Raw genomic sequence first — 72089 nt, 5'->3', positions numbered from 1 at the left:
ATATAGCAGTCTAGCTATTAATTATAATATTTTTACGAGTTAATTAATTATATTTAATTATTCTTCTACTTTAATTAATTACCATATTTGAATTGAAGTATAGATTTCAATATTCTTCTAAATTTGATACGGTTTATGAAGTAAAAGTTGAACTTTATACAAAGAATGTGGCCAAAACCATACATAAGGATTACAATTGATAGATAGCTAGAGCAATTTTGAAATGCAGAAAATATATTTGGTATGGATATGGCTATTCAAATGAGAAATAAAAAGCAACCCGGCAAAATATTAAATTTAGTTATATTTAGATTATATAAATTAAATTATATATTAAATTTATTTGTTTTTAATTTTATAACTTTATGGTGGGAGCCATTTGGTGGATATTGTAAAGAACTTCAAAATCTTGCTATTAGAATTCTTAGTTTAACTTGTAATGCCATTAGATATTAATGAAATTAGAGTACATTTGATTAGGTATAGTATTTTATTTTTTGAAATATTAAAAAATATTATATATGATGTAATTTAAATATTAGTATTGTTTTTTAAATAGGTGCACTCAAGGAGAAGAAATCATTTAGAATAACAAAAACTAATGTGCACTTGTTTTTGTAAAATATAATCTTCAATTAGAGGCAAAACATAAAAAAAAAGTGTATTAGATGGCTAGTCCTATAATCTTATTTGCCTATCAAATTTAGAATCTAATGATGAGTAGATTACTAAAAAAGAAGATCCAGTCTTGCCTAATGATACAAGTTGGATGGATGTCAATGAATGTTTTTAACTTGAAAAAGAAGGAAATAGGAAAAAAAAAAAAAAAAGGTAATTGTATTATATAAACAATTTAAGTATACTCTTTTTTGTAAAATATTCACTAACATATTAACATATATATTTACTTATTTTTATGTCCAAGAGATTTTATAAGTAAAGATAAGAGAAAACAAATAGTTGATATTGAAGAAAATAATAGCCATGATGAGGAAGCACAAAAGCATCATATGGAAAGTGGAGATGACTTAAGGGATGATGATAACATCGATCCTTTTGAATTTGAAGATTAACATTATTTATAATTTACTACTTATAATTAATTAGACTTTTGTATTTTTTTTATTTTCAAAAAATAGTATTCATTAAAATTTTATTTTATGGATGTAATTACCATATGTTGAATTTAGAATTAATAATCATATTCGGATTGATGAATGATAGATTGATATTACTATAATTTATTATTGTTATTATTATTATTATTTTTATGGGTAGATTAAACTCAATATTATACATATTAGTATTATAAATGATACAAATTATTAAATACTATTTACGATTTGATTTGATACATTTCATTTTATGATACATTATTTCGATTCAAAATTCTTGAGTGTATCTTGCAATTTACATTTCATTTCGATACCATTTCACAATTTTAATAAAATGATTCACATTTCAATTTCCGGATGGGACTAAAGCTCTTTTATAAAATTGCTTTGTAAAAAGGCATGCTTAGCTGTATCTATTTGTGCCTTGTAAAAAGCATATTCCCTTTGTTTTATTAAGTTGTAATCATGTACTTTATTATGTCGTGTCTTGTAAAAGTAGCTTTGTGAAAAGTAGACTCCATCTGCTTTAAAGGTTTATCATGTAGCTTGGGGCTCTCTTCTATATAAAGAGAGCTTCCCTTTAGATGTAATCAGACTTTGCTTGCATATCAAAAATATTATAAGTGTGTTCTCTACCTATGGAATTCTAAATTTTCTCTCCTCTTCCCAAAATTACTCCTGATGCTCTAACCAAGTATTCTTTAAGAATGAGTATGCTCTGTTCTCATTGCAAAGTCTGTGGATCTTAAACATTAGAAAGTTTAATATGCTCATGTTAATCCGTCTGTATTATGTTGTAGTTTATATAGATTTGAGGCCCGAGGTTTATCGTATGTTGAGATTGAAAGGGAATTTTTGTTTGTAAGGCTTATTCTCTTTATTGACTACTTCATAGGCCTTTATGGTATTAGAGTCATGTTCTCTGTAGTTCTAAGCTTGTAAGAATACTTACAATACCAGTAGTTCTGGATACTTTGGTAAAGGTATAAGGATTCATGAGTAGGAAAGAAATTGAAAATAATGGATTCCTCAGATACTCCTACATTGTCAATTTCTTTAAATAGTCCTCTTACAATATCCTCCTCTATATTTTCAAATCTAACTCTACAATGATTAATTAACTGGTGGAATACATTTATATCCTTTCAGAAGCTTAAATCAATGTTACTAAATTCTCTCGTAAACCCATACAAACTTTTTCAAAAGAACGATTATCTTCAAAGAAGCCTTCAATAAAAGAATACATCCAATCATCCCCTATGAATGGTTGTCTCATTCCAGCCTCAGAATTTGAACAGTTCATAGATCTTGAAATCTCTCAAGATCTCATTAGCACATGGAAAAGAGAAAGGTATACACATTTCCACTTTGGAGTCATGAGACTTGTTCTCTCTTTCCATGGGAGACGAGGCATCCATGTAGCTGCAAGACTAGTACTACTCAAGAGCATCTTCCTCAGATATGAGCATGCTGTAACTGGCATGATACTATCAACTCTTGATGTTGGCAGTATTTTTTTGTCCTTTTATCCTACTTTTATGTTCCATTACAAGATTCGAATCTTTCCAAACTCTTAAAGGTCCAAATCCAAATCATAGGAGCAAAACAAGTAGAAACAACTTATGCTACAACTCTCTATCATCAAATTGTTTTCAAACAACAAAATCATGCTGCAGATCTTAACAAGCCAAGCGTTACAAATGATACCATCTATATCGAGGCATAAAGAACTAATCTCCCAACTATCGTGTAGATTCCAAGCCAGATTGTTGAAGATGAACTCTAAAGGACAATCCTTCTTAGTTAGACCATTAACTATGGAAAGATTTTGCATAACAATAAGTCTTTTCATACCATGGATCCCACTTTCAGAACCATATCAGATGGCACAGTGGTGACAAAATGTAAAGGCTTCGATGAAGAAACCAGTTCTACTAGCCACATAGGCTCTGTCTTTCTTATGAGTTGATAATTCTAGTCCAAAAACCTATAAACAAGTTGATATTCCCATCTCCAATTTCTAGCTTGATGGAAAACACTCTTATATGAACAAAGTTAATGGCCATTTCATTTGGGACATAATACCTAAAATGTGCGATCCAGACTGTGATTGCAAGATGCATGATGAAGACTCAGATTTTGACGAATCGGAGAAAAAAGAAAAAATTATCCAGAGTGACCTATAAACCTCAAAGAAGGCAATACCATCCTGATGATCCAAATTCTCCATGGATCAGAATCCATAAGAATAGGAAACCCTTACACATGTATGAGAAGGGATTGAAGGTTATCTATAAAGAAATATGCAAGAACAGAGAATCTTATCATGCCTTGAGAAAAGAAGAAACAATAACATTTGAAGGACCAATCAAAAAATAGAAACATGAAGTTTTTCCAACTCCATGCATGATGTTCAGTCCAGTAGATCCCTCTTATTATGAAAAATTTTCAACACCGAAAAGGAAAACATATTCAGTCACAAAGTCAACTCCCAGCATTTCATACAATCTAAAGAACTCACTCCAAATGGATCATTTAAACCCCTCTCCTAAGGAGAAAAAGTTCTAAACTGGCAAACCTTGAATGCTCAAGCCCAAAAGAAGGCCTTCAAAAGGATAGATATGAAGCTGGATAAAATAGCTGCTCAGATAGCCATAACAGACACCAGATTAGAATTTCTTTCATCAGAAGTCATAAGACTTCACAACAATCTCACTACAAAGATCTCCCAATTAGATAGAGATCTTAAAGACCTTATTGACAAACAGGAGATTGGAAGAGAGTTCTTTGAAAAAGAACAAGAAATCAGAGAAAAGAAAGCTATGTTGAAGTATATCGATGATGATCTAAGGAATCCCAAGTTTGCGCCATTAATGAACTTCTTGTATTCACCACATTAGCTTATAATCCAACTACAGACTTCTCAACGGCGTTCTAGATGACCCATGAACTCTTCAAGAAACTAGAATCAAAGATAAGAAAACAAAAAGAACATGAATGAGTTGAATCAGCATTAGCCTTTTATCAAACCACCCAATTATCAGCTTTTATAGAAATATCCACAAAGCCATCACATTCTATGGTTATCATCCCTCAGCCTAAGACCTCTGAAGAAGAACCTAAGGAATCAGATTTACATGCCCTCGAAGAATATTAAATTAACATATGAAATGAACCTGTTAAAGGATCAAAAGAAAGCTATGATCATGTTACGATGACTAGACCACATGCTTCAACTTCACATGCACCACCTCCAACTGTAGCCACAAATGAACCTGAGCCTGTGGTGTAACACCCCGTCCCAAATCGCAACGGAATCCGTGCACGTTGACCGAGGTTGACTGTTGACCGTTGACCAAAGGGGTCAAAAGTTGACTTTTTGACTCGGTGGGAATTTCGAGTTGACCAGGATACCGTGGCGAAGTGCACGATGCCACGAGTTCGTAGACTGGTAGCACGTCGAAAACGGAGCTACGGTTTGAAAGTTATGGACGAAACAAGTTGCGGTCCAAACTGTCCAAGGGGTGCCGGAGTTGACTTTTTGTTTATGGGGAATTGAGCTTTGACTCATGCATGGTTGTGAAGTGCTCGTCGATACGAGTTCATAGACTAGCGGCACACTCAAAACGGACATCCGGTTAAAAAGTTATGGACGTTTGAAGTTTACCAGATACCGTATTATTTTAATATTTTTTGGGTCGGTAAACAGTGAAATGCCACGTGTCAACTTCTGATTGGTCCACGTGGCATGAACAGTGTCACACAAGGGTTTTTATTTGTTAAAATTCTCGGGGAAGAGAGAGAAGAGAGAGAAAGAGAGAGAGAGAGAGCCACCGCCGGCCACCGGAGTTTTCCACTGTTCCGGCCGAGTTACTGTACACGTGCCGGACAGAAAGCTTGCCCACCTCATTTCCGGCAAAACCTCCAAGTTTCACGGTGAACGGCCGCCGGACGCGCCCGGATCGGACGTCCGAAGTTTGGCGGCAATTTTTCCCCTCCACCGCCGGCCACCGCGAATCGGCACTGTTCCGGCCACTTTCCGGCCACACGCGCCTGACAGCCTTGATCCTCTCCTCAAGTCCGGCCTACCCACCAAAAATCACGGCCATCGGACCACCGACGCGCCGGGATCGGAGCGTTTTCCGACGAGGGGTCGAAAATCTTCAAACGGTGATTTCTCCGCCGTCCGACCTCCGTTTTGCTCACCGTCGGTCCCGTTGGATTGGTCTCCTCACGATCTACAAATCTGCAAAATTTCACAGCAAACGGCCACCGTCGGAAAATACTGTTTCGGTGACGGTTGCCGGTGACGTGGCGGCCCGCCGGAAAATACTGTTCCGGCGAGTACCCGAAAATTTCGGCCAGCTCCAGTCCGCAATGTTCGACCTCCTGAACCCAAATCCGACTTCCGTTTCCGCCAATTCGCGACGGTTTGGGAGAATTACGGAGCCGAAACTCGAAAAGCTTTCCGGCGAGATTCCGACCCCGTCGGGTTCGATCACCGGAAAGTAAGACCGAATCCGTGATCCTCATCACGCGAGCTTCGATTCGGTATATAACTCGTAACCCTTAGATGTCGCTTGGTGTTCGCTCCCCGGGTATCCATTTGGGAATTACCCGAATAAAATATTAATATTTTTGGTTTGTGCACTGTGGTTGTTTAGGTGCACGCGCGAGTAGTGGAGTGGATCCCGAGGAGGATCTTAGTTGATTTGCGCTCTCCAGGTGAGTGACCCACCTTCAAAAATTATTTTGGGCAATTAATTAAATTAATTGGTATTTAATTTAGTATTTAATTATGCTCATGTGGTGTGGTTTAATTATGATTTTAATGCGGTTTAATTTAATTTATTTGTTATGCATGAGCAAGGTATGTTTCGGTATTAATTTTACGTGGTTTCAAATGTGATTTCTCGGGCATAATTGGGTTAAATATTTTGTGAAAATATTTGGTTAAATTTTATAAATTATGCCCGCGGTATTTTTATGGTTGCATTTTGTATTTCGAGAAAATTGTGGTTTGTTGTTATCGCTGTTTCGTACCGGGTGATTGGATAAAATATGTGGGATGGTGTTTTGTGAAATTTTGGTATACTTCCCACGGTGGTTTTTGGAAAAACGGTACGGTTGGTTGTTTATGTTTATTTTTAGACGCACTCATACAGTATTGGTGTTCTGGTGTATGGTGTATGGACACGTGGTTTAGCACGCGGTTATTATATGGTTTAGCGTGCGGTTATTACTTCACCCGTGAGTTGCCATTGGACCGTGGGCAGGCAAGGTTATTGTTGCGCACAGCCGCCCCCCTCCTTGGCCGGGTGATGGTTTTTAGCAGTCGGTACTGTCGGGACGCCGAAGTGACCACTGCAGGTTTCTCTCTTTAACCTCCCGCCAGTCGGTGCTCGGGACGCTGGGTATCGGAGGGCATCACCGGTATATGGTGTGGTGCGTCAGGTGTAATTGTCGGTGTAATTGCAAATAATGGTTTAAACCCCAAAGGTGTTCAAAATTTATTTATTATAATTTATTATATTTTTATTATATATTTGGGGTATGTATTTATTTAATTGTTGTTGTTAAATTATTTAATCCCTTGGTTTTTGGGAGGTATGCACATTGGGTTTTGCGAAAAGGTTTTAAAAAGGGAACATTTCAAACGGAGCGATTGGTGAGAGTTTTGAGGGAAATCATTATTTTCCAAAGGTTATTATTATTTATTATTAATTGTTGGTATTTGTTCCACTCCTTAATTATTATTATTTTATTATTATTATTAAAAGGTGTTCAGTAGTTCGGGTTACTCACGGAGATGATTAGCATCTCACACTCTTAAATTCCGTTCCCTTAGGTGCAAGTGGTGGTAGACGTTCTTCCGGAGCGAACCAAGTCTTCCGCTGCTGTTGTGTTTCGAGAAGTTTCTTTGTACTCTTTCATTTCAGTGTATTATTTCTTTTCAGCCTTGTTGTATTTCTGTTGTTTAGCACTTCTTAAAGCTCTGTATACTATTGGAATACTTCTGTTTTATTTATGCACTGGACTGTTGTTGCTTTGAGAAGTGCTGGAATTTGTGGAATCAGTTTGTAGTTTGTGGGAGGAATAAGGGGATGTTTTTAGAAGTGTGTTTTCAGTGCAGGTAATTTGTGGTAAGTAAATCCCTTAGGGGAGGCTCTGTCGGATTTTCCTTTGGAGGGTCCGGTAGGGTTTCCCTGGGATCAGGGCTGTCTAGGGTTCCGGGGAAGGAATTCTGGACGGGTCCTGACATGTGGTCATTGAACTAGAAGAAAATGAAGGAGCAAACAGGCCCAATACTAATAGCATGAGGCCTGAAGTAAAGAAAGCTATGCTGAAGCAGATCAATGATGATCTAAGGACTCCTAAGTTTGTGCCATTCAGTGGACTTCCTATATTCACCACATCAGCTTATACTCCAACTACAGACTTCTCAATGATGTTCCAAATGACCCATGAACTCTTTAAAAAACTAGAATCAAAGATCAGCAAACAAAATGAACATAAATGAGTCGTATCAGCATTAACCTTTTATCAAACCACCCAATCATTAGCTTTTACAGAAACATCCACAAATCCATCACATTCTCTGGCTGTCATCCCTCAGCCTGAGACCTCTGAAGAAGAACCTAAGGAATCATATTCACATGCCTTTGAAGAATATTAAAGTAACATATCAAATGAATCTGTTAAGGATTAGAAATAAACTATGATCATGTTACGATGACTAGACCACAAGCTTCAACTTCACATGCACCACCTCCAACTGTAGCCACAAATGAACCTGAGCCTGTGGTCATTGAACCAGAAGAAAGTGAATGAGAAAACAAGCCCAATACTAATAGCATGAGGCCTGAAGTAAAAAAAGCTATGCTGAAGCAGATCGATGATGATTTAAGGACTCCCAAATTTGCGTCATTCAGTGGACTTCCTGTATTCGTACATCAGCTTATACTCCAACTACAGACTCTCAACAATGTTCCAAATGACCCCTGAACTATTCAAGAAACTAGAATTAAAGATAAGAAAATAAAAGGAACATGACTAAGTCACATCAGCATTAACCTTTTATCAAACCACCAAATCATCAACTTTTACAGAACCATCCACAAAGTCATCACATTCTATGGCTATCATCCCTCCGCTTGAAACCTCTAAAGAAGAACTTAAGGAATCAGATTCATATGCCTTCGAAGTATATGAAAGTAACATATCAAATGAACTTGTTGAAGGATCAGAATAAAGCTATGATCCTTTTATGATGGCTAGACCACAAGCTTCAACTTCTCATGCATCACCTCCAACTGCAGCTATAAATGAACTTGAGCCTGTGGTCATTGAACAAGAAGAAAGTGAAGGAGAAAACTGGCCTAATACTAATAGCATGAGGCCTAAAGTAAAGCTTGTCCAAAGCCCATAGTTCACTTCTGATAACATCAAACCTACCCATAGAAAATATAGGGTTTGTGAATTTGAAGCATGGATCGATACCCAAATGACTATACTTAGAGCCAATCTAGAGGCAACCCTAAAGGATTTCACATCTAGATTTGTGGGTACTCTCATAAATTGGTTCCAAAATCTAAGCCTGTATAGACAACTCCAACTCCTCAGAGTACAATCAGCCAGCGAGATATTAGGAGCCATATTTACTAATTTTATTTAGCCAAATTGAAAATTAAATTACTTTTCAACAAAATGAAAAATTAAAAAGCTAAATCATCACTTATAAAAATTGAAAATCTAAGATGTAAAATTCTAAAACTAGCAGATACCAAAATACAATTAATTTATATATATATATATATTGCTAGACTGAATAAAGTTCATAATATAAGGACTGATATGATATGATATATATATATATATATATATATATATATATATATATATATATATATATATATGTTTTAACATTTGGATAACATCAAAAATTAAAATTTAATATTACATTTATTAATCATTGATTCCGATAGGATTTCACTTTTCTTGAATGAGATTTTAATATGTTATCAAATTCATATTTAATCATTTTTCAAATTTTAAATTCAAAATTTTTATCATAATCTAATAATAATCAAAAAATTAATTTAATAGAATAAAATAATAAGATACCCTCTATATATATTATATCTATATATATATATATATATATTATATACATTATCTATATAATATTTATATACATATTATACATATGTTGATGCAAGGTTTAAAATATCTGATATTTTCTCAAAATTTTCATTTTTTAAAGGGATCGAAATAAAATTTAAGTTCAAAATGGAAATGGATAAAACTTCCATAATATCCATTGAAATTTCTGAAATGTCGCCAAAATTTACATGAAAATTTTCGTAAAACATCCACATCAAATCCTTAACGATTTGGTTAAAAAATCTATAATTTCCATAGAAATTTTTGAAATTTCGAAAATATCCATCAAAATATCATGGGTATAGAGACACAGGTCAATGATTCGGTGTTGTTAGAAAAGACTATATATGTAAAGAGAAATCTATAATAGAGATCTTACAACAAGTAAAAGACTCAATTTCTATGAATTTTGGATCTATGAGGATTGAAAGTCATTTTCATAATCCTTATTCAATGGATATTTATGGAATGTCATCAAGTAACAACTCATGGATATTATCTCAAACCCAACCATCAGAGAGTAATGATTATGCACATAGTCAACCAATAATGCAAGATCCATATGATTAGTATATTAATAATTATATGCAAAATTATCAAGAAGATACATCTTTTCATAACTACTTCTCACATTTCACATCTTAAAATCAAAATAAAAAAGAAAACGATAATTTTCAACCACCCAGAAATTCTATGTGGTATTGAAATGAAATTTATAAACTACAATGTAATTGTAATAATTGTTTTATATATTTTAGTTAATAAATAATTTTATCATATATGTATGTTTTTGATATATTTTTATTAATAATAATTTATCTATGGTCATTAATGTTTATTATAAATCAATTCAATCAGAAGAATATAACATCCATTTAATATTTTAACAAATTTTATAATCAATAGATTAAATAAGCTAATTCTAAAATTTTAATAAAAAATTTATTTTTTAAAATAAATTTTTATCATTTTTAAAATTTTTTTATCAATATTCGATATTTTTCGATATTTAAATAAAAATTTTTATATTTTAAAAATTTAATATTTCTATAAATATCAATTTTTTAAACTGTCCTTGTATATTTTTAATCGATTAATATTTGGGTGATGGACAAAATTTGAAAGGTTGGCGTCAAGAGTGAATACTGGCGTTTGAATTGAATTTGCTAGTTGATGGCCTGATGAGCTTTGTATTTGTGTGGCCCTTGGTCTAATAGTCAATAATGGAGAGGGACCCATCCATTACTTCATTGCTATTTTTTGATAACCTCAGTTTCTCTCTCTCTCTTTAAATTATTATTTCCCCATTTCGAGGTTCCGCCCCCCGCTACCTACCATTATTTTCTTCTGCTTTTTTATTTTTATTTCTGACTTCCATACACACCGCTATTCTCATTCTCGTTTTCATTTTTTATTTTTTTTTTGGTGAAATGGATTGCATCACGCACAACAGAATATATACCCCTGTTCTTCCGTGTTAAGATTCAGCTACTTATACATAATTACTATCCATTTTTAATATTGGATTTCTCTCTATTGCATGAGCCATGGACATTCAACAACTATTTCGTACATCTATATCTTATTTTGACATTGCATAAATTCACAAAAATTAATAAATTATTTAATTTAAATATGTATGTGATTAATAATGTTATTAGATAGTACTATGTAACCATTATATGTAAATTTTTTCTCATAATTTCCACACAAAAATTGTTATTATTTCAGGTTATATCTCATATGTCGTTGGCTTTACTTTTGCTTTGAATTTGGTACTTTTTCCAATTGTTTTATTTTCTATTGTCACAAGGAATTAACTCCACAAAACTTGAGGATGAATAATTGTTCCACCCCCATTGTTTTATTAATTCTTATAATATTTTGATTAATTTATAAATAAAAATAATGTTATATATTAATTCTACAGCTGATTTGAAATATAATTATTAATTATGGATAGAAAACAGTGCATCAAATCAAAGTCGATAGTATTCTCTGATGATGAAATGCCATTTAGATGGAACCAAAAGCCTAAATAGTTGGCAGACGAAAAAGAAAGAGCAATAGCCAAAACTCTTGACTGATCCTGAAATAGTTGGCAGAAGAAAAAGCAAGAGTAATAGCCAAAACGCTTGACTGATCCTGACCATTGAATCTGGTCAGCATTTTTTTCCATTACATAAAGAGACAGTAAAGTATAATACATTACGAGGAAGTATGCATGCTTGTGATTATCAAACGTGTCCATAAATATTCCCTTTTTTTCTCCTAGAAAAGAAAATGAAATCTTGAAAAATTGGTGACCAGGTTCAATGAATCTGGAGAATACCATCCTTTTTCAGCCTCACTATTTTTTAAACCGTGTTTAATGGTCGGAAAAGACATCACTCACACTTGCACACACCCAAAGAAAGAAAATGAGGAGGGTTTTTTGACCATTTTTTCATGGCCTTATTGCTTGCTCTTTCTTCTTCTTCTTCATCTATTTATACTCGTTCTTTATCTTCTATTTCCTCTCTTTCTGCAGCTTTCAATTGAATTTAATGGATCTACAATGCCTCCGTCGTCGATCTGATTTCTTAGGTACATATTTTCCCTTTCTAATTTACATATATATACTTCCTGGACAATATGCATGCTTGTTTTTTACAATTTTTCTGTTTTATTATTATTATTTACAGTTCTTGAAGTAATTTCATTCTTGGGTTTTGTTTGATGTATATTACGATTATCCCGAAGGAATATTATTAATATTTTTTTTAATATATTATTTCCAAAAATGTCAATCCCTTCTAAAATAACCATCAAGGGTTTTGGTTAAGAAAATTAAAAAAGGCTGGCTTTTTTTTTTTTTTTTTTTTGGTTCCATTCCTAGAGTTGTTGAAGAAAATGAAACATAAACAAGAAGATCCCTTTTCAAAAATATAAACCCATAACAAATCTATCTTTCTTTCTTCTTTCTTTATTTGATTAATTTTGCTTTTATTTTATGTCCTATATTTTTTTAGAAAATTTGATTTTGCTCGATACATGCAAAGTTAAAAACCCATATTTATGCATCTGGGTTTGTTTTGGAGTGGGGATGATGATCAGGATGTAAACTATAATATTGATTTTCTATACAACAAAGATGGCTGCTCAAAACCCTTTTCTTTAAGCCATGGAGCTTATTCATGGCTATATTCGCATGGAGTACGAGAATGCGGCTTTTTTTCAAGGAATGAATGGTGGAATTTGCATCCTGACAAAGTGGAATAATGAAACAGAAAATGTCGGCGATAGAGACTTGTCCTGGCAACAAGAAAGAGAAGGAAAATGGTGGTGGGAGGTTGATAAGGCTATGAACAAGACTGCGCTGGATCAGAATCTAGTCTTGTTAGAGAAATGGACTTTACTCTTTCTCTCTACTTTTCCATTCCACTTTTCTCAGGTAAATTAATTTAAGATGTTTCCAATTTATTTTTGCTTACATAAGATAATCAATTTTCCAAAAACAGCATCTTCTAGTTGCATATATTATATTGATGTTTTTTTTTTTTTTTTTTTTTTTGTGTGTGTTTGTTCAATTTCCAATATTTAATATTTAATGTTGTATCTAATTTAAAATTAAAATAATCAGGCAAGGAAACGGGCGCATGTACAAATATGTCACAAAAGGGACTTATCTGGCATTGAAGTCACGCTTGAAAGTTGCAAACAGGTGGTGAGCTTTCAAATCACATGCAAAGCACGAGTTTAAGCAACATTCCGCATCCTCCCCACCATACTTCTTATTCTTCCTCAGATGCTAATCTTTCATAGATCTTTTTGATGCTCTACGATCACGATGATGTTGGTCGAGATATTTCATACAGAACTAGGTTTGCCAATTAAGCACCGGCGTTTGAAACAGCAAAACATGCTGGTTTTAAGGGTGGTAGTGTGTGCTTGATTGGAGATTTCTGTGTTCTGTACTTTCACTCTGAAGAGAGTTCCCCTTTCAAACTTCAAAGAAAACCTCTGTGATCATGTATGTGTTGGAGATCCATTTTCTACACCATGATCATAAAAAATCTGCTGCCAGGCCTTTTGATTCCTGTATTTTAACAGAGAATGAAAGCTAGCAGTCTTGTGTTTTAAACACTTAAAAATATATAGATATATATATAGATAGAGCTGTATGAGAATCTGTAAGTTAAGTATTTTTGCATATTCTTATTTTTATTAAATTCCCTTTTCCTTCAATGTAAGAGAGTCTTGTTGGTTTACCTTTCAAATTAGTTTCTATATTTTCCGATATATACTGTAATTGTAATTCGTAATGTGTGTTTCTTCATAAATTTGAAGAAAGGTTTTTACCCCTAATTAATTCTATGTCATTTCGATTGACTACTGAGTTTGGAGGATTGCTTTTATTTAAGTTTTATAAGGTTAACAATTATATTTGTTATCATAGTTAACAATTATAGTAAATTTTAATTAATATATTTAATTTATTATTTTTTAATTTAAATTTTAAAAATGAATCTTTTAATAATAATCATGTAAATTGTATCAAATTTCATTGATGATCATTCAACAATAATGACAGTTTTTTTTTTTTTTTTGTTTATATCTATGTACATATTATTATAAATTAGAAATGTGAAGCACGTAAGCTCTAAAAGAAAGGTGATCGATTATTAGTAGATTTCAGTTTATAGGACCACAAACTGGCTACGCAAATATGCAGCCTATCTAGCTCGATATATATTGAAATTTCCTGGAAATTCCCAATTTACACTGAAATATATATATATATATATATAATAATCGGCAACGGACTGATGATCCCAATTATGAAAAACCATAGTCTTATGATCTTTTTGCTTTGCTCGAACTATAATATATTCATATAGTGGACCTATTACGATCATCAATGAGATCGACCCTAGTAATATTATGCTAAAGAATATATACATCTTCTGAACAGCCTTATATATAAATATTCACATGCCCTCTACTATTTAATCTTTTTAGAATATAATGTCCAAATTAACATGGCATTAAACCAGCAAGCAAAATAAAGAGGACGAATTGAGTTTGGTAAATGAAACAACTCTGGGTTCCGGGAATAAGCATGTGCCTAACACAGAATCATAGTGTATTTTTGCAGGTTAAGCAATTTAGCTATACATTTTAGTTTGTGGTTTTCTTGAGGGAGAAAAAAAAAAAATTGGATAATCTCTTTTTTGGAAACCCAAATCCATAGATATCAGGTTAAAATCTTGTTGGCCATTAATTCTACAGCAATGGCAATTAAAATATTGTAACAAAGAAAGCATACATATCTAATCAGATTATAGCATTAATTTATAATTCTAGTTGGAAACTACCTAATGGAAGTAAGAAAACAAATTTTTGTGAACACTGTCACAGAAATGTATAGTTAATGGTTGTATATGACAATGGATGAAAAAAAAAAATGAAAAAAAGGTAATTTAAAGAGTTTTTCTGTTTTTGTTCATGTCCAACTAGTATAGAATATTATTTATTTTATTTCACTTAGTTTTGGGCTTTTATTTTTTATTTCACTTCGTTTTTGTTTTTTATTTCTTGATTAGTATTTTCACGGGAAATATTTAATTTATACCTTTGAAGTTTGGGATAAATACAAAAATATCCTTTAAGCTTTTAGTAAATCATCCACACCCTTTAGTGGCAAAATAAATTACCTTTATTAGTGTTGAAAAATTAAATCAACATTAAATGTCTTTTTTTTTTTTTTTTTTGGGGCATAAATCAATTGGAAGAATTGAAAGTTTTGTTAATCTGTATTTTTAATTAATTTTATTTAAACTCTATAATAAATTTTCAGTTATAAAAGTATGTGGTGATTTAAATCAAATAATTTTTTTTATCTAAATGATAATTTATCAAGTGTATTTAACTAAATGTATTATAATTATAAAATATATCTAATTGAATATATTATAATTTGTCACATATGTTTAACTAAAGGTTCTGTCCAATATGTAACTTATTTAGAAAAACTTACATAATTAAAATTATCATACATTTTTTTAAAATGGAAAAAATAGACACATATTTTAAATAAAATTTAATTAAAAATAAGATAAAAATTTAAAGCCTTCAAATTAATTATTAAAAAAAAAAAGAAACAAAAGAAATTTAAAAGGGTAAATTTAAACTATTCTAACGGGTGTAAATGATTTTTTTCAAAATCTAAAAGATATTTTTGTATTTAATCTAATTTTTAAAAGGTGTAAACAAAATACTTTTTGATTTTTAAATAAAGAAAAAGAAATGATCTTTGGAAGAGCACAAGGAAAATCTCAGTTGTCGGTTTTTGCTTGGTCACGCCGAAGAGAGAAAGTTCTCACTATCCTGGAATAGTTGCTTTCAAAGATTGGCATGGTATGTGGAGCTGGCCAAGAGCATTACTAGTTTGTGGTGATTTGCTAATTGCTATGGTGTTTTAAAAAACTAACAAAAGCAGGTTATATATAATAATAGTACCAGTGATCCAAGCAGCTACCTAATTTGTTTGATGTGCTTTTACATAAACAGACAAGGACTTGTTTAAAAAGATTCGTTGGCTTTGTAATAGGGAAGTGAAAAAGAACTGCAGACAAGGACTGGTCACATGCAATGTTGCCCAATAATTCACCCAAAAACAAACAAAAAAAAAATAAATCATTCATGCCAAATAAGCCTATGTTATTACTTCATATATTAAAATTGAGAGGTTGATATCATTGATTTTAATTTGGTTACCCAGGTTTAGTTCAAATTCAATGATGCCCCTATATTTTCAAAGATTTGTCATATATATATATATATGTCTGATAGTTTTTAAAAAAAATTTCATCTGCCTTCTCTGTTGTCACATATTTACACCTGTTGAATTTAACATTAATCTCTCTATATCTGAAAAACCAATGGTGAGTTTGGTTGAAATAAAGGCAAGCTACACAGGATTGGGAGAGAAATTAGCAATTGAATTAATGGGTGTGCCTTCTTATTTAAACCGTGGACTTATATTAAAAAAATGATATTGAAATTTTTCCCAAAAAGCTAGGAGAGGGAGGGGAAAAGAAAATTGACCCGCCAAAGGAGAAGCTTAGTGCACTTGGTGTACACGGCTAGTGCACCTGGTGTACACGTCTCTCTCTCTCTCTTCTCTCTCTCTCTCACTAGAATGTGGGATTCACATATTGGATCCACAAATCCATATGAGAAAAATGGTGTACACAGCCTATGTGCCGAATATTTTTTTTTTTCGCCCAATAAATCCTAAATCTTTTTGGATGCCAAATATTTGATAGGATAGTTCATATACCCTTTTTTTTATTTTCTTTTTTTGTTTTTTTTGGTTAACAGGACAGTTCATATGCTCAATTAACAATCTTGGAATCAATCCAAAAGAGAAAAAGAAAAGAAAAACTATAGAGAAAAAGGAAAACTCACAAGCTGGAATCAATTCTAAAATCACCAGTAGCAAGGCATCTTTTTAGCTATGGAGAAAATGACTAAAATACATAAGCATACACTGTCATAAAGCTCCTTCTACTGTTCAGGCTTTTTGGTGAACTACCACTATTCATGTTCAGGCCTTTTTCTGCTTCATTACAGGTGGGGTAAACGAAATTCTGAAAACCCCAGCAGCAATAATTGCTCCAATGAAAGGGCAAATCCAATAAACATAGAATTGCTCCCAAGTATTGTGCCAATTATTTACATATGCCCAACCATAAGCATTAGCAGGGTTCATGGAAGGCCCTGTATACCCAGAACCAGCAATAGCCAAACCCACTGTAGCCACTGCAAGCATGTAAACCTGCAAAATCATATTTCTAGGACCTTTGAAAACAATAACAAGCAGAGCAAAACTAAACAAAAATGTCAAAATTCCTTCTGCGACCCCCCCAGTGTGCAAATCCACTTTCAAAGAAGGACCTTTAAGCAATTCCCTGTACTTTTGGGGCATCACTTGGAGAATTGCTTTGGCACCACCAATTCCACCAACGGCTTGAGCTGGGAACCGTACGGCCATGGAGATGAGAGAGTAATCGGGTTTGAGACCCGCAGCATAGAAACAGGCAGTGGTAGAAGGATTGAAATTTGCTCCACCCAAAGCTTTCCCAATAAAGCTGAAGATTACAACCAAACTTGTGGCTAATACTGTGCTGATGAATAGACCCAGAAAGGATCTAGCTTGAACACCAAGATATGCTGCTATTATGATTGTTAAAACCTTGGCTGCAGGTTTGCTGAAGACCCACATGGAGGTCAAGATTGCGTCTCCAATTGCGGCTTGGATGATACCCATATCTTGTTTAACTCTGTCTCTTTCCATTAGAGCTTTTTTTTCCTCCTTTATATGCAGGGAATAATATTATTGGAGATTAGCCTCAGATTTTCTCCATTGATCTTTCAGACTGTTTGATTATTCTTTTAGTATTGTGCCATTATATTAGTCGCACAGATATAAGAGAATCACAAAAAGGTTAATAGAATCTTATTAGCCTACCAACGAATAAAAAAACACGCAAATGACACTTTATGTCACTGTTGATGAAGCCGCGCCAGTGAATTTATATGTCGAATTAGAACTTTTTTTTGTGTAAATATGTCGAATTAGAACTTAAAGGTTTATTAAAAGTTCACTTTTTATTATATAATAAAAAAATAAAATTACATATCACAATTAAAATTTATTAGATAAACTGTTCGTCATCACCTATTAAGGAAAATAACAAAATTATTATTTTGTGGGGTTAAATTCAAAGGTAAATAATAATAATAATAATAATAATATTCTTTCTTTCACCTACTTCTCCACTACATGACCTCTACCTGCTATTTTACAATGCACGAGCAAAATGCCTATCTTTTTCTTCTTCTTTTTTAAATAATAACTAGGTAGGGTATATGGCAATTAATATAATCATCCATGTGCAACTTCATAATTTTTTTGGGCGTATTTGTAGATAATTAAATACCCATATATCAAAGGCGTATCGATGATCGGATCTACAGGTAATAAAGAATCATGCAAGTGGATTCATCTTAATTGAGGCCGTTGTGGACATAAGCTGATTAGAAGCGCAATACTAGATTCTTAAATTTTTTTTTTTTTTTTAACATACTAGATTCTTTAATTTGCATGTTATTTAGTTTCTAAGATATTGTCTATTATACAAAAACCTGGGCCAATTGATAACGTTCATTTGTTTATTAATTTATTTCTTTACTTGGTCAAATAAAGGGTTTCTTCTTGCTAGCTAAGGCAAAAAGCGTGCATCATTAATCTTATTGAATCAAATTTTTATGTTATAGTAGAATGGTTTGAAGAGACCGTAGTAAGAATATTTTTCATTCTAAATCTGCTTTCATGAATAAATTGACTTTCTTTTGTCAAAATAAATAAATATTCTTCACTGAACGTGGAAGTGGAGTTTAAATCATTCAATATATCACTTAATATGTTAGGTTCTTAACTATTAATAGCGATTTAAATATGTTAAATTGATTATTTAGAGAATTTTAAATAGAAATGTAAATTGTCAAAAATTAATTGCCCATTAGAAGTATAGATAGACATTTAAAAAGTTTTTTTTTTTTTTTTTCAATGCAACTATCTAAAAGAGTTTGTCAAGTTTATATGGTAAATTAAAAATAGACTAATTAGAATGAATGTTTACTTTAAAGAGGACCATAATACAATGTCATTTAACAAAAGTTTAAAAGGACTAAAGGTGCTCACGGATTACGCATGTTGGGTTGAAGGAAAATTCAATCATTGAAACGACAAACTCAAGTTGATATTAGTTACAATCAAACTTTGATTAGTTGGTATCGAATGGGTAGATTGGGTTAAGGAAGAGAGGAAGAAGAAGATAAAGCTTTGATTTTGCTAAAAAATAAAAAATGTCTTCTGGTAATATCAGAGGCATCAGGCCGTTGTCTTGTGCCATGCGGCATTATGACATGGGATCATTCGAGGCAATAACAGGGTTTGTCAAGACTCGAACCTCAACTTCCGAACCCATAGATATAAAGGCTGAGTAGCTTTCTTCCACTAAACTACCACTTTTGGTTGAAAGAAGATAAAGCTTTGAGGAAAGTTTTGACATCGGAAAAGAGAAAAGACTGGGATGTGAAATCATCAATTAAGAGAGACAATTGTTTGAATTAATGGATGGGACGGGAGAGCTTCAATTGAGAGAGATGGGTTTTGATATAGAAGAAAGCACGAATTGAAGGAATTTTGATAGAAGGAAAGAAGGTTAGGTTTTCACTTAGATTGGAAAGGTGGGTGGCTACAGAAGGGATGAGGACCTAGTGTTTCATTTGGAGATAAATAGTTAGAGTTTTAAGTAAATGAAATTATATATCTATGCATATATGTACACATAAAAATACATGGGCAGGTCAATCAAGCTTAGGGTAAAACATTCATCAACCCGCATCTAACTAGCTAAGTTGATTAGCCATCCAAAATTAATTAGATTGGGCTGGTTTTTGCACACCCCTAAAAAGTATCATTATTTAAGAAAAAAATTCTTTTATAATAACAAAAAATAAATAATCACGTAATTAATTAATTAATTGCAGTCAATTGCATTTTAGACTGAACCTTTTTTTTTTATCTTTTGGATAAATATTACAATATATTGTAAACTAAATGCAAGGGGATTTCGTTTACATTTGGTCCAATTGAAGTGTAATCTATTTAATTTCATCACTAAACTAAATTTACAAATAAATTTTAAATAGAACTTCCGATGATCAATTTTTGGTCTAACTGTAAATTAAAAAAAAAAATATGCCACATAAATTGCAAGTTTTTAGAACTTCTATATCATATATAGATACTAATCCACATCTTGGTTGGAGATTTTATTAAAACATGCTATGTTATGCATGCTAGTATATACAAAATAACTTATCATTGAATATATAATTTACAAAGAAACAAATTTAGAATAGTATAAAGTCTTTAAAAATAAAAAAGAGTCCTTGTTCATGTTTTTTTAGACTAAGAATATGCTCCAACTTTTTAATTAAATATTTACGGCTTGCAATGAAATTTATCTGTTTTTGACGCTTTTTGGGTAAAAGTCTGCTTTTGACCCTCGGACGTGCGGACTACATGTTTTTCATTTGTTTGAATTAAGAGCTTACTTTGGGCTTTAGATTGGCCCCGGATAATTTGTTCAATCATGGGCTTTCATTTCCTTGCCACAGTAAGAACTTGGGCATGAAGGCCTCAAAGCCCCAAAACAAGTACTGCGGAGTGCAGATAATCACCCCTCATCCTCCTACATTCACAAATAAATTTTGGCCAATGCCACCAAATTTGAAGGAGAAATTGTTTTTGCATTTCGGTTTAAATTATATACAGTCATACACACACCACCAAAAAATATTCTTTTTTCATTGTAAAAGACATATAATATAATTGGTATATTACACTGTATACTTTTGAGATTTTTCTTAATTACAACCAAATATATTCATGAAGTTATAAAAATATAAGCACGAGAATATCCAATTGTAATAAATAAAAAAAATCTCAAAAATATACTGTATAATATATCCTAATACAATGGTGCATACTTAGTCATATCAGCTGTTGTATTGACATCGATTCATATATGACAGGCATTTTCTGTCGTATCTGATGATTATATACAATGAATTTAAAATGAGATCCATCGTATCTAAAGCATGATGAGATGGGTTGTCCACATGGTCCCATGATACTTGGTGTGTTAGATATGACATTACACTATCGTATTCGATGTTCAACATGGCATCCACGTGGAAAACTTGATGACATGTCACCATATAATCAAATATGATAGACTTAATTTGACCCGTTGTATTTGATTAAATACAGTGGACATGTCCATATATAAGATAAATGGATATGAGAAGCTGATTTGTGATGAACTGTCATATAGGTCAAAAACAACGGTCCACGTGGCCAGTCGTAAATGTTCAAACACAATAGTCTTAAATCATCATGGTATGTTCTTTTTTATTTTTTATTTTTTATATTTTACATTAATGGAAATGATTTTAATTAATAATTAATAAATTTATAATTAAAATTAATAATAATTAATACAATTATAAGTAAAATCATAAAACAAGTAATTCTATTAAATTAATAGCATTCTAGCTAATTATAACATGCACTTAATTAAAAAAGTGTAAGTGTATATTTAACATCTAGAACTAGGAACTAACATGTGTGTATATAACTATATGAAAAGAAAACTATAAATATGTTAAATAATATATAATTATCAGCGATAAAAATATCGATGTCGATGGAAATATCAAAGGTATGAATTTATGAAAATGTCAATGGAAATGTCGATATTGATGGAAATATCGATAAGGTTACAAAAACTGTAAATTTTTAATTTAGAATACAAATTTTCACATATAAGATAATTAATATAGTAAAATAATATAAAAATATAATAATAAAAAAATAGTCAATAAATATTACAAATTATCATTAGTAAATAAACTATAATATTACTTAGCATCAAAATATAGAATAATTTAACAAATAATAGTAAAATACAGAAAATTTTTAAATATAAATCGTAATATTTCTTTATGAATTCAATAAAATCAATTATTATTATTTTTTTCTTTTTCAATATCCTACTCAATGTAAATCTTTATTGCAATATTATTGAAAAGTATAATAAACAATCTAGTTACTAAATAAAACAAATTAATCTATTTTTAAAAAAATTAAAAAATCCAATGTTGGTCGTCAGGCCTTTGAATCTAGTGTGGGTCGAGGTGGTATTCACGGTGATAGCAGTTGAAATCCAATGTGGGTCGCAATGGTAAGGATTCGAATTCGGAGTGGGTCGTGGTTTGGTTTCAACTTCGACTTGTAGGTGGTAGTTTGATTCAAAATTTGGATGGTGGATGTTGGCTTTTGCTCGATTTTTGGAAAATTTGAGTTTAATTATTTGTAAGTATTAAATACTTTTAGTTTACTAATTTTTGGTTTCTTAATTTTTTTGTTTTGTGAAATTTGTTTCTTAATTTGAATATGGATATGTAATGCACGGGTAACATATAGTAGATGTATATGATATAGTTTTTTATTTTTATACATACACACACACACACACATATATATATATATATATATATATATATATATATATATATATATATATGATAATAATTACGTTAATATATTTTATTTTTTCTGCTGAAATTTTGAATATATATATATATATATATACGGATTCATATGAGGGGAATACTCGGTTTTTTGACTCTACTAGCTACGGTGTTTGTGGAGATCTTAGGAATGTTATAATTAGATATGTTATTTTAATTAAAGTTTAGTAGTTATATATAATAAACATTTGTAAAGATTTTGATTTTTTGTGGTAAAAAGCTTCTGTGATGTGGAATGCACCAAATAAGGACAGATCTCAAAGACAAAAATTACATTAGAATCAAACAAAGATAAATTAATTATGTAACAAAAATTGCATTTCATTACTGCTGTAAGGTTATTTGTATATTAATAATTTGTTAAATATGTAATTGTAATCTCCGTTTCAATTGGGAACAAGTTAATGTGGACATTACATATGCATGGTGATGAGGAAGATACTCAAAATTGAAGATATATCGAGGCCATAACAATACATAACAAATATTGGAATTTTTTTTTTCAATAATTTTATTGTTTTATTAATAAGTACCAATAATTAAATTCTTCATTTCAAATGTTTTTCAAATAACATTGCTTTTTACATAGTTTGATTGAACTGAACGAGTGCAAGATTAAGAGGACAAGTTGATTGAAATATGATAAGTCTATTCACACTGTAAAACTTATTAGAAAAACTACAATTTTAATAATTTTTTAAAATTTTAAAAATGGCCATTGATAAAAAAAAAATGTCATAGATAACTTTAAATCCGTTTAAAAAAAAAAAAACCCAAATATTACAAAGTACTAACCCTTTTCTTTTTTTATTTCACTTTGCATATTATCAATAAAAAAAAAATTCACATTGATATTAATTGTTTCATCCAGTTAATAGTCTTTTTTTAAAATCATTAACCAAATTTGAAATTCCCAAAATTTGAAATTGGGTATTCAAATTTCAACCAAAGCTTAAGCTGGTTTGTTTGCCATGGTTATATCTATTGTTCTGCATTTAAGCTTAAGGAATGGATATTCAAGTACCAAGTTTCAGATTTAGAAAAAACTAATCAAAGGAATGGATATTTGAATACCTTTTGGATGATCAGTGAATGGAGATGATGATCGGCAAATTGCAAGGAAGAGGGATAATTCTACAGAGCAGCCCACATTTTAGTTCCAAATACATAAAGAGATAAGAGAGAGATGGGGAAATAAAGAATAAGAGAGTTTTTTTTAAGAACAAATATTAGAACAATGATATTTATAAAACTTTTATTATTGATCTTCTAGCAAAATAGGGAAAAACTAAACTCACCAAGAAATGAAGGAATGGGTGTTTGATGAAGTGGAAGACCTGAAGCTTTTTTATTCGATTTGGTTTTTTCAAACCTTAAACCCAAAGGAAAGAACACTTGAATGATTCAATAATTTTTTTATTTTTTTGGGGAAAAAATCAGGCTTGCTCTAGAGTTTTTGAGATCTATAGTTTTTAGTGTATTTAGGTTTCTTTTAAATCATTAAGAGTATAAGAGATATTTATTAGTATAGATAGAAAAAGTAAATTTTAATATGAGGGTATTTACAATATAGTGTGTTTGGTAACTTTTATAGTATAAATAGAAATCTTTCTTAAAAAAAAAAAAAAAAAAAAAAAAAAAAAAAAAAAAAAAAAAAAAAAAAAAAAAAGAAGAAGAAGATCAAAACAGTGAGTATTTATTAGTATAGATAGAAAAAGTAAATTTTAATATGAGGGTATATACAATATAGTGTGTTTGGTAACTTTTATAGTATAAATAGAAATTTTTCTTAAAAAAAACAAAAAAAACAAAAAAAGGATCAAAAGTGAAAAACCAAAAACAATAAACAAAAACCTGCCCAAATAAATTTTTTTTAAAACTTTGTTGGTCAAAAATCAAGATGAACCAAAACTAGTCAACAAATTTTCGGCCAGTTTTCAAAACCCTAGAAATGCTTTTCAGCGGTATAATCAATCCATCGACTATTTTTTTTTTTTTTTTTCTCCCGATCGGAACTAAACAATGAACACTCCTAACTTTTGCCCCTTCTCCAAATAGTTTTTTTCTTTTTTTCTTTATTTTTTTTTAGCCCATACCTATTCACTGGCATACTGAACATGTATATAAACAAAACAAATATTGCATAGAATTAACTAGTTTTATGTTTAGTTTATTTTCAAATTTAAGAATATTTATACCATCGAAATTCCTATTCTCAATTTCAATGATTACATTAATGCTATAAGTATCAAAATATATATTAAATGATACATATTAATATATTATTAATGGTCTTTTTATATAACAGAAATATGGATAAATGAATAAAAAAATATATTAATTAACTATTATCACATAATTTGATAAGTATATTTGATGAATATTTTAGCATTTGTAGTATTATTGTTAAAATTTCTATTCTTTTAAAAATGTCAAAATTTATATTCCTTCCTTCTTATGTGGATAAACTTTTACTTAAAAAAGGATTTAAATTTATATAAATTATCCTATAATAAAATTCATAAATAACTAAATTTTTTTACATTTATTTAATTTTAGCAAATTTGGCATTTTTCGAAAGGAAAAAAAAAATCTTGCTAAGTATTGAATCTTATTTAATATAGTAACTACATATATATATATATATATATAAAAGAATAACTATTCAGTTTCTTTCTTTTTTTTTATTCTCATTAAATAAGTATTTCTATTGAGTCTTTTTCTTTTTTCTTTGTTTTTTTTTTTTTATTGCCAAAAAGTATTTCTATTAAGTCATGCATAGATATTTTGTATGTCAAACATTCTATAGTATATGAAGTGCTCATGTTGCTCTTATTTTGAACGGTAAACTACATAATTGATCCTTAAATTATACCGCCATTTGCAAGTAAATTTTTAAACAATTTTTTTAACATTTTAATCCCTTAATTGGTTAAAATGTTGCATCTTAGTCCCTGGATATTATTCCATCCAAAATTCAGCATTAAATGCATGGCCAAATCTTAAATTTGGAATTAATTTGTGAAATAGAACATAATTCAGGAATTGATATATAATATTTAACATAATTTGAGGATTAAATGTGTAGTTAACTATTATAACATTTAATTAGGTGTTATAAATTAATTCTCAAACTATATATTGTGTAAAAATTTAGTCTCTAAAAGGATATGTTTTTTGATAAAATAATGTCTAAGGACTAATGGTACAATATTTTGACAAGTTTCAGGAGCTAAAATGCTAAAAAAATAAATAAATTTAAATATTAATTTGTAAATAACGGTATAATTTATAGATCAATTATGTAATTTACTTTTTTAAATTGCCCACTTCCTTTTATTAGATTTTTTTTTCTTTTTTTTTAAATATCAGATCTCTTGATTTTTCACGGTAGTTTTCGCCATAATTTTCAACTCAACCCTGTGCTTCTCTATGGAGTGCAACAATGACGAAATGGTGAGATTATATTTGCTAAGCCATTCGCTATTCGAATACAATTTTTTTTTTTTTTTTTTTGGTTGTTGAAACTTCAAATCTTTTTTTTTTTTGGTTGAAAATCAAATTAATATTGTTAGGACCATCATTCTTTTTTTTATCAAATGATATAATAGAAAATTATTAGTGAATAAAACTAAATTCTAAATTTATAAAAAAAATGAATCCAATAACAACCTATCGTATTATTTAATAAATATATATATTTTTGTTCGAATTTGGTACACAAAATTTGGTAAAAGATATGGTCCTCATGGCAATTAGAATGGAAGTCTAAACTAAATAGAAGATTATTCACCAACAAAAAAACTAAATATATGATTATATTTGCTAAACCATTCATTATTCAAAACGTTGCGAAAATAGTTTATATTTCCATAAGTCCAAACTCCCAACAGGAATATTTAAATAGACTCTACATATGAATCCCACATGAATTCGTGTCTTGGGAGTTTGTAGCACTTTCAACGTACTAAAAATTTGCTTCAAAACATTATTTGATGTCATGAGAAATAGAATATTTTCAATTCATATTATTGAAACTACGTTTGGGTAAGCTGAAAATTATGTCACTCACGGCATCTATCAAATGGACCACCAAAATTGAATCCAGTTCAACAAAATGCTGAGTCACTTCGTCGTGCATTAATGTTAATGCCAAGAAAAAGGGGCTACTTGCCCTTCGATACCTTCCCTGACATGGGGTGGGTGATTGTGTTAATTGCACGACCTTCATTTATTTCAAAAATCAAAATATAAAGAACAAATCCTGACTTTATTTTCATACAAAATGGAAATAAATTAAAAAAGAAAAAAAAGAACAAGAAATTTTAGCATTCATCAGAGGACCCAAAAAAAAAAAAAAAAAAATGAAGAAGAAGAAGAATAAATTTTTAAAAAATGCCAAGATCCTTTTTAACATAAAAATAACTGACAGATAAAAAGGTTATGTACCATGGGGAGAAATGTTTTTCATTCTAATACTTTTATTTTTTTTATTTTGGTAAATTCTCATTGTCATACCTAACCTATATTATAAATTGTTAAATCACACTGCATTAGAAGAATCTAGCAGCATAGCCACTTGTTTTTTTAGCAAGGGTTTATAGTTTGGATAAGTAATACTAAAGGTATCATAGAGTCCATATATATATATATATATATATATTTTTTTTTTTGGGTAATGTATCATAGAGTCTATATGTTCACTAAAATAATATAGTAAAGTAATACATTATTATTTTATTGGTTGAAAAATTAATATAATCTATAAATGAATAAATGAATCAAAAAATAAATAAATCTTTAAAAATATGTAAGTGTAACTAAATTTAAATTAAAAACATCTCCTATGACTCTTTTTTTTTTTTTTTTACCACATTAGAAAATAGATAATCAGTAAAAAAAAAGAAAAAAAAAGAGCTCTTGAGTTTGTTAATCCCCTATTAAAATGATATGACAGGATAAAAAATAAACTTTGTCAAGATAACTTTTTATTTTAAAGGTATAAAATTTCTTAGAAAATAAATTTTTTATTAAAAAAATGATTCTTTTTAAAAAATAAAATTTTTAATTAATTAAAGATCATAAATAATTTTTTTGCACATTACAATTGAAAAACAATTTTACAATTGATTTTGCATTTAACCACATAGATCTAAACGATGTTAATTTCTATACCATATATACCAATCCATATTCACCTTTTGGCTTTGTTTGGGAAATATTAAAATTTGGAAGGAAATTGATTTTTGAAATTTAGTTTTCGAATTTTCTGAGAATCAATTTTCCTTCTTGTTCACAACATATGTTTTTAGTGTTCTTTGGTTTATTGTGTTTAGTTGTTTGACTGGTTTGTCTATGTGTGCGTAAGCTTCCTATTGGATGTACTCCCATGTATAAATGTAGTGCTGGAATGAAGAAGAATAAAAATCTGCTCTGTTCTAGTTCCCTGTGCAGAAAAATGGAAGATTTTTATTATTTGTGAAATCTGGTTTTTTTCTAAAAAAATTAGGACTTACAAATAATTAAATTTAATTTTATATGATAAATTAATAAAAAATTTGTATTTTCAAAAAAATCTTAAAACTACTTTCCAAGGAGATTTTTAAAATGATTCACTTATAGGTGATTACAATTTTCCTATATAATTTTCCACATAGGTGGAAACCAAATTCCATGGTACCACACTTTTTCATGTCAAAATAAATATTTAGACACAGAAAAATTATTATTTTTCCAAAAAAAATTAGATTTTTATTATTTACCAAAGAAAGTTTTAAATCATCTTTAATGGAGATATAAATTGTAAAAATAAACACATTAAATAAGCAATATGGACACAGTGGTAAAAAAATTGCTCTCCAATGACCATGTGTAATGTTGTTGAGACATTGTCAATGTTAATTTTGACTTTTGGAGGTTTTATCACATATTATGTAATTTTCATAAAAGTAATATTTTCTTTAAAATGTTAATTGTTTTAAAAAATTGATAAAATATTTATAATTAATTAATAATCTTAAATAATCTTTTGTACATTTTTATTAAAATATAATTTTAAAATTAATTATATATTTATGCTACTTAAATCTAACATAAACAAAAGATATTTTAATAAAAGAATAATATTTTAAAATTTAATCAACATTTGGATAACTTTCTTCCCACATCTACTATTATCATTCCATTTGGATCTCCAATTCTAAAATCAAATAAATATTAAATAAAAAAGTAAAGTATTTCTATTAGTTGAGTAGTTGACCCTACCAAGCAACGGAGACGAGTCCTCATAACAGTATCCCAAAGAAATGCCAAAACAAAAAGCAGAAAACGCGTTAATTAACTACTTTGATTGCTTCGGAAATTAAAATAAATAAACAAAACCTCCATTATTTTGCTCGGATCTGCAAGGTTAATTTGTAGTTTGAATTTGAACCTTAAAAAATTATATAAAAGCAGTGTAGCTTGACGGTAAATTTTTCATTGATGCTTATTGTAAATTTTTTCTGCATAGACATTGTTCGTTGAGCTTTTTATTCTAATATATATGATAGTATTAACGATAATTTTTTCAAAATCGTCATCAATGTAGCAGATATGCGAACTGTCTGTCTGTATATATAAATTTGTTTTGAAGAAAATAAATTATTATCTTTTTAGACAACGATAAAATGTTCAATTCTTTTATGAACTCCATCATTTGTCAGGTTTATAAAAATTCAAAGCATGATCTTGGAATTGTATCCCGCTTAATAGTTGGATCCAATCTTAAAAAGGGATTGATAAAAATATTCAATCCGTCAGAACCACTAATCAAGTAGATAAACGGCCTTATCATAATCGTAAAACCACAGGGCATCATCAAAAGTATCTTCCACTATTCATCTAATCAAGTGGAATCTAAGCAGTTCAGAATCAAAATCAAAGTTGGTAGGACTTTAAAATTATCAACTTGAGCTTTTTCTGAAAGAAATTATACAATTTATACCCAGAGGCGTGTCGGTGCATATATTTTAATTTAGTGAATCAATCTAAAAACGAGCTAAAAAACCAAGAGAAGAAATGTGTAGTATGAATGAGCTTTGGATAGAAGCATATATCACTTACTTAGAGATATTAAATGTACAAATATATATATATAATAATGTAAATGACTTTATAATAATGTTTGGAAGCAAAAAGTCTTTCTTGGTCAGTAAGACGTGTTACCCTCCATTAATGACTTTGTGACCTTGGTGTCTCTGTCTCGTTCTGATCTTCAAAGGCAACCAATCACTGACACTGATGTCGGCCGATCACAAAACAAGGAAAAAAATAAAAATAAATCTATTGTGGTCTAGGAGCGAAAGTTCCCCCTCTCACAATTATAATATCATACTAATTTATATGGGCCTCATCTCTTTGTAACGAGGAGTTGCGCTGGGGGAGCATGAGAAATGAGCTTAAAAAACAAAGTTGTTGATGATAATACCATTACTAATTTATTGACAAAAGAGTTAAATTAATCTTGAATTTACCAAAAAAATAATTAAATTAATCTTTCACCAAAAAAAAAAAAAAAAAGAGCCACATTAATCAAAATACCATTTGAATTATCATAGTTGATCAAAAAAGGATTATCATAGGCTTGGAGCGCTGTCAGGCAAAAATTTACCATGGTCCTAAAGCTAGAAAAGTTATCATATTTATCTTTTTGTCTTTTTGCTACTATTCATGTATACTGAATAGATGGCAATCGAAATTCTATAAAGTTTCTATTTACCAAATTGGTATATCAGAGAAAATGACTTCAGTTTATAAACGAAGTTGTCTTCTTTTGACTAGAAAAAGAGGCAAAAAAAACAAAAAAGTTGTTTCTTTTATTTAACACAAAAAAAAAAAATCGAAAAATTAAAAGAAAAGAGAAAAAGAATTGTACAATAACACTAGAATTTTCGGGGAAAAAAAAAAAAAGGCACAGTTTTGAATGTGGCTTTGAGCTGCACACTCCAATCAAGAGACGCGGTGCGGACTGGAAGTGAGTGAGGAAAGTTTTTTCTTTACTTAGATATTGCAACTTGGTACAGCTCATTTGCACTCACCATTGGGTTTTCACTGCTTCCCCCAAAAATAAAAAATAAAATGAAAAGGACCAAATCCCATTAAAATTATGAGAAGAACAGAGATCTATCAATTCTCACTCAGAATCTATTAGCTCTGTCATTTTATCTCTCTCTTATGACCGACATAGTCCATTCAAGAAAGAAATAGAAGCTCCCAAAGCAAAAGAAAAGAGAAAAGTAAAAAAGGAAAAAAAAAAAAAGAAAAAGAAAAGAAAAAGGGAGAGATGGGGAGCTTTACAGGGTGAAAGAGAGTTGCTTTCTTTCTCTGGTTTGAACTTTCTTTTTTGTTCTATGTGTTTTTGGGCAGTTGCATTGCAATCCCATTTCCCTATTAGTCTAAAAAATCTCAGAAGAGTGGATTAAAAGAGAAAGAGAGGAGATAAATGGGTGAGTACAAGAGTTTATGTTATGTAGTGCTGGTGAGCCTTATTGTGAGCTGCATCACTGGAGAAGACCCATACAGGTTCTACAACTGGAATGTCACTTATGGAGATATCTATCCTCTTGGACTAAAACAACAGGTAATTTTTTTTTGGTTTTTTTTGGTTATTTTTGGTTATTTTTTTAATTTTTTTTCTCATATGGGTTTCATGGCAAAAAAGAAAAGAAAAGCAAATATGGATGGTTGCTAAAAACGAGTGTTTTTAACTTAACTGCAGGGAATATTGATAAATGGGCAATTTCCAGGGCCACAGATTGAGTGTGTCACTAATGATAACTTGATTATCAATGTTTTCAACAGCTTGGACGAACCTTTTCTCATATCCTGGTTAGCAACTTCTTCTTTGTTTATTTACTTAATTTCCACTCCTTATTGCAAATTTATTTTTTCAGTGTTCTGTTAAGAAATGTTACTTTGGACCATAACTTTGATCAATCAGGCCTTAATCATTAAAAGAAAGAAAGTATTGAATTGTCATAATTGGTGCCTTAAATCTCAGTTTTACATGTTTCCTTCTTGATGTGGGCAAAAGTGACCTTCCTAGGACAGTGCTACTTGGAATTTTTTAAAAAAAAATTTAATATTATTTTTACAGCAAATGGTGACTAGGAGTAGTGGAGGACATTTCTTTTTACTCCATAATACTTCATCTTCTTCGTGTGGTTTTTATATTATATTAGAGCAGTAAAATTTCAAACCGATCGTCAGTGAGGGATTAAGGAGATTAGATAATTGCCTAAAGGGTCCACATCGCGCGTCTTGCCCTTGTTGAAATATTTGTCAGCACTAATTGAAATGCAAAAAAATACACATTTCATTATATATTAACTATAGGAGGTTCCACAGATCTAATGCGAGATTTCCATTGACCAATGAGCTCCGTTGTTTTTCTTGACCCCCCCACCAAAAAAAAAAAAAAAAAAAAGAAGTTTTCCCCTTGTTTTGGTAATAATTTCCTAAGCTAACTAATGTTTTAAACTCATATTGTGGTGTTGAAAAAAAAAAAAAAAATTTGCAGAAACTTGATTTAGTTTGGTAGTACCATTACCATGGCAGTGAAATTACTTCTTTAACAATGATAGAAAACTCATGGTATTTTTAATTTTTCTTGTCCCATTTTTCTCTATTCAAAATGAAGCATATAGTGAGTATCTCTTGTTGATTTTGAAATTGGTGGTCTGTCAAAAGGCCTAGGCAAATTAGATCCTTTTTTTTTTTTTTTTTTTGGGGGGGGGGGGGGGGGGGAGGGGGGGGTGGGAAGAATTGCTCAGCCTGTTCTTCATCAAATTTGCTTTTTGTTAGACTAACCATGAGATCCTGCATTTTTGTTCAGGAACGGTGTACAGCAGAGAAGAAATTCATGGCAGGATGGGGTTTATGGCACAAACTGTCCCATCCCACCAGGCCAAAACTTCACTTATGTTCTCCAGGTTAAGGATCAGATTGGCAGCTACTTCTACTTCCCTTCCCTTGCCTTCCACAAGGCTGCTGGAGGGTTTGGCGGCTTCAAAATTGCAAGCCGTTCTGTGATTCCAGTACCTTTCCCTCCTCCTGCTGGAGACTTCACCATTCTAGCTGGTGATTGGTACAAGCAAAATCACACTGTAAGTAGCTTGCTCAGATAAAATAACAACTTTATACCTGCATTTTCATTTTTGATGCAGTGCAAACAAAAAAAAATTCAACATAAATGTCTTGGAAATACTACAGCATAAATATGTAACAAGAAGGCCCTCTCTTGAACTTTACAGGATTTAAAAGCAATTTTAGATGGTGGACATGATCTTCCTTTCCCTGATGGGCTTCTTATCAATGGTCGAGGGTCAAATGGTTATACATTTACTGTTGATCAAGGTAACTAGCTGATATAGTATATTTAGAAACAACTATATATACATATTTGATCGGGGTATTTATGGATTTTGCTTTTATGTGAAACTTGCTGGATAGGAAAAACATACAGATTCCGGATATCAAACGTGGGGCTTACAACTTCGATCAATTTTAGAATTGAGGGCCACAAGATGCTGTTGGTTGAGGTAGAAGGCACGCACTCTCTCCAAAACACCTATGATTCCCTTGACATTCATTTGGGACAGTCTTACTCTGTCTTGGTTACAGCTGATCAACTGGCTAAAGATTACTACATTGTTGTATCAACACGTTTCACCACACAAGTCCTTTCGACAACCTCCATTCTTCATTACGGCAACTCAGGAAGTGGTGTTTCTGGTTCTCCCCCAGGTGGTCCAACAACTCAAATTGATTGGTCTCTTGAGCAAGCTCGATCTATCAGGTACTTCCTCAAGTCATTAGCAGATGTGGTGGTGTCATCATATACTTAATTATTGTTTAAGTAATATATACTTTGCTCTACATGTTCATTAGAAGTCATCACTGAATAGTCTTTTTCTGGAACTTTAACATCTAATATATGCAACAAAATAACATGCTATCTGACATATGGATATGACATGCAAAACGAAACAAACTTGTTCTATACAAGGCCTCATAACCATTTGTGATAAGATTATGTGGCTCTGCTGCAAATGTCATATGCATATGTTCTGTAATAAGAAAATAATTTTCTGTGATATCAGGATTTTCTCTTACCCATATTGACATGTTGAAACAGACGTAATTTGTCAGCAAGTGGACCAAGACCTAATCCCCAAGGCTCCTACCATTATGGATTGATTAACACCACACATACGATCAGACTTGCTAATGCCGCTCCAATTATTAATGGCAAACAGAGATATTCTGTTAATAGTGTGTCCTTCATTCAACCTGACACACCACTTAAACTTGCTGACTACTTCAAGATCTCAGGGGTGTTCTCCCTTGGAAGCATCCCAGACAGCCCCACTGGTGGTGGTGGTTATCTCCAGACTGCTGTCATGAATGCAGATTTCAGAGGCTACGCCGAGATTATATTTGAGAATGCAGAAGAATTTGTTCAATCATGGCATATTGATGGTCACAATTTCTTTATTGTGGGGTAAGTCCATCTTTCTTTAGTATCCATTAAGAATTTGTTCAGCTGATATTGCTAACATCTGAAGAAGTTTTACTTCTTTTACAATTATATAAGAGGTTCAAAATTCGAGTGCGAACTGCTGAACTTGGAGACAAGTGATTACTCATCATCGTTGGAAGTAAAACTTTTTCATTCTCTCAATTTTTAACGTAACCATTTTGAGATGGGCAGGATGGATGGAGGACAGTGGACGCCTGCAAGCAGATTATCTTACAATCTGCGGGACACAATTTCTCGTTGCACTGTTCAGGTAAACTAAGCAATCTATATGCATCTACGGCTTAAATTACATTTTGGCAGGAAAAATTAATGGAAGCTGAACTTGGTAATTGGAAGTCAGTGGTAATATCATTATGATTCTTTCACAAGTATTTGATTATTGGTTATAATCACAGGTATATCCCAACTCATGGACTGCTGTTTACATGCCTTTGGACAATGTGGGGATGTGGAATGTAAGGTCTGAGAACTGGGTCCGCCAATACTTAGGCCAACAATTCTATCTCCGTGTATACTCCCCTGCAAATTCATGGAGAGATGAATATCCGATCCCTAGAAATGCTCTTTTGTGCGGTCGGGCAGTAGGCCATCGGACTAGGTCTCTGTAAAGCCAGCATCATATTCGTTGGTGTATAACTACTGTCATGAGAGGATGCCAGGGTTTTGAATGTGAGTGCTGAAGAAGCGGTTAGGATTTATATAATATGTTCTTTGTCTTTATAGCTTACCGGCTTGGTCTTGTTTGAGGAAATGTTGTTGCTTAATCCAATTTAGTATCAGTTGGATTTAGTTGTTATATAACTTCAATTCTTTATTACTATTTTTCCTTAAAAGGAAAAATTGTTGCCTAGATCTCTGAGTCTGTTACATCCCCCTTGTTCTTAAATTAATCATTTTGTGGAATGCAAAGACTATGGCCCTGATTCTTATGCTTGCACGCGATACAAATGGAAAATTGGTTGTTTGCATGCCCTTTTCATGTACATTAAAAGACAAATAAAAAATGATAGGTCTTTTAGGGAGGTTCACAAATGAAAATTTTGACGATGCAAGGAGAAATTCTGGGTGTGCAAGTGAGGTTCTTGTTTTAGTTTGGGGCCTTAGTGAATGATTTGTATTGGGCCTGATTTGGTCTTTGGGCTTTTATTTATTTATTTTATGGGTTGGTTTGAAAAGATTTGTTTTGATCAATTTCTGATTAAGTAATATTAAATAATATTTTGGAAAAAAGGTGTTGAGATTTTTAAGGGATAAAGGACTCTATGTTGAGAGATTTGTGGGATCACGTTACTTTTGAACGTTTTTTCAGTTTCTAAAAGCACAGAGAAGTTGTTTTTTTTTTGAGAAAATAACGTGGAAAAGGAAAAATCGATAGAAAACAGTGATGGTGGTAAAGGTATATAAAAAGTTCAAAGGAAAGGTTTTGGCTTTACCGTGTCAAGATTTTTGCAGCAGTTGTATCTTGGAAGACGTTCGTCACAAAACTTTTGTATCGGTAGGTGAAAAACGTCTTAAGGACACTGTGGTACCACACAAGCCTTGATCAAGCTTTCAAAGAGCAGATCATCATTAACAAGGACTTACAGGTTCTAATATATTTTATTATTTTATGTAATTTATTTATGTTGTTTTAATTTATCCACATGTATTTACATATATATTCATATATTTCTCCAACAATTTTAAGACGTTCTTCGATTTTATATATGTATATATATATGTGGAGATGTTGATATATTTATTATGTTAATTGGTTATTGTACATATATATATATATATATATATTGGATATTGATCTATGTGCTTTTGTTTTTGAGAAAAAAAAAATTATTTTCTTTGTACCCATGAGTGTTAATTTGGGCATTTGTTCTTATTTTGTTTAATGAAAGTTTGTTGCCCATGATTTTATGTTTTTATGTTTGGAAATTTTATATATTTGTTTATATTTGTTATTGATGAGGAAAGGAATTAGTAAAAAGAATTTTTTTTGTTCCTTTTAACTGTGTATAATTTTGTGGGTGAGTTTGTATTTAATTTTTGTTTTATCAAAAACAATTTTAGAAAATACCTTACCCATGAAATTATAAATTTTTTGGGATTTTTTCGTCGCTGGAATAGTAAGAAATCTATTGAAAAAGTGGAACCAGGTCGGAGAACTTGTTTACTAGAGAAACGGATCGAGAAAACCCTGCTGGAGGTTGAAGACGGGTCAGAAAATAGGTTATTTGGTCGGTAAAACAAGTACGGGTTGATTCTGGGTCAATGAGTCTGAATTTTTTAAATTCTGATGGACCTGACCCAGTTTCAAGCCCAGCCCGTGGTTAGAACAGGTTATTGTTCAGTCTAAGACCCAAGCCCATACCAAACCCAGGCCCAAGAGGATTAAGCCCGATTGCTAATGGGCTTGACACGTGTTGCGATGAGAGAGGGCCACGTGACGAGATGAGGCGTCGACAAATGGCCCACAGCTGCAAGGTGACAGAGCGCACCACGGCGATGCTACGTGTCGCATAGTCGTGAGGCCACATGTCGACCATATGTTATGCCATGTTTCACGCAACAAGGGGGGCCACATGTTGACCTGCCACATGTGACACGTCGCGGCTTTTAACAAACGCCACATGGAATATTGTAGAGATGCCATGTGTTGACCTGATACAGGTGATACGTGTCGCACTCTGCATTGACATCTGTCGGTCAGCCGAGGTGCCATGTGGTGAGCAATGGCAGCGAGGCATCATGCCACATTAACATGGTGATGATGTGGTAGGGTGCCACGTCAGCAAGGCAATGATGTGTTGCCATGTGGTAGTGCCACATTGGCATAGTGATGACGTGGCATGGTGTTATCGTCTACATGGTGACGATGTGTCAGGATGCCACATTAGCATGGTGATGATGTGTCAGATGCCACATCAGCATGGTGATGCCGTGGTGGCGTGCCATATCATTAGGGTGCCACATCAATGATAGTGACATGTGGCAGTAACATCAGCGATGATGTTATCTTTGTGTAATTGATGATGTTAGTCCTGGTAGGTATATAAAGCAATTTTGTGAATGTATACAACAAATTTTGTGGGTGTATACAATAATTTTTGTGGTTATATAGAAACCCTAAAAAATCACATTTTTTTTGTGTTTTCCTATTGGAAATTGCTTATAATTAGTATGTTGAGATAGAAAATAATAAGTAATTGATTTTTGTTTGTGTGATTTTACAGAAATGGTCAGTGGAGATAATAAGACTATGCCCATTCAGACTTCTTGGATTCAGATGCATCCTTCTGCTAGTCACGCAGAGAAACCTGAGAAGTTCAATGAAGCAAACTTCAAGAGATGGCAGCAGAAGATGTTATTTTACTTGACCATGCTGGGACTTGCGAGGTACTTAACTAAAGATGCGCCACCTAATAATGAAGAGAGTGATAAGGAGATACTTATGACGGTGGATGCATGAAACAATTTCGATTACTTATGTTGAAATTATGTTCTAAATGGCCTGTCTGATGCCCTGTACGGAGTATACTGTGGCACGAAATCAGTAAAGGAGCTGTGGAAAACATTGGACTAAAAGTACAAGACTGAGAATTTTGGGTCCGGAAAGTTTATTGCAGACCTATTTTTGGACTACATGATGGTGGAATCGAAGCCATTAATGAGTCAAGTACATGAATTGTAAATGCTGGTTCAAGAATTTCTTGCTAAAGGGATGATTATGAATGAACCCTTACAAGTGGGATCTATGATTGAGAAGCTACCTCCAAGTTGGAATGACTTTAGGAATTATTTGAAGCACAAAAGAAAGGAGATGGATATGGAGGCTCTTATTAGCAAGCTTCGCATTGAAGATGACAATAGAAAATCTGATAAGAGAGCTTCTAAGGCCGTGGTGAAGGTTAATATTGTGGAGCATGGTCAGAGCTCCAAGAAAAAGAAGAAAACTGGAAAAGCTTCCTGATTAGGGCATAAAGGAGGAATCTCCAAGAAGATCAAGTTTCAAGTTAAGTACTTTAACCATGACAAGATGGGTTACAAAGCTACAGAATGTAGGCTTCTGAAGAGAAAAAGGAACAAAGAGACATAAATAATGGTGGACATCACTTGAGAGATTGATGGCATTGACCTTAGCGCTGTGATCTCTGAGGTGAACTTGATGGGATCTAATCCTAGAAAGTGTTGAGTAAATACTAGTGCGACCTGCCACGTGTGTTCAGATAAAAGCATGTTCACTTCCTTCGAACCAAAGAAGAATGGGGAGAAGTTGTTCATGGGTAAATCTGCCATTTCAAAAATCCAAGGTAAGGGCAAAGTAACTTGAAGATGACCTCTGAGAATGAGTTGACTTTGAATAATGTGCTGTATGTTCCAGACATTTGTGAGAATCTGGTATCTAGATTGCTGTTGAACAAACATGGTTTTCGCTTAGTGTTTGAGTCAAATAAGGTTATTTTGTCCAAATGTTTGTGGGAAAGGACTATGTAGTCAACGATATATTTAAACTCAATGTAATGACTGTAAAGCCAAAAGAAATGAATAAAGCTAGTAGTTCTTCTATTTATTTGTTTGAGTCTTCTATTTTGTGGCATGGTAGAATAGAACATGTTAATTTTAATTCTCTGTGGAGATTAATTAACTTAAATCATATTCTCATGTTTGAAATTGATTCCAACCATAAATGTGAAATTTGTGTGGAAGCAAAATCAATGAGGTCATCATATCAATCACTTGAAAGAAATAATAAACCTTTGGATTTAATACATAGTAATATATGTGATTTAAAATTCGCACTGACTAGAGGTGGTAATAAGTAATGTATAACCTTTATTGATGATAGTATGAAATATTGCTATGTATACTTGTTTAAGAGTAAGAATGAGACTATAAAGAAATTTATTATCTATAAAACGGAAGTTGAGAATCAATTTAATAGAAAAGTTAAAGTGATCAGAAGTGATCGTGGTGGAGAGTATGTAACTTCATTTGTAGAGTATTGTGCTCAACATGGCATAATACATGAAGTTACTTCATCATATTTGCCACAATCAAATGGTGTGGTTGAACGAAAAAATAAAACTTGAAAAGAAATGATGAATGCAATGCTGATAAGTTCTAGATTGCCTCAGAACTTGTGGGAGAAAGCTGTTTTGTTGGTAAATGCACTTTTGAAATAAGATGCACCAGAAGGACCAAGTAAAGATACCCTATGAGTTGTGGAAGGGAAGACAACTTTTCTATAAATATTTACGAGTGTAGGGGTGTTTAGCTAAAGTAGTGATACCTACACCTAAGAAGGTGAAGATAGATCCTAAAACTGTTGATTGCATCTTAATAGAATATGCACAAAATAGTAGTGTGCATCACTTTTTCATGTACAGATCAGAAATTCCTGATATACACAAAAGTACAATAATGGAATCGAAAAATGCATTATTTTTTGAATACATTTTTTCGTATAAAGTTGAAGAAGGATTGAATTCGTCTAAACGAACTTTCAATGCTATCAGTGATGATAATAATGATAGTGATCGAGAGTTAGAGAATGTTGACTAGACTGAGGTTGAGATTAGATAGAGCAAAAGAATAAGAACCAAAAAAATCCTACGGTTTGTATTTTCTTACTTATATGCTATAAAGTGAACCTCAAAGCTTCCAAGAGACTGTTAATTCTTCTAAAGGGAATTTATGGAAATAAACTATAAAAAGTAAGATTGATTCCATCCAACAGAATCTTACTTGGGAGTTAGTAGATCTTCCTCCAAGTTGTAAACCTTTGTGTTACAAATGGATTTTTAAAAGGAAGATGAAAACAGATGGCTCAATAGATAAATACACGGCGAGGCTTGTAATTAAGGGTTATAAGCAAAATGAAAGCCTTGATTATTTTGATACTTATTCTCCAGTAACAAGAATAAATTCCATAAAGATGGTATTGGCGATCACTGCATTGCGGGATCTTGCAGTACATCAAATGGATGTGAAAACAGCCTTTCTTAATGGAGATCTAGATGAAGAGATCTACATAGAGCAACTTGAGAGTTTCTCCTCTTTAGGACAAGAAAAGAAAGTCTGTAAATTGGTAAAGTTCTTATATGGACTTAAACAAGCTCCAAAGCTGTGGTATCAAAAATTTGATAATGCAATACTAAAAGATGAATTTAAAATAAAAGAATGTGACAAATGTATTCATGTAAAAGATACAGAGAATATATATGTCATTCTATGTTTGTATGTAGATGGCATACTAATAGTAGGTAGTGACGACAATATGGTTTGAACTGCAAAAGTCATGTTAAATTTCAAATTTGACATAAAAGATATGGGGCTTGCAGATATGATTTTAGGTATGAAAATCACAAGAACTTCAAATGGAATTATTCTTAGTCAAACGCATTATGTAGATAAAATACTGACAAAGTTTAGTCATGATGACATTAGTATAGCCAAAGGACCCATAGATATGAGTTTACACTTATCCAAAAATAAAGGAGAAAATGTATCTCAAGTGAAATACGCTAGGGTGATTAAAAGTCTGATGTACTTGATGAGTTGTATCAGACCATATTTAGCTTATGCAATAAGTAGACTGACTAGAGACACGAATAATCAAAATGATGATCATAAAAATAAATTCTTACGATATACTCGTGAATACGAATTGCACTATATAAGTTATTCTACTGTATTAGAAAGATATAGTGATGCAAATTAGATATCAGATATCAAGGATTCAAAGTTTACTAGTAGCTATGTGTTCATATTAGCGGGTGCAGCCGTGACATGGAAGTCCTAAAAAAAAAAAATGTGATAGCTCGATCCATGATGGAATCTAAGTTTATCGCATTAGATAAATGTGGTTAAGAGGCAGAATGATTATGTCAATTTTTAGAGGACATTCCAAAGTGGCCCAAACCTGTGCTAGCAATAAGTTTACCTTGTGACAGTCAATCTACGATTGGCAGAGCACAAAATATTATGTATAAGAGAAAGTTTAGACATATTCATCGTAGACACAATTCCATCAGACAATTAATCTCAACTAGAGTTACCTCAATAGGCACTGTAAATTCGAAAGATAATATTGCGGATCTACTAACCAAAGGGTTAAATAGAGAATTCGTTGAGAAGTCGTCAAGGGGAATGAGATTAAAGCCTCTGAGTAAAGTCGATATGATGGAAACCCAACCTAGTTGACTGGAGATCCCAAGATCTAGGTTTAATGGGAGAACGAAAGTGTAAAGATTGGTATGGATCACTATGCGGGGTTAATCCTCTGCCCATTCCTTTGATGAAACAGTGATAGAAAGATGTTAAGCATAAAGTATGCATTTAATGATTCCTATAAATGTGTGTGTGGTAATTTATGCATAGTTATGCTGATTATAATGCGAATAGAAATCACCTATGTGAGAGAGAAGAGTGGCTGCTTCAAAGGAGAATTGTTAAGAGCGCAATACTTTAAAAACTCTTACAGAACTAGGGAAGTGTTCAAGGTCAAAATGAACACAACAGTAAGAACTGAAGTGTACCAGAAAGGAATCATGTGTGGGCTATGTTCTCATTTACACAAAGGATAAAATTGTTCAAAGATATCACATCTACCATAAGTTAGTAAAGTAGATGTAGTCTCAGAAGGGAAGACTCAAAGAGTAACATCTACTTATTCTATGCAAGTTCCGACTGCAGAACTTTACCACCAGAGTCATGCTTTGTTTTAGAAGTCAAATCATTTATGTGAGGGATTGTTATAGTTTTGGGCCTTAGTGAATGATTTGTATTGGGCCTGATTTGGGCTTTGGGCTTTTGTATATTTACTTTACGGGTTGGTTGGAAAAGATTTGTTTTGATCAAGTTTTAATTAAATAATATCAAATAATATTTTGGAAACAATGTGTTGAGATTTTTAAAGGAGAAAGGACTTTATGTTGAGAGGTTTGTGGGATCACGTTACTTTTGAATGTTCTTTCAGTTTCTGAAAACATAGAGAAATTGTTTTTTTGAGAAAATAATGTGAAAAAGGAAAAATCAAAAAGAAAACATTGATTGTGATAAAGCGAAGATACACAAAAAGTTCGAAGGAAAGGTTTTGGAGGTGCCATGTCCAAGATCTTTGTAGCCGTTGTATTCTGGAAGACGTTCGTCACAAAACTCCTGTATCAGTGGACAAAAAACGTCTTAAAAATACTGTAATACCACACAGACATCGATCAAACTTGCAAAGAGCAGATCACCATTAACAAGGACTTACAAGTTTAATATGTTTTATTATTTTATGTAATTTATTTATGTTGTTTTAATTTATCTACATGTATTTATATATATATTCATATATTTTTCCAACAGTTCTCTCCTCTAAGTACAAAAGCGCCATGCTAGTTATGAAATTATAAAACAAAAAACAAACATCAAAATTTATAGGCTCAATTTCCCGACCAGGACTCACGAGTAAAGTACAAATCATACGAGATCAAATTGTTATCCAGTATGCGAAACAGCGGTTGGAAGGAATGGAATCAGCTTATCAGAATTGACATAATTTTTACTTTTTATTTTATTATTATTATTGTTTTTTTAAGTGAAAAATTGTTGGATAAATATATACGGGAGCGTTCCTCAAAGGTCTTTCACAAATAATCTACACCATTCAATTGATGTAATTTAATGATTTATGTTTGCCTTTTTAAAAACGTTTAAATCTCTTCTACTCCATATCTAAGCGCAATTTATTTTTTTGCCTTAATTATTTATTATTTCTAAAATAATATTTCTCTTCCCTCAACCTAAATCATTTTTTTCTCTCTTGGTTCTTAACCCTTCCATTTTCTTTTGCACTGTATTTTTTTTTTAAACAAGCTTTTTATATTTTCGAAATCTTTCTACCATAGATGATGAAATTAGAAAATCATTTAAAATATTATCAAAAAAACACATTTAGTGCGTTACTTACTCCACTTTTATTATTAACTATCTAGGGGTAAAATGAGTAAATTATATATGGTAATATTAACTTAAAATATTTTCTTTTTTGTTTCTTATTTTTAGTACTAAAAATCTAATAAAGAATTAATGAAAACCAATTAAATTTTTATATGTTGAAATAACAGTGAACTTTATTTTAGGAAAAATTGAAAATTTTATATATTTTTTATACCGATTTATAAAATTCTATATTTATATATAATTATATATATACAAGCTGGGAATACAATGGCTGTCCCTGACCTAAGGCAAGCAATCTTGTCCTGCTCCCCACCCCGTTCCCTATTTCATTCTCAAAATTGCCACAACTCGTTATAATAATAAGTTAACTAATAAAATACATAAAATTTGATACACATGTTGATATATTTATTTGGTAACTTATCATTTTTTTGTTTTTTTGTTTTTGAATAGAAGAATAAAGTAAATAGTTTTTAATGCTATAATCGAGATAAATTAGGATGTTTGAATTTGAGGCTTCATTCTCAATATGCCACAAGCACTTTTTTTTTTCTTTTTTTTTAATGAAATTGGATATTCCTAAAGATATATGAATTTAATATAAAAATCAATACAATTAGGAACCCACTAAAATTATTGTCCGTAAGTGTGTGCGGTGTTTTTTTCTTGATGAGAAGAAGCAAAAAGTATTAGGAATTGAATAGGAGAAAGAAATAGCAATTCGGACTTAAATAGGAGAGAGAAAGATTGGTTTTTGAGAATTATTTGGTAGCAATAAATAATTTGCACAAAAAATAAATGGTGTCTAGATATGGATTTGAGAAATTTAAGGTTTTTTTTTTTCAAATATATATATATATATATATATAAGCAGTTATATTAGATTAATTAAATGACTTATATTATTTGTCAAAAAATTTCATATGAGGAACGCTAATTTTCTTGGCAAGGTATCTATGATTTTATTTAGTCAATGATCTTTATGGTACCAGTAAAGGTTATCATATCCCATTTTAAGTTTTAGATTTCAATTCAAATAGCAATTGATAAGGCAATCAACTAATGAGCATTTATTACATAGCCATTTTAGATTCAATTAAATTAAAAGTACTTTCCTAATAATAAACTATACTTTCCTAATAATAAACTCTGTATATATAAATATTAGTTTTGTTATTGTAGACTTATATGCTCATCTTATGGTAGAGGTTACAGCACAACTCATTATAAGTTGAACAAACAAGTCCATTATAGTATATACAAATTTAATATAAGGAGGAATTTATTGAGAAAGACTATGAAAGACAATTATTCACAGCCATTAAATTATGCAAGTCACCTTGATTGTTATAACATTAAGTCATCCTTTATTTGTGCTTGGATCGCTTAATGGATGAAATTTAAAAATCAATTTATGGTTTAATATAAATTTAGTGACAAATATTAAAATTTTATTTGATAAAAATAAACCTTATAAGATTTTGTAAACCTTAAATGAATTACTAAATTTTCAACCTTCAAAATGATTTAGTAATGGTTAATAAAAAAAAAAACTATGATGGTATAATCATGTAGAAAGAGAATCTCCTATTCCAAAACTTAGATGAAGTCCAAAAATTCAAATTTTGACCATTGGATATTAATGGTCAAGAATATATTAATTTGTGAAAAATATAAAACCTGAGATGATCTTCCGCTCTCTCGCTCCACTCCCAAATTTCAAATATAATGCGTATGGAAACAATGCTTTTTTCCCTTTGTCTTCTTTCTCTCCTATGGTGGTTCACATTCCAAAAAGCAAGAAGTACAAGAAATTGAAGGCTTGTTAGGAACTTAAATTCCATTGGCTATTAGGCGTTTAGAATTTTTCTCTCTTTAAATGGACAATCACAATAAATTCCACAAGAATTCACAGATACCATACCCATTTGAATTTGAATTTCATTGGGGTTTTCTTTTAGATTTTTCTTGAATTTCATGGCAACCAAAGCCTTGATTTTTGAAAACCTTTTCTTCATGGCAAAATAAGTGTGACTGTATACGCTTATTGGGGTGGAGTGAGAGTGAGACACGATACTGATGGTGGAGTTTGTTTCATATCCGTTTTTAGTATATTTATGCCAAGAAAAGATGGTAGTGATGGATTTTTCAGCTGAAGAGAGCGATTGTGCGAATTAGGAAGCCACTTGACGTATATTAACGATGGTGCGAGTGATTGGGCGTAAATTTTGGAAGTGAAGTGAAAAAAGAAAAAAAAAAAAAAAAAGGGAGTTGTTTAATTTCAAATCTAATCTAGAAAACTACTGGACTTTAACTATGTCTTGGAATCCTATAGGAGAGATTCTTTGTGTATATATATATATATATATATATATATATATTACATTGATATAGCATTAAGATGAGTGCATTGTTCAATGGTAGATATAGATTGGTCTTTATGTAGCATAAAATTCAATATTGTTTAATGTAAATCATATACTTATACTATCAATTTTAAAATTGTTCTTCAATAATAATGTATATAAAAGTTATTTATGTTATTTTTTTTATTGAAATATTGACTTTTTTAAAGAAAATTTTATTTAATTTGGAGAAAAGTTTATAGTATTTAACTAAGTCTTTAAAATAGTAATGATAATGTTTGTTTAATATTCATTTTAAAAATAATTCAAAAAATCTATATATAAAATGAGGTTAACTTAATTGATATGTCATTCATATACACATATATATATATATATATATATATATATATATATATATATATATATATAATGTCATATATGTGATACAAAAAGAAAAATTATTGTAAATGATAAAAATATATATTTACATATATATATATATATATATATATATCTTTATACACACAAAGACAGAATAATAATGTTCGCTATACAACACAGTTAATTAATTTCATCTTAATGAATTTAATTATCCACTTCTATATGCGAGTCATGATTCATGCGAACTCTTACTACTGTCGAGGGGAATAGGTAATAAAACTTGAAATAGGCAAACTCAAATGCTTGTTCAATAATGAAATTACAAAAAGGCCCATAATCATTAGACATCCCACCGGATTGCCCATTCTGTCTGCTAAAGATTGAGAACAACATACGTTGTAATATTACTAAATAAATATGGATATATATAGATCGTCCGGGACACCAACTTTGTGTGTGTCGGCAAATTTTGACCAAATTTGAGCTTCAATATCTTCACCCATTCCATTCCTCGCATTAAATTTCTAAGAAGATTTGGAAATGTATAATTCAATACCCATTTTCAGCAATATATGGTCCTATGGATCCACTTTCTAAATTATCTATTAAAATGTGTCCCACCTAATATCATCCATATCATAAGATCCTAATCCACAGCACAGTTTAATATGGGGATGTTTGAAAGTCAAAATCTTCTATATGTACAACTTTAACCCTCAAAAACTATAACACCTTTTACACTTTTGCTCTATAAATTTTGTCACATTGCCTTCCAAAGTATATATTGTTATTATATCAATCTAGGTCAATTATGCAATTTTCTCAAATGAATTTGGCCAAATTAGTCTTCAGTACTATCAAACAACAAAATGAAACATAATAAGTTTTTTATTTTTTGTTAAATAAATAGAACATAATAAATTTTTTTTTACAAACAAAGTTATATATATAGATTTTGTGCAATTAATTCCATTAAATTCATTCATTGAAAATGTTTGATTGGATTAAAAACAATAGTTTAGGAAGCAATATTGCCATAAAATTTATAGCTTAGAGGGCAATGTGAAAAGGACGTCATAGTTTGAGTAAATAAAACAATATTAACCCATATATATATAGATTAACTATCTAAATACTAATAATTTTATAAAATCTGGTTATAAAAACAACAATAAATAATGATCTATGAATGAGAAAATATAGTCATTATTTATAGTTTTGAATCTGGCTTTTCGTTTTTATTTATTTATTTAACTTTTTTACATTTAGATATATATATATATATATATATATATATATATTAGAATTGCGTGTTTGATTTTGTCAAGTTGGATTGAAAAGTGAAAACCTTTGCCAGATTGACCATGAAAAAAGAACAGATACACATCCAAGTCATCTTTGACTTCCCTATATGCAATTACTATTCCCGCCAATCCCCCAACGGTCCCAACGCGTCAACATGCACCCATTAAAGGCTGTTTAGTGGGGGAGTAATGTATAATTGGCCCTACTGCATGAAGGCTATAAAAGAACGACCATTCGAGCAGACAAGAGCAAGCAAGCTCAGTAAGCTTTAATCACAATCTAAACCATCAAGTTATGGATGCGTCTCCCAAATGGGTGTCCTTGAGTCTCCTCATCCTTTGCATTGCCCTCCATCTTAGTGCAATCACACTTGGAGATGACAAGCTCGACGAAACTAGATTCCGCGACTATGACTGTCCATGGGGTCGGCGATGCCGGGGTAGGTTCGGTGGCCGCGGACCCCGTGGTCCTGGTTTTGGTAGAGGCGGTGGCATTGGTGGTGGAGCGGGAGGAGGAGGAGGCTTTGGTGGAGGTGGTGGTGGAGGTCTAGGGGGTGGTGCAGGAGGGGGTGTTGGTGTTGGAGGTGGGTCTGGCCATGGCGGAGGCATTGGAGCTGGAGGAGGAGTCGGTGGTGGTGCCGGAGGAGGTGTTGGTGGTGGTGGGGGATTTGGTGGCGGAGGAGGAGGTGGTGTTGGAGGTGGGTCGGGTCATGGAGGAGGTTTTGGTGCTGGGGGCGGTCTAGGTGGTGGAGCTGGAGGAGGTGCTGGTGGTGGTGGTGGTGGAGGGGGAGGCGGAGGTGGAGGTGGTGGGATCGGTGGTGGGTCTGGACATGGTGGAGGTTTTGGTGCTGGAGGTGGTGTGGGTGGTGGGGCTGGAGGAGGACTAGGAGGAGGTGGTGGTGGAGGCGGAGGTGGAGGTGGAGGAGGAGGTGGTGGTGTAGGAGGAGGATCTGGGCATGGAGGCGGGTTCGGTGCAGGAGGAGGAGTAGGTGGCGGAGCCGGTGGAGGTGTAGGAGGGGGAGGAGGGGCTGGAGGAGGAGGAGGAGGTGGAGTAGGTGTAGGGTCAGGTCATGGAGGTGGATTTGGTGCAGGAGGTGGTGCCGGAGGTGGCCACGGTGGAGGATTTGGAATTGGAATCGGTATCGGCATTGGAGTCGGTGCAGGTGCTGGCCATGGATCTGGTAGCGGCTCAGGTAGTGGTGGAGGTGGTGGACATTAAAAACTCTTGCTTCAGAATCCATGTTTTGTTTTGGCAAATGCTTATTTGTGTGGTCTGCATTAAGATCTAGTATGAGCAAACAATTCATTAAACTATGCTACTAAAAAAGGGGATTAAAAAAAGAAAAGAAAAAAAAAAAAAGAGTGTAATTCCCTAATATGATACAAGAGTTTTTATTCTGCTTTTGTTATTATAATTGACTGAGGAATTTAAGGAACTCTCATATCTAAATCAAAGATGCATAATAATATTTTTTCTGTTAGTTGATAGAGATCCCTAGCAGTACTCTATATATAACAAGCAGCATGCAATAATGCAATTAATAGGGTTTGCAAAATATCTAGCCCTGCGGCTTTCTTTTGATGGGATAGGAACATGCGTACAAATTGCATGCAACACCTGGTCAATATGGTCTATGAGAATTATAATTATTCATTGGATATAATTTGTTCAATAACATATTGGGAAAGATATTTTATTCTTAGCGAATATATATAAATATATATTGGAAAAGATACATATTAATTAATGCTCCATCTACCCTTAGCTCAATTATTGATACATGACCCACAACCCTCCTTTGCAGAGTTTTGGATCCCAAAATGTTAAGGCGATAAAGAGAAGTTGGTGATGCTACACTTAACATAGATGATAGATTGGATTTAAGCAGCTGAATGTTTTTTCTTTAAATTATTAAAGAAATTGACCCTATACTAAGGCAAACTTCAAGGTCCAACTGAATTATCAAGCTTCTGAAAACATCGATGTTAATTGATTTGCATTTGTAAACTTGTCTCCTAGACATTCCAATAGTTTTGTCATAGTTAGCTTTTTTTTTAATAGTTTTTTCATGGTTTACTCAATACTAATTTGCATCGTGTCCCTTATTGCCCTCTCATAAACTCTAGAAAGGCATCAAGATCAACTTCCAAAGCACATCTGTTGCGTATATATATATATATATATATATATATAATTTTGCAGTTAAATAATAAATAGGGTATGGATAAGCCGAGCCAAGTCGAATATTAAAATTCTCAAGTTCGGTTTATATGATTTTATAGATGTTTGAATTCTGTTCAAACTTAAAAAATTTCGAATTTAATTCGGCTCAACTTCTTATAACATAAAAACATAAAAAACTTGAATATTTGTTTTTTTCAAATAACATTTTTAAAATTAGTTATTAATAGATTTAAATTATTACTTTATTAATTTTATTACAAAATTAATTCATTTTTAAAAAATTCTCAAATTTAAAATATAAAAAATAATGTTTTTACATATAAATATTTAATGTGTTTAAATTTATAATACAATTTTTATATAGATACATATAAATAATAAATCTGAACTAATTATAAACAACTGATGCTGGTTTATTGCTCAAGATTCAAGTGCTACTCGAGCCTTTTTATAGCTCTAATAACGATGATAACAAGTATTAGACATAAAAAGAATCATAAAATTCACCAAAATGAAAACATGAATCACCAAATTAATTCACTAGCAAATTATTAAAAAAAATAAAAAATCACTACCAAAAGAAGGTTCAGTAAGGCAATATGTATGCATATATATATATATATATATCAAACAAGAAAAATATTTTACTTACAAAAATACAAAGAGGTACGTATAGCTCATATACCTCACATCCGAAGTGAAAATAAATCAAAAGCTTTAAAACAAGCTTTCTTGAATTTATTTATTATTTAATTGACACCGTTGATCTGAAATCGATTAATCCTCACATTTTATATTAAGAAAAAGGGAAAAATATTCGTAAAACAACTCTTATTGAAAAAGAATGGTAAAAAATGTACATGAAACTCACATGCGATTAAAAAAAAAAAAAGGTAATATAAAAGAGTTCTCAGTTTTGTAATTTAAGTGACAATCAAAAGACTAATACAGAATGTGATTTTTCTTGGACGTATAAAAGGAATGTGGCTAAAAAGGAGACTAAAATAAAATTAAAATTTTGTTTGGAGGGCTATTCAAATGCTCTCCCTTGTTCTGCGTTGGCTCGAAGAAATATAACACCAGCCAATTTATGGTTTTTGTGTTCTGTTGGAGAGGAGTCAATTTTACATACTTTCTGGAGTTGTATAGATGGTTAGGAAAATTTGGAAGCAGGTTGAATTTTTTCAAGCTCTGAGAGGTTTCCATTATCTGTCATTTGCTGATCTATGTTGCTGGGCATTTGTTAATTTGTCTGATTTTCAAAATGACCTCTTTGCTTATATTTGTTGGGGTCTCTGGATTAAAAGGAACTCAGAGATTTTTGGACAATTTTAGGAGAGAGGGTGTTTGGTTTTTTAATAGTATTGAAGTTGAATTTTGTGAAGCTTATGTTCATCCAAATCAAGTAATTGCTACACGGCTTCGTCATGGTTGGAATTGTAACTCGTTAAAGGTGGAATTGATGTCCATTCGTGATGCAATTGAATTTTGTATTCAGTCAGATTTTGGGAGTGGGAAAGTTGTATCTGATTCTTAGATAGCTGTCAAGTTGGTTAATGGTTTATATGAGTATTTAGGTGTTGATGTTTTATGGTTGATCATATTCGGACCTTATTAGAGAGGTATGCGAGTTTTTCAATTTCATTTGCATAGAGGGAAGAAAACCTTGTTGCTCATACTAATGCGGTAACTTTAGGTAATATTCAAACTTGGATGGAGGAGGGGCCTGATTGGTTAAATCATGCTATCCAAGTTGATATGTGTAATTTTGAAATTAATTAGTACAATTCATCTTTCTTTGAGAAAAAAACAAGAAAAAAGAAGACTAAAATAGATTGTTTTACCTTTTTTTTTTTTTTTTTTTAAAAAGAAAAGAATGTTACAGTTCAATAATATATTCTGAACTTCAGTCCGTATATGTATAAAAATAAAATTATTAGATTTTATTTTATTTTTGGTCAATACATACATATATATGTATATATATATATATATATATAGAGAGAGAGAGAGAGAGAGAGAGAGAGAGAGAGAGAGATGGTTAATTAATTATATAGATATAATTTGTGTTCTATATGTTTTCAATAATTTTAAGGATTAACCACTATTTATCAGATATTTACCATAATAAAAAAATAATATTTATCAAATAAAGCACTCAATGATTTATATTGTTTTTATATATCTTGGTACGAAGGAGGTCCAAGTCCAAAAACAAAACAGAGACCAGAAGAGACATCTAAAGTCAATGGTATTTTGATGCTGCTTATAAAGTTTGTTTCTCAAATTATTGATCAATTCACGTGATATTTATATTTTACATATATATGTATATATATATCTATATTAAAATAATAATATAAATGAAATATAGATGTACAATCTCTCTTCTGAAAAATAAGTACAATTTAATATAAACCAGTAAAATAGTACTACCACTCTGTATTATTTATATGGGTCACGCCCATTATTTGCAATTATCCCTAAAGAATTGAATCAAATTCAAATAATTAATAAATTACAAGTTCTTTTTGGTAATATAATGTCACAAATTTAATAAACCCCTTTGGCTTTCACCCACGTTTTAATTTACCCTTAGTTTTTTTTTTTGAAACAAAAGTATTCAATTATAACGTAAATTTGCCTTCTCTTTGAATTTTATTGTTAGAATTTGATAATATTGACCTTATAATATTGAAATTAGCTATATCACTTTTTTTTTAACAAAATTAATATAAAATGAACAGAAATATTTTTTTAATGGTGTTATTTTTAAATTTTTATCGATTTTGATTCAAAACAAGTTATAATTTAAAGATATATTGTTTATTTAAATAGTTAATTTTAATATTAAAGGCCAATTTCATCAAATTATATCAGAACATTTTAAAGATGGACAATTTGAAATTATGCAATAGTTCAAGTGAAATAAAAAAAATAATAATAATTCAAAAAATAGTTTAGAGGCAAATCCAAGAAAATTGAAACGGCATTTTGTAATTTTCCTGAAGAATAAAATGGACAACAAATTAATTAGCATTTAAAAAAAAAAAAAAAAAAAAAAAACTTACGAAGCAAGCTTCAAAGCACCGAACAACTCGTCTATCATCAACGGCGACCCAAAAGAATCAATCCAAAATCTAATGGAATCAGGAGCGTTAATCTAAGATGATGATCCTCTATAGATAAGGAAAAGTGACGGCTGAGATCGATATTTAATTTCCCAACGTTTCTGGTGGGCCATATCTGACTGGGGCCCCCCACTTTTCACAGCGCCTATCCCACTATAAAAGAGGGGAACATTTTTTCCCGCCGTTCGGGTACGTGGAGAAGAGGCTCCTTCTGTGAACTATCAAAGAGTGACATCTGACGCGTCGTTTTGACTTATCCTGAATTCTTCGTCTTCAGAATCTTCCCGATTACCGATTCGCAAAGTAACTCTTTCTTTCTCTTCCACCACCATTAATGGAGCTTCGTCCTCGCAGAGGAAGTTCAACATCCTATGCCGATGGTATACCTCTATTCTTTTTTTTCTTCTTTTTTTTTTTCCCCTCTTTTTTCTGTTATTTTTACAAAATTGTGTTTTAATTCCTTGTTGCAAGAAAGTTGAAAGCGAAATTTGATGGGAATGCGAGGACAAAAAAGTACAAAAAATGTGTATATATATATATATATATATATATTTTTTTTTTCCTTCTTTCTTTCATGTGATTTTTTATTTTTTATTTTTTGGTTTTTTTAATACTTGGTTTTAACAAACTGGTTTCCTTGGGTTTGTATTTTGATTTTAAGTTTATAATTTCGTTGATTTTTCCATCGGTTTCCTTGGAATGTTTGAATCGATGAATCTGTAATTGTGTAATTATGATGCAGGTTCAGACAATGAAGAACACGGCGGAATGGGGAGTGATAGCGAGAGCGGTGGTAGTTCTTTGGAGGAGTTGTCTTCAGATTTTGATAATGGCAGCAGCAGTGACGATGGTACTTTTTGCCTTTATATTTAGCTTTCATTCTTTGTGCGATGTTCGTCAATTTTTTATCTCTAGAATGTCAGTAAAGATTGAAAGTTATATGAATTGGGGCTTTGTTTATTCTGGTGTAGAATTTTTATGAGAATATATTCCCTTTAGGTAAAAATTTTGCAGGTTTATTATATTAATGGGATCTGATTTTTATTGAATTAACTATGCCATTTTGGTTCCACACTTTGACTCTGAAATATCAATGTAGCGGAAGAGGACTGTGTTGCTGAAGTGTTGTCTAATATGGGTGCTACTAGCAAGAACAACAATTCTTTAATAAAAAAGAGGAAGCTGGGAGCAAAGAAGAATGCCAATGAATCTAGTTTTGGCGTAGAGGCACTGAATTTGGAAGAAAATGGGTTGGAAAATGAAGGCAATTTTGAGGAACAATTTATTAACCAAGAAGCATTTCAAGTTGATGATCTTGGGTTGGAAATGAAGAAGAAACCCAAAAAGAAGTCAAGAAAGCAAACATTGATGTGGAATGTTTGGGAAGAGCAGAATGAGAAATTTATTGATGAGAATTTATCAAGCCAATTTGATATTGATAATCAGAATGAAGTGATGACAGAAACTGCAGAAGCACCTCCTGATTTGATTATAGATTTGCTTAGATACCAAAAGGAATGGTTGGCCTGGGCCTTGAATCAGGAAAAATCTGAAACTAGAGGAGGTATACTTGCAGATGAGATGGGTATGGGAAAGACTATTCAAGCAATTGCCCTTGTCCTTGCCAAACGAGAGCTCTACAAGACAAATAATGAATCAAGTGGATCCTCTCTGTCTCCAGGTTCATCGACAGGCTTGCCCAAAATTAAAGGCACCCTTGTAATTTGCCCTGTAGTTGCTGTGTGCCAGTGGGTAAGTGAGATAGAGAGATATACTTCGAAAGGAAGCACGAAGGTGCTGGTTTATCATGGGGCTAATAGAGACAAGAGTTTAAAACAATTATCCGATTATGATTTTGTCATAACAACATACTCCACCATTGAGGCTGACTACAGGAAGTGCATCATGCCTCCCAAACAGAAGTGCCCTTACTGCAGCAAATCGTTTTATGAGAGGAAATTAGTTTCGCACTTGAAATATTTTTGCGGGCCTGATGCTCTTAAAACTGAGAAGCAGTCTAAGCAACAAAAGAAAAAATCAACTAGAGTTCCATCAAAATCTAAAAACGAGGGAACAGAGCATTACAAGGAAGAGGGTCTTTCTAAAAAGAAATTACTTTTGCATTCTGTCAAGTTTGGAGCAGAGCAACAGAATAAAGAGAATCTGCCTAGGAAAAAATCAGTTTTGCATTCAGTGAAGTGGGACCGCATTATTTTGGATGAGGTGAGCTTGAAAACAATAACAGATCGCTTCTTTTAGCCTTCTTCTTTCCCTCTCCCCCATGCATGCTTATGCGCACAATCAGTCAATGTTGAGATACCTATAGTGATGCAAGTTGTTGTAAATTGATATTTTTTCTGTGAAACTTCTAACATGAAGAAATTCTATGTCATATATCCCTATTTTTTGTGGGTGTTTTCTTTTTTATTTATTTATTTATTGTTTTCCTCATGTCTTATATCATGAATGTTTTTGTTAGGAGCGCTACAATGGCATACTTTGTATGTTAAAATAGGACCTTTGTGTCTACATGTTTTCAATTTTTGATTTAATTTCCAGAATAAAGCTTTAGGTAGCAGCTTCTGAATAAGCTTGTAGTAGCTGGCTTGGTTTTCAGGATCTACAGTATCTGTGTAAGAAATAACTGTGGAATAGTGCTTAAAAAATATCATGTGATGCAGTTTCTTTGCATAGGAGATTTATACAAAATAACATAATCAAAATACTTTTTGTGCTTAAAATTATCAATATGTTAGCGAGCTGAGATGAGTTCATGAATGTAATGTTCATTTGTTGGTTTAACTTGCTTTTTACTTTTCTAAAGAATATTGAGCTTTTGTTCTTTTAATGTGCCAAATAATTTATTCTTTTTAACCGTGAAAATTTGAACACAATCATTCAGCCAAAATAAAAGTAGAATTTACATAGATTGAAATTTTTTGGGGCTTTACTGGACATCATTTTGTTTGTTTTGTTTACTATTATTCCTTGCTATGTAAATCAATTTTTTAGGAGTTCTTACCTTCAATAAACGATTTTTACCAATATCTTTTAATGTTTTTTTCCAACTTCTTTTTTTAAATTAGGCACATTATATAAAAGGTAGACTTTGTAATACGACTAAGGCGGTTCTTGCTTTGGAGTCCTTGTACAAATGGGCTTTGAGTGGCACACCTGTTCAGAATCGTATTAGTGAACTATACTCTCTGGTTAGTTTTTGGATGTTAAATAACTTTTAACTACAATGAGACACTTTGATCATTCTAGCTCATATAGTTGCAATTTCATCTATACAGGTCCGATTTCTCCAAATAAGTCCATACTCATATTACTTATGCAAGGACTGTGATTGCAGGATACTTGATCATAGGTATGATCAGTGTTTCAATTTTATTTATTGCATGTATGACTATCTTGTTGGATTCTTGCCACTGCCACTAGCAATGTTAAACGTAGTTTGTTGATTTAGTCTGTATATGTTACCATTACCAGTGAATCATTTGAATTTTGTAATTTCACTTTGATCCTTTTGGAAAATGCTAATTGAAAGGAATGAGTCATTATTCTTCCTTTTGGATGTGTTTGCCTTTTCGGACAATCAATTACATGAGAAAGCTTATATGTTTCATGGATTATTAAATTTTTTAATCTACATTACTTTTTTTTTTTTTTTTTTTCCTATTTCTCCTTTATGCAAAAGATTGCTTTCTGGCTTCTTATGTTTAATCACTTCAGACTGTTTTACACATATTTATCTTACTGTCCTTTTTCTTTTTTCTATATTCTCACTCTCCATAATCAGGAAATTATTATTTGTATTATTCTTTATGGGATCAAACATTTATCTTTAAGTGAGACTTGTATTTTGGGACTTTTATGCCCATTTGCAGTTCCTCTACACATTGTTCAGAGTGCCAACACAGTTCTACGAGACATTTCAGTTGGTGGAATAAAGTGAGTTTACAATTTTTTTTCAGCCTTTTTTTTTTTTTGTTTCCTCCCCTTTTTTTGGCTTCTTGTTGCTTCTTTATATTCAATGAAATCTTATGTGGTAACTTATCTTTTAATACTTAATTGTTGCAAGTATATTGTGAAGCCAATACAATCATTCCGCCATGAAATTGGAAGAAGGTCCATGGTACTGCTAACACACAAAATTTTGAGGAAAATAGTGCTGCGTCGGACTAAAAAGGGCAGGGCTGCTGATCTTGCACTTCCTCCTAGAATTGTAAGTTCTTTTTGTTGTATAGTTCATACCACAATCTTATGTAAGTTCTAAGTTTACTGATATTCTTTTCAACTCTACACATAGGTTTCACTTAGATGGGACACTTTCGATATCAGAGAGCAAGATTATTACGAATCACTTTACAGTGAAAGTCAAGCACAATTTAACACGTGTGACACCTTCTATCTCCTCCTTTAGTTACTTATTAATTATTAATATAATTTTTCTTTGTAGTTTATCGTTCCTTTTCGGTTACTTGCTTTAAATTCCATCCTATGGATTAACACTCTTAAAACATACTGCATAGTCTGCCAAATTGACCTTTGTGTGCTTATATAATATTCTTTTCTTACAGATATGTTGAAGCGGGTACTCTTCTGAATAATTATGCTCACATATTTGATCTTCTTACACGGTTACGACAGGTGACTTGATTACACTTTAAGAGAAAGATGTTTGCTAAGCGTAAAGAACACCCAAAGCTATCCAGTTATTTGTTTGTTGAAACATATGGATTTGTTTTCAACTCTATGATAGTAAACATATGCTGACCCCTCTCATATCAACAAATTTTTAGTTCTTGTCCCTCCCTTTTTTAGCTTTGTGTTTATTGTTGATATCTGTACTCTTGACCTTCCTAATGTTTTCAGTTTATTGCTACATTTGTTTCCTTCATGCTACTATGTACTGTTGGTGGATTAGTATTGCATATTATTGCTATCTAAGCAGAAATTAGAAACAGGATAAGATTTAATGGTTTGGATCAATTCTGTCGGTCAGTGCTTCTCATTTCTCTCTTATTTGCTATTAGGCAGCTGACCATCCTTATCTCGTGGTATATTCTGCAACTGCTGCATTGAGAAATGCAATGAATGCAAATGTTGATAATGGTGAACAAGTATGTGGCATTTGTCATGACCCAGCAGAAGATCTTGTGGTTGGTTAATCTTACCTTTTTTTCTTTATGTTGGATTAAATTCATTTTGTCAATCTAACATTCTAAAATTTTCCCTCATTGCATATTGCTGACTGGAAGGCTTTTCATATTCATTCTTAACTAATTTATTTACCCATGGAATCATTTGATATGAAAGTAAATTTGACCAACTCTTGGACTGTGCTGCTTAATTGGAATGGTTTTTATTTATTTATTTAATTTTTTATTATTATTATTTTTTACTTGGTATCTATATCTTCTATTTTCTATTTAACAGTGCCCATAACATTTGTGCATAATTGTCTTTTCAACAATTATTTGCCCTGGAAGTAAATGACCATGTGCCTTGCAGCTTTCCGTTGTGACATTTTTAATGCCTTCTAACACTAATTGTTTTAAGTGGTGATCTTATTAAAAGTAAAGCTCTGGCTTCTGATTTGAATCTGAAATATTCAAGGAAAATGGTGTCATGAATAATTTTATAGCATAAACTTAAGGATTTACTTATCTGTGTAATTTTATAGCATAAACTTAAGGATTTACTTATCTGTGGAAGTCTGACATACAGTTGATTTTCCATATTATACTTTCTAACAACTAAGGATTTGCCATACCTGCTATCAAACGAACTGGATGGAGTGAAAAAGTGATTTTCCATATTATACTTTCTAACAAATAATTTTGATTTATCTTCTATCTTATAATGAATATCTCTCCTAAAATTTGTTCTTTAATGGTTCAGGTTCCCACTTGTGAGCATGTTTTTTGCAAGACTTGTTTGATTGATTGTTCTGCTTCCTTGGGACAAATGTCATGCCCTTCGTGCTCGAAACCACTTACTGTTGATTTCACTGCAACTCCAGATGCTGGAAGTCAAATTAATAAAACTACTGTTAAGGGCTTCAGGTCCTCTAGTATTATACAAAGAATTCCACTTGAAAATTTTCAGACAAGCACAAAAATTGAGGCTTTGGTATGTTAAATGTTATCTTGTATTAATCTTGTTTTATTTATTTATTTATTTGTACAAGTGCTTTTTTTTTTTTTTTAATTTAAATTATAATTTATTTGTACAATATTTGAAAAGGATGTCTAGTCTTGCGGTATATTTTCATCGCTTTGCTATCTTGTTATGTCCACTTATGATTATCGTATAAGACGAAGTTAGACATATCAAGGCCATTATATTAGTGAGTTTTTGTTTGTAGTGCCAGCTGGAAGTAATTAGACGCAGCTCAAAAAGAGAGTAGATAGGAATGATATTTTTGAAACTATCCTGAATTTCATGAGGGCTATTGTCAGTTTCAACGATGTCATAAAATAAACCTTAAAGGATCTTCCTTAGATTTGACTTGGTTTTGGTTGTTGACAAATCATGCTGTAATTTCGCATTGGAATTTTAGTGATACACCTTAGTGTGAGGTTCTTTTTTAAGAGGACCTTGGATGTTCCCTAACACACACAATGATCTGAATGAAAACCATATGATATAGGCAAATTTGGCTTCTTAATTATTTCAGTTGAAGGTCATTACCAGCCTGCTTCTTTCTGTTTTTTTGGGGTCAAAAGCCTGCTTCTTTCTGGATTTTGCATGTTTTATTCAAGTACTTTATGGAATCTTCTCTAATCACTTGGTGAATTTGTGTGGCTCTAGAAGGAAGAAATAAGATTCATGGTTGAAAGGGATGGTTCTGCAAAAGCAATTGTTTTCAGCCAGTTTACTTCATTTTTGGATTTGATAAGTTACTCTCTTAATAAGGTGATACTAAATTCTGCATTTTAGCATTGTCCATGCTCTTGAAAAAGTTACAAGTTTAATAATGCTATGATTCTGTTGCAGTCTGGCATAAATTGCATTCAGTTAGTTGGAAGCATGTCCTTGGCTGCAAGGGATGCTGCTATCAAAAGATTTACGGAGGATTCAGATTCCAAGATTTTCCTCATGAGTTTGAAAGCTGGAGGTGTTGCTCTCAACCTTACAGTTGCATCACATGTGAGTAACCGTTTCTCTCAAAAATGCAAGTATTGTTGTTGTTGTTGTTGTTGTGTGTATATATATATATATATACACATATACATATACATATATATATATATATATATTTTAAGTTTTAGTTATCAATGTCCTGCCTTCTGTATAATGCATTGCAGCCATTGACCAGTAAGCATTAAGAAATATATGCTTTAAGGGACATGGTATGGTTTGAATTGGAAAGGATAGGAGTTCATCAGGTACATGTATGTTGTCTTGTGTTTGGTGCATGTTTTGGGTCACGAGACTGGATATCTATGTAATGTTTGCATGACTTAGGTGTCAAATTGGATTGGACTATGGGCTTTTTAAAATTTTGTTTTTAATAAAAATATTTTAACTATTTTTTGCATAAATTCATGATTTATTTATTTATTTTGGGGGCAAGAACATAATTTATGATAGTAGTACAATAGATAAGATAAAGCTTGTCTAATTACAGATACTATTCAAATCAGAAAATTTTTTATATTATTATTAATTTTTTAAAGAAAGTTGGGTTTGCTTGCAACATTTATAACCAAACTTTTAGTTTCATTTCCTGTGAAGCGTGTGAATTTACACCAGGATAGGCGATAGAAAAGTAAGGGGTGGAATTTTCATCCAATCCTATTAATTACCAAACTCATACCAGGATCGTTTCTCTGGTACGAAAGATCTCATAAACTTACTCCTCTTGCTGTATTTTTCACCCAATCCTACCAAATCCATACCCTATTAAGGATCGTTTATTTGGTACTTTGATAAACCATTGACCCGGATTATACATAGCTCAATTGAATGGCCATTTTTTGTACTGAAAACACATAATAATTGGATAAATCCAATCCAATCTTTAATCCAACATCTGAAACATGGCTTAAGATTACAAAATACACATGATTGGAGTTGTTTATAGAAATTACTTGAGAAAGATGCTTTCTATTTAAGATTCTAGTAGGAAGTGGAGAAACATAATTGGAAATGCTTTAAGTACCTCAATGGAAAATTTTTATGGCCATGAAGTAACTCCTGTTTTGTTGCATTGAATGGCTCATGTGTTTGACCTGTCTAGGTTTTCTTGATGGACCCTTGGTGGAACCCAGCTGTAGAGCGGCAAGCACAAGATAGAATCCACCGTATTGGGCAGTACAAGCCAATAAGGTTTATTGTTTGTCTCCTACTTCTGCATCCTTGATTATGTATTATGTTCCTTTTGTTAATATATTCTCGTATGTCTACAGAATTGTAAGATTTGTTATTGAGAATACTATTGAGGAGAGGATTCTGAAGCTGCAAGAAAAGAAGGATCTAATGTTTGAAGGGTGAGTTTAACTTGTTACCAGTCAATGTTACTAGGTTATGTACTTGAAATGCGGTTATCTAATCAATCTTTTGCTTAACAGTACTATCGGTGGTTCAGCTGAGGCTCTGGGAAAATTAACTGAGGAAGACTTGAGATTTCTTTTTGTATCTTGAGAGGATTATCCCAAAGATGAGGCAAAGAGTATAGTAATTGAACCTTGATAGTTTAGATTTCTGTTAATAATGGTATTCCTAAACGAGAAGCCTTCTATCTTCAGACTGTTGGCCTTTTTGATACGTGGTTAAGGGCTGTATTTAAAGTGGTGAATAATGTAGAAATGGTTTAGCTCCTAAATAGCAGACAAGAGGTTTTAGTAAACGTAAATTTCTTGCTATTTTAGAGCCGTTGTGTTGAAAGGTTGAGCTGATCGATAAAAAATGATAGGATCATATTTTTAGGTGCTTTTCTTATGTTAAAAGAGGTCAATTGCATTGAAATTTGAGGGTTGTACGTCTTCGATCCTAAACTTTTAATATGAGTGGATTTAATCTTGAATATTCAAACTTGTATAGTTGATCCAGTTCACCTAACTCCATAGAACAGAAACAGAAACGTGCTTGTCATTGATACATTTTTTTTTTTGTTTTTTTTAGTGAAGAATGATGTTAAATAAAAGATAATTTAAAGGAAGATTTAACTAAAATTAAAATCAATGGCTGAGCGAAAATGAACTTGCATAAACCGTAAAAGCCTTGGCTAGTACTTTCTAGTTTGGACATTAGTTTTCGGATCAAAATGGACCAAATTGATCAATGGGTTCTATCCCTACCGTCAAGACAAGAAAACCATGACAAAAATCGCTTGAAGCCGTGGCTGAACGACAGAAACGAGTGAGTTAAGGCCTTATCGGGAATTAGGTACACGACCTGCTTGCATTGAAATCGGGTCAACCCTTGAAGCTTGACGATGACATGATGTTATTGTATTCATGTGCTGATGTCATGATGATATAATAATTTGTTTTAAAAAAATAAAATAATTATTTGTGGAAAAAAATTAATTTGTGATTTTTTAATTTTATATTCGTTGTTTTTTATTTGAAAATTTTTATACATTCCTATTTTATTCAAATTAAAAATTAATATATCCATGATCAAAATTAAATATTTTTAAACCTTAAATTTGACAAAAAAAGTAAAAATAAAATTAAAATAGGAATTTTAGATCTAATAAAATTAAACATTTAGTAATTTTTTTATGCCCAAACCATATAAAAAAAAAGACTAAAAAATAAAAATAAATGAAAGTTAGACCAAAAAAATTATGATTTTTTTTTATTACTTATTATTATTTTGTTAGACCAAAAATTTCTATAATATTTTTATTTTATTTAATTTTTGGTCCAATGAAATTATTTTTACAAGACCAAAAATTTATAATACTTTTTTGCCCAAATCATAAAAAAATAGACCAAAATAAAAAAAATTATGGCTTTTTATTTTTATTAGACCAAAAATTCTTATTTTATTTTTATTTTTATTTTTTGGTCTAATTTTAGGTCCAAAAATATTTAATTTGACAGTGGGCATCTTAATTTTACCTTTATTTTTTATTTTGGCTTTATTTTTTTTTAATGGTTTGGACATAAAAAATTACCGTTAATTTTGGTCTCATAAAATTATTTTATGAAACTAAAAATTCTTATTTTATTTTAATTTTAATTTTTTAGTCTAATTTCAAAATATTTAATTTTGATCGTGGGTATTTTAATTTATAAAAACTAGTATTGTATATAGTTTTTTAAATAAAAAACCATAAATATAATGTCAGGACCAACCTTTCCCATGATCCTGTCGCGGTGGCGTTAGCTACTCCAACATAATTAAGCAATCAGCCTTGTCAAAAAATCCCTTCTTTTCTTAGTACTATTTATTAAATCATCAAATATTCTTCCATTTTGAGGAGGACTTTGTCAAATTACTAGGAATTTAATTACTTTAACAGCCTCAAAAACCATATAATTCCAAAACACAAAAACCTTGACCTTAACACAGCACAACATAAACTAAACTCAACAAATTCCCAATATAAGTCCTTGGGTCTCACAATTACAGTACATCAATATAAAATTAAATTAAAACCAATCATATTTCTAGTATGACTCAATAATATTTCTAGTATAAGTCATACTTAACCTCAACAAGACTCAGAATAAATGACCAAGTCCAAATACATAAATAATACTTCCAAACACTAAACTAAATATACAAACATATTTAAGATCATAGCCAGCATTCACTGCTTCCAAGTTCAAGCCCGTTCAGTCCTTTCTTAGAACTAGCGCATACTAATCTTACTACAAAATTCCAGAAGTTGGAAACTGGTGTTGAGCACAGGTACCCGATGAGTGGGTTTTAAACACTCATACAAAAATAATAATAATTCCGAGATATCAAAATAATATATAGGTATAAATATCACGTGATATGCAATGCATATGATAGAGGATCTAGGGTCTTATAAAATCATCTATTATATCCTAATTAATAAGCAGTTAACACTTATAAAGAACATATCAGTACATGTTGGCCATCAGTAAATCAAATAAGTGGATGTTAAGGAAAACTTGCTGAGACTACACATACAATGAACTCATTAAAGTATCTAGGACATGTCCATAACTTTAACTTAGTCTTTGATCTCCAATTGATGACCAACTTCGTGACAACAGAACAGGCTTATCTATCTTCCCAGGTGATCAATCTAGTGGACAGGACGGCCATGTCTTAAGTCCTTATGATGGTTCAACTAAATCTAAATATCAAAATCAATCTTATAATGCATAATCAAATCATAATCCAAGTCCAAAAGTTTCAAGTCAATCTCCATATTCCAACACCATTTGAAAAAAGTACTTTAAAAACTAACACCAGTGCATATTTTCTGAAATCATTTTCAGTAAAAAAAGTTTCCATAAAACAGGTTACTATAATATGCTTAGTGCATGCTATGCATAATATAGTATGCACCTATTATTTTATACATTTACATACATAAAATCTAGCTTAACATTTATAAAAAAAAATTAATAATAACAATAATATACGAACTGTAAATTAAAAGTGTACATCATATCCAACAAAATTCGCATACAATTCTAAATGTAATGTTTGTGGATGCATGAATGCAATACACTTTCTTATACACATATGTTCTGAAAAATAATTAGGGTTGAGAAAAGATCTATCCAAGGAAAGATTCTTCCTTCTAATTCCGTGCCGATGCTCACCTATTTGTTTTAAAACCAATAATTAAATTAGTACCTAACCACCTTTCTAAATCCAAAGCATATTCACTAGTAAGTTAGAAGAGTGAACCATAATAATTCTTTTTCTACTATAAGTTTCTAAGTCTCAACCTCAAACAATACACCGTACTACTATAATTTTTATTCCTACCAAATTTTCCAAACTATTAGGTTTGGTATCTTTCAACTAGCAACAACCAATCTCACCACTTTCCAACGGGCCATTTATTATACAACATAAGTTAGTTACAAAAATACCTACAACAATGCACAACCAAGCAACAAAAATTTAACCTCAAAAAAATATATTTAACTCCAAAATAATTTAGGTTCCCCAAAAGTAAAACATGAGTCCAATTGTCTTAATTTTAAGAAAAATCCAATCCTTTACCTTAAAATTAAAGTAAGCAAATTCCAATTATCTTCCAAGATAAAAAAGATAAATTTTAACTCAACCTTATAAGTTCAAACGCATCTTAATTGTCCAAAAGTCTTTCAATAGTTAATTGTACTTAACCTTAAAATTTCAAATCAAAACCAAAAATCAAATCCTTTGAAACCTCAAAGTTCTAAGTTAGCAATCCACATAATCTACAAAATTCAATCAAATTTCATAGCCGCATTAATCAACAAGCCACTGCCAACACACACTACAGCAATTCAAGTTTCAACATTATCTTTAGTTCAACCGACATTGATCCAAATTCTACAAGGTGCATCATCCAATATAAAATTACAAACTTGCTTACCCGAAACCTTTATGGTCTCCACAACAAAATCATTACATCTCAAGTACCAAAACAATTAAAAATTCAAAGTCAAAACTTTAATTTAGAAGAAAACTTCAAGAAACTTCGTATGGTGCTTCTCAATCTTAACATAAACAAAAGTAAAAGAATTTAACTAATGCTTAACAATAAGCTTTTTGTTTGGAGAACCAACTAGAGAATAAAATATGGTACATTTTCAAAGAACTCTTAAACAAAACAAAGGAAAATCATCTGGAACACAATACAAGACCTGGTTTGTGAGGACAAAGAAATGTTTACAAATTCATCCTTTAAACTCCAGACAAAACCAACATGTAAGGGTAGACCATTTCTTGAAACAAATTTACCCAAATAATTAAGAAAACCAAGTCTAGAATTGAAAGAGAACTCAAAAGAAAAAGCTTGAGAATGCAAGCTAAAGCTCTCAAGTTCAAAGCTAAATACGAAACCAATAAAAGGTTTGATGCTCACTAAAACTCATCAAACAACCAGTTAATTCAAAGTAAAATTTTCCTAGATTCAATACAAGCATCACATTACTAGAAGATCAAGAAGTTTAAAGAAGAAACTTTCTCAAGAATTTAGGCAACCATCACGGTTTGGCCAAGCCTAAAAAAATAAAAATTCAATACTTTCATGTAGGAAACCAACTTAAAATTAACATGCAACATGTAAAAATTTAACTCATTTAGAATACAAAACAATTTCAGCTTAAAAATAAGAAAGAAAGACAAGTAGAATTTAAAGAACCAAACTTCGACATTCTCGGTTTTGTAAGAGATCAAAGATAGATCAATTTTTCACTTGATCGAAAAAAAAAAAAGAAAGAAAAAAACTCATGGATCATTACATGCAATCAAAGATCCATACTTCTACAAAAATCCAAAACACACTAAAACTTAAGCTTAGATCAAAGAGAAATTTTAAAGTAAAGCATGAAAAATTAGAAGCAGTAGTCCAGGTTTAGAACTCCCCAAAAATCAACAACTTTCTCATGAAACTTTTTTACAAACCTCTTATTCAATCAAAGATCCAAACCAAAAATTGACTTACTAAGATCATAGAACAATTTCTATTAAAAAATCATAAAGAAAAGCAAACACAATTTGAAGAACAAAAGATTTTGTGTCAAAAGATTAACAAATTTCTAACATGCAAACCAATACTAAATCTGGAGTCTAACTCGGTTAAAACATGGAACAAGTTTAACTAAGACATTTCAAAGAACTCAATCGAAATTCCAAGATACAAACATAAAGAAGTTTTCAGTTTGAAGAGGATTTAAAGTAAAACAATTCTTCCTTTGAAAACATGAGATCTAACACATGCAACACTAAATCAAATGTAAAATCTAACTTATTAAGTCCAACTTTAAGATTCAAAGAAATCATACAAAGATTTGAAGGACAAAGCTTGGTAACTCACGGTTTTGAGGCAGTACAGTAGATGGAGAAATTTTTTTACTTTAAACCCTTAAATCAAAAATGCAAGCTCATCACTTTAGCAACAATTACATAGAGTTTAAACACAAAAACCAAATGAAAATCAAAAGAAAAACAAGATGAACTTCATGTTTGAGTATCCATTTACTTGAGTTGCATGCTTATCACTCCATGAATTTCCTTTTAACATCTTCACTAGATCCAACATGCAATATGATCAGAGCACTAAAAACTAACATAGTCAAAGTACAAACCAATAATCCATCAAATCTTTGAGAAGACAACAAGAAAATCAAAGTTAAAAGTTCAAGAGGTCTTTAGGCAGCAAAGGGAGCTATCACAAGCAACACTTTAAAGAAAAAGCTAACCCATACATTTCAAATACAGCTCACAATTTGGAATAGGAAGAATAAAAGAAAACAAAGATCAAATGTTTATGTGTTGGTGCTCTTGATTGGAGACGGACTGAAGAAGAAGAAGAAGAAGAAGAAGAAAAGGAAAAAGGAAAAGAAAGAGGGAGCTAGAGAGAGTCTTATTTTTTGCAAGAGAGGAAAGGAGAGAATGAAATAAATAAGAATAGTTTGGTTAATGGTAATTCTATCCACATTATATTAAGTGTATTATATTCTACAAACACCTACATTAAAAACATCTATAGCTAGCTACTCTAATAATTTATACCATTTTTATCCTTAGTAAATTAAAACTTAAATACACTACAACCCATAATATCCTCAATGAATTAAAAAAATAAAATAATAAAACCTAAATAAAACATCATGCATTTAGGGTTAGGGTTCTAAGGTCACAAGCATTGTATCAACCACCACCCCAACCAATCGACATTGTTTCTCATCATGTTTCTGTTTCTCCTCCTAGCTTGGATCTCTCCATCATCAAAACACTCCCTAACTTTTTGAATTATTATTACTATCACCTATTCTTTTAACAATTTTAAAGAGAGCCATGGTATATCTATGCTTTCTTTATTCTTAAAGTCATTAATGGATGCTACATAATTCAGTAATATTTTTTTTTCTACATATACAATACAAGATGACTTGACTTTTTTTGGTTTTTGATTGGACTTGACATTTTTGCTTTTGTGTTTTTTTTGTTGAATTGGGATTCGACTTAAATATATCTATTGGAAAAAGATGTACTTTCACTCTCATGTTCATGCACATATAAATTGCCTATTTGAAGTTGGATTTTTTCTTCTATATCGCAATGCTTTTTTTTATTGGATATTGAAGTTGGATTTTTCTTCTATGTCACAATGCTTTTTTATTGGATATTTTAAGTAATATTTGGTACCTAGGATATTGGTGTTATGTTTATATACATACATAACATGTAAAGAGAGTCCTTTTCTTTTGAAAAGAGAGTCATGTTACCAAAACGGAAAAGAAAAAACAAATTGTAAAGAGAGCCACGACATAACTAGAAGAAGAATTCAGATGGTTAATGGAGGAATAGAAGACAGATTATCACCACCACGATTTAATCCATATCAGCAAAAATAATCTAACATCAATGCTTGATATTATGTTGACTTTGGTGATTGCCTTGAGGATCGGTTTCTATACTATCAACAGCACATGTCTTTCCTTCAACAGCACAAGCCTTGCATGTTGTTCCTTCAACAGCACAAGTCTTACAAGATTTACATGACAGATTACCATGTATAGGCTTGTTACCATTTATGCATGATGCAGTATCTTGAACATCCCCCCTCAAGCTGGAGAGTAGGATAAAATGAACTCCCAGCTTGAATTTGAGTTAATCAAAGTTATGCTGAGGAAGAGATTTACTAAAAACATAATGTGTAATAAGATAACCCAAAGCAATTTTTTCTCTCACAAAATGATAGTCAATTTCAAGATGCTTCATATGGGCATGATACATAGGATTAACAGTGAGATGTAAGGCATGATACATAGGATTAATAGTAAGATACAAGGCATTAATATTGTCACAAAAGAGCTTAGGAGGCTGATATAATGGAATACCAATGTCACGAAGTAAATAAGTAATCCATGTAATCTTAGCATTAGCATAGGCTATAAATTGATACTCGGCTTTAATACTAGACCTGAAGACAGTTGGTTATTTCTTAGAGCGCCAAGAAATACAACTAGCTCCAAGATAGATACAAAACCCAGTAGTGCTTCTTCGGGTGGTTGGGCAACCAGTCCAGTCGGTATCAGAAAACCATATAAGGTAAGAGAGCTATCAGATAAAAAACAAAGACCATGGTCTTTAGTTCCTTCAAGATAATGCAAGATACGTTTAACGGCCTTGCAATGAAGTATTGTAGGATTATTAAATTATTGAAAAACCTTGTTAACAGCAAATTGAATGTCTAGTCTTGTAAAAGATAAGTATTGTAGGGCTCCTACAATACTACAAAATTGGTAGACATTGACAGGGCCATTGTGAGACAAAGTATGTTTTTCTTTTTGAGGTATTGGAGTATCAATAGAAGAACAAGAGGACATACCAACACAATGAAGGAGATCCTTTATGTATTTAGATTGAGAAAGAAAATCTCCTCCATGGAAGTATTTAACAGACACTCCCAAAAAATAATGTAGTGAGTCGAGATCTTTGATAGCAAATTCCTGGCCAAGCTTTTATAAGAGTATATGAATGAAAGACTAATCCATCATTACCAGCAACTATAATATCATCTACGTAAATGAAGAGTAATATGACAGCAGATTGATGACGATAGATGAATAAATAGGATTCTGCTTTGCTGCGAAAGAAGCCGAGATGAAGAAGAAATTGTGAGAGTTGATCAAACGAGGCCGGAGGTGCTTGTTTCAATCCATAAATTGATTTTTGAAGTAGGCAAACATAATTAGGAAAATGAGAATCAATAAATCCTAAAGGTTACTCCATGTATATAGTTTCTTTTAAATTTCCATTAATAAAAGCATACTTCACATCTAATTGCTTTAGAACCCACCTATGAGTAAGAGCAAGAGATATAATAAGCCGAATGGTGGTAGGTTTGACAACTGAACTGAATGTTTCATCATAATCATGACTAGGAATCTGAGTAAAGCCTTTAGTAACTAACTGTGCCTTAAACCTATTAAGAGAACCATCATCATTATATTTCAGCTTATAAACCCATTTGGAACCAACCACATTTCCAAGATTTGGACGTGGAACTAATTTCAAGTTTGATTCCTCCCTAAGGCGTGAATTTCTTCTTGCATTGCAGCTATCCATCTGTTGTCCTTTAAGGCTGTTTTCAAGGTCTTACATTCAACAACATTTGAACCATCAGTTTCCATGAGTGTCATTTGAGAAGTAAGAAACGGGCCATTCCTTAGCTTCTGATGAGTTATCATGTGATGTGTAGGAGTTGAAGAAGAATTCTGACCCGTGAAAATTATTGAAGGACCTATGGGAAGTTGTACAGCTAGCTGGTCCGTAATGTCATTTTGATAAGTTGGTGAAACATGAACAGTAACCGATACAGCTTGAACAAAAGAGGATCCTACAGTTGCTATAGAAGGAGTGGATGAACCTTCATGAGGTGCAATGAAATGAGAGCTACCGGATGTACTTGTATTAATAATAGACTATGAATTATTAAGGTTTTCGAGGTCCACATGAGCTAAAATTATTGGTGTGATAGGGAGAGACTCCTTTGAACGAGTTATCATAGAAAGAGGTGGGTGCTCTACTAGCCGCAAAGAGTTTGAATCATTATGGCCGATTGTTTGAGAAAAAGTAGAATTTCCTATTGACATGTGAGAAAAATCTTGGCCAACTTTGACAAAATTATCAAGATGTGAGGAATTGTCATACTGAGGAACCTTTTCTGAAAGTTTTAGCATTCTGAAAAGTTATGTTAACTTCAGGGACAAGCCATTCATTAGACTTGGAAATTCAGTGAGTTTCAGATTTTGTGAATTCTTATTAGAATTGGCATGTGATGCATATGGGAAGCAGGTTTCATAAAAAACAACATGACAAGAGATTTATAGGTGGATACAAGCACCCGTAAACCTTGTGAAAAGAGTTGTAACCAATAAAAATACATGGATAAGTCTTTGGTTAAAACTTGTTGTGACTGAGATGACGAAGTGAGGGAAAACAATGACAGCCAAATACCCACAAGCCATTATAATCTAGATGCTGTTGATATAGCTTAAAAAATGGAGAATTGTAGTTTACAGTGGTTAAAGGCAACCAATTTATCAAGTAAACTACAATTAAGAATGCATAAACCCATATTGAAAGAGAGAGATTAGCTTGAAATGGTAGAGTTAAACCTGTTTCCACAATATGGCAATGTTTATGTTCAGCTACTCCATTCTGTTAAGGAGTTTTGCTGAATTCCACAGTTTTAGAGATGTTGAAGAAACTTGTTTGAATTAAATTCACCTCCAACATGACATTGAAAAATTTTGATTTTCAACAAATTTCTAGAACTTGATAAAGCATTCAAAGAATTCGAATTTCCGTCAAAAAGGATACAACCATGAAAATCTAGAATAATCATCAATAAAGAGTACACAAAATCAAAATTTTTGAGTAGAAACTTTTGGAGCAGCTTCCTAGATATCACAATCAATTTTCTCTATAGGAAATTTTTTCCCACATGAGTTGAAGCCTCAGCCACCTCTGTTGGTTCATCCTTATCCTCTTTTACCAAAAAATGCTTGATTATGATCAAAGATCTGTTTTTCATCTTCTTACTGAACTGATAAAGCTTGCTCATGTCCTTGGAGAGCAAGAACAAACTGGTTGAAAGTAGGATATGGTGGTTTAGTGAGCATGGCAAGTCTGAAATCTTGGTATTGTGAGTCGAACCTCCTCCGAACCAGTCCTCAATATTCAAAACTTCCACTGATGTACCAGCTTGGTGTCAATTCGCCTAACCATCTCCAACTTTCTTATCAGGCATTCTCAAGTCCTTCCCTTGATTCAAAGCTTGGGAATACTTCATCATATTCAAAATGGAAAAAAACCAGACTCTAAAGTTCATCCCAACCTATACGAAGTGTGGATCACAAATGAGACTTATTAACAACCTGGCTACGTGGAGTTATGTCTAAATATGTATTAAATCTAATACTAGGGACAGATTCAGCAAAGGAAATGTGGACATCATTGGAAGAATAACTTCTACTGTCCACAAAAGAAAAGGAAGGACAACTGAAGAATATGTTGATGCTGCTAAAAAAGAGATCCCTAACCCTTGATGAATATCTCAAGAAGTTTAAGAGTATCTATGACAATTTGGCTGTTATAAGACAGCCACTATCTGATATAGATCAAGTTTTTCAGTTAGCACAAATCTTGCAAGATTTGCATGACAGAACCATGTATATGCTTATAGACATTTGTGCATGATGCAGTATCTTGAATACAGTGTACATAATATATATATATATATATATATATATATATATATATATTTTTGATCAAAAATATTTTATTTTTGGGTATTACAGTAATACAAAAAAATTATTAGCATTGTAGTTCATTTAATAATTATTGTAATGTAGATAGAACTACCATTTGGTTAATATAGGCCATGAAAAAAAGGAAGGTTTAGTAATTCCCCAAGCTTGCTCAACTAAAGTCTTAAAAGTGTTCTCAACATCCTTAACAATTTCCATTATGCCACAAGACCCATTTTCCAAATTCAAAAATTTTAATCAAAAACAAATTCCCAACCTTGCTAAAACAAACACAATTA

At 31.6% G+C, this 72089-nt stretch overlaps 5 protein-coding genes across 13 annotated transcripts; 4 read left to right on the top strand and 1 right to left on the bottom strand.

The window, feature by feature from the left end:
• Nucleotides 1-11528: 11528 nt before the first annotated feature.
• On the top strand, nt 11529-13652 carry LOC125422214 (uncharacterized). Of its 5 annotated transcripts, none has more exons than XR_009638800.1 (3): nt 11529-11864; nt 12290-12711; nt 12901-13652. XR_009638800.1 is itself a non-coding variant. In XM_048472850.2 (3 exons), the coding sequence occupies exons 1-3, from the start codon at nt 11825-11827 to the stop codon at nt 13018-13020; spliced, it is 432 nt and encodes a 143-aa protein (XP_048328807.2). In that variant the 5' UTR covers nt 11569-11824; the 3' UTR covers nt 13021-13652. The 5 variants fall into 5 exon arrangements, 2 of the variants coding, with proteins under 2 accessions (XP_048328807.2, XP_048328811.2); XR_009638799.1 differs by having other exon boundaries at nt 11546-11864; nt 12375-12711; XR_009638798.1 differs by having other exon boundaries at nt 11548-11864; nt 12359-12711.
• A 3063-nt stretch (nt 13653-16715) lies between these two features.
• Nucleotides 16716-17837, bottom strand: LOC107414152 (aquaporin SIP1-1). The gene has a single exon (XM_048466990.2). It carries the CDS (start codon nt 17617-17619, stop codon nt 16870-16872), a length of 750 nt encoding a protein of 249 aa, XP_048322947.2. The 5' UTR covers nt 17620-17837; the 3' UTR covers nt 16716-16869.
• Nucleotides 17838-30576: 12739 nt separating this feature from the next.
• LOC107414178 (L-ascorbate oxidase homolog) lies at nt 30577-35000 on the top strand. Its single transcript, XM_016022277.4, has 8 exons — nt 30577-31110; nt 31249-31358; nt 32365-32635; nt 32783-32885; nt 32982-33327; nt 33667-34032; nt 34243-34321; nt 34467-35000. Exons 1-8 carry the CDS (start codon nt 30973-30975, stop codon nt 34677-34679), a joined length of 1626 nt encoding a protein of 541 aa, XP_015877763.3. The 5' UTR covers nt 30577-30972; the 3' UTR covers nt 34680-35000.
• Nucleotides 35001-47024: 12024 nt separating this feature from the next.
• LOC107414142 (glycine-rich cell wall structural protein 1-like) lies at nt 47025-48525 on the top strand. Its single transcript, XM_048466997.2, has one exon. It carries the CDS (start codon nt 47340-47342, stop codon nt 48261-48263), a length of 924 nt encoding a protein of 307 aa, XP_048322954.2. The 5' UTR covers nt 47025-47339; the 3' UTR covers nt 48264-48525.
• A 4004-nt stretch (nt 48526-52529) lies between these two features.
• Nucleotides 52530-61220, top strand: LOC107414180 (DNA repair protein RAD16). 5 transcript variants are annotated; one of them, XM_016022280.4, is made up of 16 exons: nt 52530-52740; nt 53103-53210; nt 53463-54583; nt 55447-55569; nt 55657-55730; nt 56251-56314; nt 56445-56588; nt 56673-56758; nt 56944-57013; nt 57400-57525; nt 58268-58498; nt 59180-59284; nt 59366-59518; nt 60612-60700; nt 60781-60861; nt 60943-61220. In XM_016022280.4, the coding sequence occupies exons 1-16, from the start codon at nt 52695-52697 to the stop codon at nt 61013-61015; spliced, it is 2694 nt and encodes an 897-aa protein (XP_015877766.1). In that variant the 5' UTR covers nt 52530-52694; the 3' UTR covers nt 61016-61220. The 5 variants fall into 5 exon arrangements, with proteins under 5 accessions (XP_015877766.1, XP_015877765.1, XP_015877764.1 ...); XM_016022279.4 differs by having other exon boundaries at nt 53460-54583; nt 59183-59284; XM_016022278.4 differs by having other exon boundaries at nt 52531-52740; nt 53460-54583.
• The last annotated feature ends 10869 nt before the right edge of the window (nt 61221-72089 follow it).

The sequence above is a fragment of the Ziziphus jujuba genome, chromosome 4, assembly GCF_031755915.1.
Source record: "Ziziphus jujuba cultivar Dongzao chromosome 4, ASM3175591v1".
NCBI lineage: Eukaryota > Viridiplantae > Streptophyta > Magnoliopsida > Rosales > Rhamnaceae > Ziziphus > Ziziphus jujuba.
Note: the sequence above shows the minus strand (reverse complement) of the source record. Positions and strands in the feature narration are given on the sequence as shown.

Excerpts from the sequence above, each read along its gene's own strand:
- LOC125422214 (XM_048472850.2), top strand. The coding sequence starts at position 11,825 with ATGGATCTACAATGCCTCCGTCGTCGATCTGATTTCTTAG. Across the intron at positions 11,865-12,439 it reads TCGTCGATCTGATTTCTTAG|CCATGGAGCTTATTCATGGC; the intron begins GTACATATTTTC and ends CTTTTCTTTAAG. Across the intron at positions 12,712-12,900 it reads TTCCATTCCACTTTTCTCAG|GCAAGGAAACGGGCGCATGT; the intron begins GTAAATTAATTT and ends TAAAATAATCAG.
- LOC107414152 (XM_048466990.2), bottom strand. The coding sequence starts at position 17,619 with ATGGAAAGAGACAGAGTTAAACAAGATATGGGTATCATCCAAGCCGCA.
- LOC107414178 (XM_016022277.4), top strand. The coding sequence starts at position 30,973 with ATGGGTGAGTACAAGAGTTTATGTTATGTAGTGCTGGTGAGCCTTATT. Across the intron at positions 31,111-31,248 it reads CTCTTGGACTAAAACAACAG|GGAATATTGATAAATGGGCA; the intron begins GTAATTTTTTTT and ends ACTTAACTGCAG. Across the intron at positions 33,328-33,666 it reads GAGCAAGCTCGATCTATCAG|ACGTAATTTGTCAGCAAGTG; the intron begins GTACTTCCTCAA and ends ATGTTGAAACAG.
- LOC107414142 (XM_048466997.2), top strand. The coding sequence starts at position 47,340 with ATGGATGCGTCTCCCAAATGGGTGTCCTTGAGTCTCCTCATCCTTTGC.
- LOC107414180 (XM_016022278.4), top strand. The coding sequence starts at position 52,695 with ATGGAGCTTCGTCCTCGCAGAGGAAGTTCAACATCCTATGCCGATG. Across the intron at positions 57,526-58,267 it reads ACCCAGCAGAAGATCTTGTG|GTTCCCACTTGTGAGCATGT; the intron begins GTTGGTTAATCT and ends TTAATGGTTCAG. Across the intron at positions 58,499-59,179 it reads GCACAAAAATTGAGGCTTTG|AAGGAAGAAATAAGATTCAT; the intron begins GTATGTTAAATG and ends GTGTGGCTCTAG.